Below are 72,089 nucleotides of genomic sequence, written 5' to 3'. Positions count from 1 at the left end.
CAACATCGTCTTCTTCACAACCTATTTTCGTCGGTCACAAAATCTTTGCGGTCATCGTTCGCACCTCTCTCACGGCCCGTCGTCCGCCGTCGTTCAAGATCCCCTGGTTTTAGAGGTGGGCATGGGTCGGGCCGACCCAGCATGATTTGGGCCCGGCACGGCACGACCCCGCTCGAGACCCGACCCGGCCCGTTGGCCGCTACGTGGGCCACGCGCCTGTCATGGTCAAGAAATTTTATTTCCGGCCCGCGGGCCGAACGCATCTTTGCTTTGTTTTTTTACCCTAAAACAGTAAAAATACAACATAAAACATGGGCCGGCACGCAGGAAGCACGAGCCCGGCCCGCGGGCCCGTGGAAAATTTTTTGAAATTTCAATCCCAGCCCGCCCCGCCATTTACTCAAGCCCGCGGGCCAAGCATGTGATCTGGCCCAGCCCGGCCCATGCCCACCTCTATCTGGTTTGAAGATATGTTTTGTTGATTTTACTTTTTTCTTTTTTATTAGTTTTATACTTCTGTTTTATTTTTAAATCTGTGTATATCTCCTAATAAAAAAACCTATTTTTACTCGATCTACTGTCTGCTCACCGGCATCAAATCTCGAGGAGCGAACATGCTTACTATTTTCACTATCTGAAATTATTTTCACTGTGTATCTCATTGGCATCAAATCTACTACCTTAAATTTTCACTCGAATGACAAAATGCACAAAAAAAAAGAAGACCTATTTTTGTACCTGTTGCTGCGGTTTCTGGTAAAAATCGCAGTAATATGCTTATTAATTATTATAAAATAGAGTATGTTGTTGCAGTTTTCCCTATGAACCGCAATAATATACTGAATTTTTCTAATATAAAATTAATATATTGCTGCGATTTTCGCTATAAACCACAGTGATATGTTAAAATCTAGCGGTTAAAAACCGCAGCAATATATTAATTACCTATTGTTGCACCCTTAATTGATGCGCGGCCAAAACCGCCGCAATAGACCACTTAATGACCGCAACAATAAGCATTTATTTTACTAGTGTGCTCCTTACATGAGAAATGAGAATGAATCTCAACCACACGATTGGATTAGAGTTACAACACTTGTTCATTAGAGTTATATCCCCCTCAAAATTTTGAGCCCAAAATCTTTTAATTTTTTTTTTTCTTCTAATACTCATTTTTTAGAGTTACATCACTTTTTCATTAGAGTTACATCACTTATTCATAAGATTTATATTGCGTAAAATTCATTCTTATTTCTCATATAAGTATACATTTTTCTTATATGAAATCACTTCTCTCTCTCTCTCTCTCTCTATATATATATATATATATATATATATATATATATATATATATATATATATATTAAAGGATTTTTAGAAAACTCGTATTTTTTACCATGAGAGAAGATTCGAGGTTTATTTAGGTTAAGAGGTTGTGAACGTTTGGAATTCATCTCCTCTTCCGTTCTAAAGAACAAGATCTTACTAATGCATTATTTTCCATTTTAAGTAATCATGGCTATTTATAGAGATAGGTTTTAGCATTGAAGTTGCACTACGTACCAATCATTGTGAGATTGAAATTCACTCAGCATGGAGCAAAAACTTTATAGTTTGGTCTATGTTTTATCCTAAAAGGTCAATTCTACTGGGGATGAGGAAAAAAGAAAGGCAATATGGTTTTGAAATAGACTACGGATAACTCTTCTATAAAGTTAGACAAATCCATTTGGATTGAGGTAATTACTCCAGTTAGTGATACTAAATAGGTTTGAGGTAATCACACCAATTAGTGATATCGATTAAGGTTGTGGTTTTCTCTCCAATTAGTGATACCAACTTGCCTTTTAAATAAAGGCTTGAATAAGAAATTTGCCTCCTAGTTATGGAATTTTAGATTGACACAATTATTAATAAGTATTCTTAATGGAAATCTTAATAATCCTATTTCAAGATTATTAATTCATATTGAGCCGAATGGTCAATCTGAAATAGAGCTTAGAGATTACTTCAAAAGAAAAAAATGCTAAAAACGGCCTAGAGAGAGAAACTCTACCTTCTCTCTAGGATCCAATGGAACAGTAACTTGTTTGTTTCTGCAAAACTTTCCTCAATACAGTGTATTGGTGCCATGGCAAGGAAATCGAGTGGAAATAATCAAGGGAGTAAGAATGGAAGGGGTAAAGAGAAGACTAGAGGTCCTACTTCTGACTCTCAAGCTTTGAGAACTTGATCAATGGAGGACATCTTAGGCATTGAGGCGCTAGACTTTGGCTTGGGAATAGGTCAACCTATGACACCTCAATCATCTTTGAATGAGAGCAGAGTTCAGTTTGAAATCAAACACACCTTCAATGAATGGCTTCAGTCCATTCATAGGAGTTCAGATCAGGTGAGATCTCAATCTGCTCGAGGAAATGCTACTAAGAGAGGTATGGTTTCTGCTCATATTTTTCATCAAGTGGATGATGTTGCAAGTGTGGATAAGGAGAGGGATAATGATGATGTTGATTAGATAGGAAAAGAGGACATTAATCACATGGAACCTGTTACTATTGAACTTGAGGATATACAGGTTGAGATTGATTTCTGGAATTCATCTCTAATCTGATATGTCCTAGGAGCTAATCCTCCCAGTCATTTCATGGAAGGTTATGTGAGGAGAATATGGAGGAATTACAAGGTGGATAAGGTAGCATTGGTTAAGAGAGGGATGTTTTTGGTGAGATTTCAGACAATAAATGCTAGAGATCAAGTATCAGCAGGCCATTTCTTCTTTGACAAGAAACCTTTGATAATGAAACCATGGACCTCTGAAATTGATTTTGAGAAGGAAGATATCAAATCAGTTCCAGTATGGGTTCAATTGAAGTTGAGCTTGAAGTATTGGGGTGAGAAATCATTGCACAAGATTGCATCTCAGATTGGAGATCCAATTAAGAGGGATGATGCTACTAGAAATAGAGATAAACTGCAGTATGCACGAATTTTAATTGAGGTTAGGATGGATCAGTAGCTACCTGAATCTGTGCAATTCTGGAATGAAAAAGGGGAGCTAACAGAAGTTCATGTAGTATATGAGTGGAAGCATATACAATGTGCTCATTGTAAGGGTTTTGGACACTTATCTGAGGTGTGCCGATTGAAAAAACCTAAGCAGGTATGGAGGCCTAAAAACAAAGAGGCAGATCCAGTTGAGGCTAGGGTTGTAACAACAACAACTGGAGAAGAGAAGGAAGTGCAGAGGGATATAGACCCAGAAGGATTTCAAAGAGCATTAAGACCTATAAGAGTTAGGCAATCATTAGGTCCTCCCACTACAACACAGAACACATTTCAAGCACTACTAGCAGATGCTGGTGATAATGAAGCTCAGGTGACAGAAATACAAGAAGGTGGGGAGAGCCTCCTACTCTGAATGGATAGAGTCTTGTGCTGGAATGTAAGAGGTCTCAACAACACCAGGAAGCAGTTGGAAGTGAGAAATTATATCCACAAGAATGCAGCAGGTATTGTTGGCCTCTTAGAGACCAAGGTAAAAGCTCATAACCTTGGTAAACTGTATCAACAGGTGTGTTTAATGGTTGGTGTTTCACTTCTAATTCCAGCTAGAATGATAGAGGTAGAATTTTGATAGCATGGAAACCTAACAATTTTCATTTGACTATATGTAAATGCTCTGCATGCACAACTCATTCATTGTTATATTAAGCCTGTCAATGGAAGTATGGGTTTTTTTTTATTACATTCATATATGGATTTAATGAGAGAAATGGAAGAGTGGAGTTATGGGAAGAGTTGAAGCTTGTTAATACAATTGAACCATGGTTGCTATGTAGAAATTTCAATTGTATAATCAGCACTGAATTGAGGGTAGGAGCTCTTGTGAGGGAAGCTGAAATGGTTGATATGAGAAAATGCATGCTATTTTGTGGTATCCAAGATATCAAAAGCTTAGGTAACTCTTTCACATGGAACAATATACAGGAGGGTGCTAACAGGGTCTTTTCTAAGCTTGATAGAACGCTAGCAAATCAAGCTTGGATACATGGTTTTCCATCAGCTGAAGTCTCCTTCCAGAATGAAGGACAGTTTGATCACACACCAGCATTACTTGTTGTGTATCCAAGTGTACAACAGGTAAAATACCTTTTAAGTATTTCACCATGTGGAGAAATTCTCCTAAGTTCCTAGATATCATTAGGAGGGTTTGGAGTAGAGCAACTTAGGGTACAAAGATGTATCAAGTAATGAAGAAGCTAAGAAGCACTAAGGCAGAGCTGAAAATATTGAATAAAGAAGGTTTTTCTGATATTCAAGCAGCTGACATCCTAGCTTACAACAATATGATGAGTGCTCAGCAGCAGTTACACATGAATCCAAGAAATCTATAAAGGGCTGAGGAGGAGCTGAGAGCTACAAACAAATATAAAGTGACTCATCAGGCTTATCTGGAATTCTTGTCCCATAAAGCCAAAGCAAATTGGATCAAGGATGGTGATGAGAACACCTCCTTGTTTCATCAGAGTATAAGAGCAAGAAGATTGCAGAATCAGATTCATAGTATATATGATGCTGAAGGAACATGGTGTGATGAACCAAATGCAGTCTCTCAAGCTTTCATAAAATATTATTAGGATCTTCTTGGTGGTAATATTACAGGAAGGAAGCAAGTTCTACAGGAAATTGTTCAAGAAGGGCCTCTTATCACAGATGAACATAGGGTTATTTTAACTGCTCCATACACTATGGAAGAGATTAAAAAAGCACTATTCTCTATTCCAGGTTGTAAAGCACCAGGAACAGTTGGTTTTGGATCCTACTTTTACAGGGATGCATGGCCAGTTATAGGAGAAAAAGTGGTGGCTGCAGTGATAGATGTGCTCAAGAGTGGGAGAATTCTGAAAGAGGTAAATACTACTGTTATAACATTAATCCCCAAGACTAAGTGCCATAAATATGTTACAGAATTTAGACCTATCTCCTGTTGTAATACATTGATACCACTAGGCTTCAGGATTGGCTAGTTAAACCGTTCATTGTAGGAAAAACATATAGACCGATAAAAATGAGGTCATAATATAAAACAACCGATGACTTACCATTAACATGACTCAATCTAAAACCCTGGCTTGCTCGGTATTTCAAGTAAGAGGAATACTTCACATCAGACATTCTACAAACACTCACACTAGCTAATTCAAAAAGGTGCAATCCCATGTTGCCTAATAGAAGATCCTGCTCATAAGTGCTTATGACATGATAAAAATCACGTAACTTAATCCAAGACTCATTACACATGAATCTTTCTCAAATTCTTTTTTATAGCACAATTTTTAAAATTAGGCAAAATTGGCCTCAACATCCTGAACTAAAGCTCAAGTGCACCCAACACCACCAAATATGATAATAGCCTAAACACCACCAACTATGGGGTGGGTGCAGTATGTACCACAAACTACTGGGTAGCGTACATTTTGTACCATCGCATAGTTGGTGGTGTTTGGGCTACTAGTCGTAGTTGGTGTTGTTGGATGCACCCGAGTTATAATTTAGAGTGTTGAGGCCAATTTTACCTTAAATAAGCAAAAAGCTAAGTGTCGTGAAAAAAGCGATTGAAATAATGTAAATACTCAAACGGAATAACGCGAAAGTGTTAATAGAAACTTTTGGACGAATTAATATGAGAAAAAGAATTGGTCCTTAAAAGGTTTCTCCAATTATATCTAATCTTATTGTTTTATCCAATGAATAATAAATCTTGTATATACACCCAAATAATGGTATAGACACCCAAGCTATTCCATCTTAATTTTTCTACTGATCTAATGCAATACTATTTGATGATCTAATTAAAATGAACCAAAGACATGAGTAGGAGCACAAGGAGAGTTCCTCCAAGCCCTAGCATGCATCTTCAAAATCTCTCTAGCCCTTTCCTTAGTCTTAGCCTCACAATCCACTTGCAAAACCAAGCACAACTTAATCACCACCCCAAGCTGTAGCATCTCCTGTATCACACTAGCGTTTGCAGAAAACCTTGAAATCGCGTACAAGATCCTTACTCCCCTCTCTGTAGCAAAATGAGACACTCTTAGGATCTTCTTCGACACTACAGCCAAGCCCGCAGCATGGTCTAGTAGTTCCGCCCTCCCCTCAGCACAACCGCTAAGTTGGTCCAACACTGCAAGCACCATCTCACTAGTCCTCTTATCGTTACACTCAAGGAGGAGGTCAACCATCACTCGCACCGCCCCAGCCTCAGCAATCCTAACCTTGTTCCTCCCCCAAGGGCACGCTAGAGCCAGCACTTTAAGCGCGGCCCTAGTAGCCTTAGGGGAGACATCATCCTTAATCAACTGGACCACCTCCACAAAATGCTCGCGCTTAAGAGCAACAGCTTGTGTTGGCTCGGCTACTTGTACCAATTTTTTCATCAACTCTATAGCATACGCCCGTGACTCATAATTGCTCTTTTGCATGATCCTTACCAAGGAACCCACCAAGGCTCCTTCATTGTCCTTCAGCAGCTTCTTCAATACCATCTCATCGGATATTTGAAGATGAGTGAGGATGCTCAATGCTTGATCGCTAACCGTACTTACCATCAAGCTCATGCTACATCTTTCTTCTTCATTTTCACCTAAGATTACGAGACGAGCCAAGAACTCGGCAACTCCGGGGGTAGTCTCTAAGCAACGCTTGTTAGCGCTGCTTTCTACGGCCATAGACTTAATCTTGTTAAGGTTCTTGACAAGACCAAGAGGGGACGTGTTTGAGGCTTCATCAATGAGCTTTAAAATCTGTGCTTTCGTCGCAGGCGGTTTCGGTGTAGGGAAGCGTTCAATGCCGTAGGAAGCGTTGAGAGTGCACCATGATTGAATTAGTCGTCTAAGCGTGTGGTTAGGTGTGAGAAAACTGTCGACGGTGTCAACATTGAGGGCTTGTTTGGTTGTTGGACAAGTAGTGTTGTTGTTGATAAACACCCATTTTTCTATGTTTTCACGATCATAAGTTATTCCAGTAGAAATTGTTACTGGATCCTTCATGATCTCCAAGGAGATTGGGCACAAGAAAAATGGTGGCACATCGATTTCTTCTTGATGATCCATTGTTTGACTTTTTGGTTGACTTTTTATTGAACTTTTGATTAAAACTGGTTTATATGAGAGTGAATGTAAAAGGGTTGGAAGCTATAAAATTGAAGAGTTAATGTGTGTTGCTGGTTTGAGAATAGGAAAAGAAGACGCCCCTTATATATGTATGAGAGGAGAGAGAAACTAATTCAAAGATAGGATGAAGTCAAACACGGAAAAAACAAACAAATTTGGAAAAAAGGACTTTTCAAACTTATTGGAGAAGACTAAATAGTTGTAATGAGAGGGATATGCATGCACAATCAGCTGTGTAGTTTTTTTTTTTTTTTGACTTTCTCTCTCTTACTAGGAAAGAAAGGGAACCTCGTGGTTTTATTGATTAAAGTCCATGCATGATGCATGATAATTACTCCATAATATAAAAGAAGTGGTGCGTAGTTGCCGACATGATGATTGAATCTTCCAGGCGGCTACGTTCATGTGTTACTACTAGTTAAGCTACTAAGGCCAAGTTGGTGTGCGTTTCAGCTAACCTTTGACCAACCACTTTCATTTTGTCAATTTGTGGTAAATGCGAGATTTTCTTTGTATTTCTTTCCATTAAATATAAGGAATATATATATATATATATATACATATATATATATATATATATACATATATATATATATATAACATATATATATATATATACATATATATATATATATACATATATATATACATATATACATATATATACATATATACATATATATACATATATATACATATATATACATATATACATATATATACATATATACATATATATACATATATACATGTATATACATATATGTATATATATACATATATGTATATATATACATATATGTATATATATACATATATGTATATATATACATATATGTATATATATACATATATGTATATATATACATATATGTATATATATACATATATGTATATATATACATATATATATATATAACATATATATATATATATATATATATATATATATATAATGTTGGTTTCTATTCTTACGATAAGAAGAAAGAAGCGTGTGAAAATCAGTAGACATGGGTAAAAACTTCATAAAATGAGCCTAAAAATAGCAAAAAAATAATATAGGTACTAAATATTAAATGAGCAAAAATGTAAAATATGCAAAAATGTAAAATAAGCAAAAATGTAAAATGAGAAAAAATGTAAAACAAGAAATACTTAGAATAAGCATAAATAACTTAAATGAGCAAAAGCATAAAACAAGCAAAACATGAAATGAACAAAAACGCCGTGACATGAGCATAAAAAATTTTAATGAGCAAAATCATCATAAATGAGAAAGAATGAGTGGTTCTCACGGTTCTCACCATAAGGGTGATTCTCATATGAACTTAAACCCTTATGGTGAGAACTGTGAGAACCACTCATTTTTCCTCACTTTACGAACATTTTGATTATTTCACAATATTTTTTGCTTGCTTTATGTTTTGTTTATATATAAAAGTCTGTCTTACCAAACATACTTGGTGTAGTTAGTTGGGAATTCATATAATCACTTCAAGGTCAGAAGGTCGAATTTTCCTAACTACGTTACATGGAGATAGGAATTCCCCTTATCTTTCTCCTATATTCTCAAGTGTATGGTCCACCCATGCTAGACCAAATAAACACACAATGCGGGTTGAGATTAACCAGATTGTCTTTGTATATATTTCTCAAATAATTCTCATGTTTTGTGTGGCGCACTTTTTGCTGATCATTTTACAATATTTTTGCTTACTTTATGTTTTGTTTATATATATAAGTCTGTCTTACCAAACTTGCTTGGTGTAGTTAGTTGGGGATTCATCTAATAATTTCAGGGTTAGAAGATTGAATTTTCCTAACTGCACTACTTGTAGATAGGAATTCCCCTTATCTTTCTCCTCTATTCTCAAGTGTATGGTCCACACATACTAGACCATACATACAGTGCGGGTTGAGATTAATCAGATTGTCTTTGTATATATTTATCAAATAATTCTCATGTTTTGCGTTGAGCACTTTTTAAAGTTATCCTACTTAACTTGAACAGTTTCATGAAAATTTCGTAATGATGATATTATTAAGGTTAAGATGTTTAATTACCTAATTAAAAAGTATTTCGGGGTTTGAAAGATGTTTGGTAACAACTATGAGCTAAACTAAGATTATATCAAAAAAAAAGTTCAAATTAATAAAGGATATAAAATCAGTATGGAAAAACACACTAGGGTCAAAGCTACCGGCACGAATCAAGCACCCGGGAAGAATGATTATTGATGCAAAGTGGATTAAAATAAAAAAAATCATGCAAGGTTTAGTTGTCTTAAAAAAGAAAAAAACTAATATGAACCCGGTGCACACTAATTAGTGTGCACCCGATCCATATCACGTGAGTTTATGATAGTGTATATTGATATGATATAGTGTATGTTAAAATGATATAGTGTATGTTAAAATGATATAGTGTATATTAAAATGATATAGTGTATATGTTAAAATGATATAGTGTATGTTAAAATGATATAGTGTATATTAAAATGATATAGTGTATGTTATAGTGTATGTTAAAGTGATATAGTGTATGTTAAAGTGATATAGTGTATGTTATAATGATATAGTGTATGTTAAAATGATATAGTGTATGTTAAAGTGATATAGTTTATGTTAAAGTGATATAGTGTGTGTTAAAATAATATAGTGTATGTTACAATAATATAGTGTATGTTAAAGTGATATAGTGTATGTTAAAGTGATTTAGTGTGTGTTAAAATGATATAATGTATGTTACAATGATATAGTGTATGTTAAAGTGATATAGTGTATGTTAAAGTGATATAGTGTGTGCTAAAATGATATAGTGTATGTTACAATGATATAGTATATGTTAAAGTGATATAGTGTATGTTAAAGTGATATAGGGTGTGTTATGGTCACGTGCCTGGGCCTGGTCCACACTATTTTTAGTGTGAACCGGGTCCACGCAAGTCGGATTGCTTAAAAAATACTCAAGTCATCTCTCGAATGATCCTCAAGATTTAACGTTTAATTAATCAAATAAATGTTATGTCGATTCGTCTTTAGTTAATTGATTAAAGATCAAATAATAAGCACAAAAAACCCCTAAAAAGGGATCTCCTTAATTTCTATCCTATAATATCTTGGCCTAGAAATTAAGTTGATTCTAGAAATGATATTTTGTTTTTTGATTAGAAAAGAGTATTTATAACCAAAAAACCAAAGCATAAACGTGATCAATATCTATTCTAAGGCCTCAAAACACCAAGATCAATACATAATCATCATTAATTAACCACAATTGTATTGACGACCAAATAAAAACCCTAATTCATACTTTCACCCAAACCTAGATAGTTAACTACTTTTTGCACTTCTCTTTTCCCCTCAAAAAAAATAGATAGTTAACTACTCACTGATCATGGATTTATTTTAAGAATAAAAAACTAAAATTATAAACTAATCTAGGACTAAACATGATTAATAAAGAATTAAGGGAATAAAAATAAATAATTATGAAACTATGATCTATAAGATCTACCTATGAATCTAGATAAAAGAGCAATATATGATAATAAGGAATAAAAACTAAAAATTGGAAATTTAATTTATCAAAAGTACCTTAAAGCTGTATAAATCAACAATCTTAGCTTGAATCTAGAAAAAACAAGATCTCAAAGGATTATGTTTATCTCTCTAAAAATAAACTTTAATACTCTATGTCTCCAGAATAAAAGTATCATAGAAGTCAAAAGTATTGCTTTCAAAATTGCTCGAAGCCTTACAGAAGTTACAGGAAAACAACAAGTGCGAGTACACCTATTTTATTGCCTTCATGGATGTTCACCTCAACATAAAACGTCCATATATTCATAGTTTTATATCCAAATTAAACTTATAACCAGTTATTTGAAAGCTATTGCAATATTTTTTCACCTCCAACTTGAATAATTTTCATCCTATTAGTGGTTTGGGAAATATGTCTATTTGAAGTTGTCCTTATGAGTTGTTATGTGCTATTTGCTCCTTTGTGCGAGAGGACATGAGGCATGGTGCAGGAACACCATTGTTCAACTTAGGATCTATTTTCATTGCTTTATTTGTTGACTCTTGAACTTGTAATTGTCTTAAGTGGTCCATATACATTAATTAACATGGTAATACATGATGAATGCAATTGTTCTATAAAATCATTAAAAAATGACTACAAGCAAGCAAACTATCACTATGATGAAAGATGATCAAGTGAATGAAACAAAAGGGAGAAGAGAGAATAAATAAGGAATAAAAGAGAAGAAAAGGGAAGAAAGAGGGAATAAAAGGGAAGAAAAGGGAAGAAAGAGGATAAAAGGGAGCCATAAAGGGACCAATAAGTACGTTATAAAGCACTTGTCCAGGATCAATAAGACATAAACCATGAACAACATGCATGCAATGTGTATCTTAATTGTATCTCATAGAGAACTACCTCTTACCTAACAATGGAGCACTTAGGTGTATCTTGATTGTATCTCATGGAGACACTTTGCAAAGTTGTCAATTTAGTTGTTATTTGTCATTTGCATTTGTAATTATATTTGTAGTTGTAGTTGTATCTGTAATTGTAGTTGTAGTTGTAGTTGTAATTATATTTGTACTTGTAGTTGTATTTATCATCCACACCTTGACTAGATGTGTAGTTGGTCAGGTCGTACATCTCCAAAATGTTTGAACGTCTAATCGTTTGCGATTAGTCTCGCCTTGCCCAATTAATTATCCAATGTAATTGATGCGGAGTGTTCGGCCTGTTCCAAGGCAATTGATGCAGAGTGTTCAGCCATTTCCAAGGTAATTGTTGTAGAGTGTTTGCCTGTTCCAAGGCAATTGATGCGAAGTGTTCGGCCTATTCCAAGGAAATTGATGCGGAGAGTTCGACCTGTTCCAAGGTAATTGTTGTAGAGTGTTTGGCCTATTCCAAGGCAATTGTTGTAGAGTGTTTGGTTTGTTCCAAGGTAGCTGATGTGGAGTCTTCCGCCTGTTCCAAGGCAATTGATGCAGAGTGTTTGGCCTGCTCCAAGGCAATTAATGCGGAGTGTTTGACCTGTTCCAAGGCAATTGTTGTAGAGTGTTTAGCTTGTTCCAAGGCAATTGATGTGGATTGTTTGGCACGTTAATTCCACGGCAATGGGTGCAGAATGTTTGGCCAGTTCTAAGGCAACTGGTGAGTTGATTTGAAGTGGTCCGTAGACCTAACGGTTCGTGTTCCTTCATTTTCTGAGTATAGGTTGTCTCCCAAGCAATATATGCTAAAAATTTGTAGAGTGGCAAGATTGTATTTTTGTAAGCTTTTGAAAGTTCGTTGAATTATCCCGCGTAATGTCGTAACAAACATTTGAAATCATTTGAAATCAAGTGTGTGGGTTTCACTTGGCTAACAAGCCCCCAAGCATGGTGTACAAGACTGTACGCCAGGCGCACTGGCATGCGCTTGACATGGATTCTGCGCTAGATGCAGGTTATTGCGTGCGATGTCGTTTTTGGTGTGCTGGATGCACCATGTATATAACACTTGTCTTCTGTTGTTAACTGTTATGGTTCACAGACCTTGGCAGAGTATAACTCGTATAGAGCTGTTTAATGTTGGTTACCTGTATATACAAATAACACACAGATATACAGACAAACAACTAGGGGACATGCATGTGTCTTGTGATGTGGATGTCAGTGTATGAATAGGAAAAGACTTGACCGATAAAAAGTCGCCTCTAATACTCTAGACTTAAAGGTGTTATCATGTGTGCATACATGTGTTTATGGGTGTGCGACTTGATGATTGACACTAGAATCCTATGGCTAAGGACGAATGATGCAATGCTTGACACAATGTTTGGACGATGCAGATATGTAACGCAAATGCAGAGATATGACACTAATGCGGATGATATGATTTAATGATTTGATTGTTCCATTAGAAGCTCAAATTTTTTTTTAGAAAATTGTTTTTGTAAGAGGAGAAATGGGAAGCCTCCAAGGATGATCCACGCAGGTTATGTTTTATTCAAAATGTGTTGTAGTTGTCACGGGACTAAGTGATCCCGTAAAACAGCTAGGATCTCGTATGGGTCTAGATCCCACAATCTTTTGTATGGACTTGTAATGAAACTTGATCAGGGTACACAAGGAGCCTAGTTATCTCCTATGCAGTCAATGGATTATAGGTTCGATTTGGAATACGTTATAGAACTAGATTTTGTGGCGATTGAGTTGTATATGCTTCGAGGTTTGTATGTCAAGGGTCTAAGTGAGCTCGTGAATAAGTGCAATTTGCATTTTTACGGGTTTAAAACCCAAGATATCATATATGGACTTGAAATGAAGTCCTTATATCAATAGGCTTGGACTTGGAGCCTATGATTTTCTGGAGTGATGAAAGCCTCTGTAAGATGGAGTTTATGAAGTACTCAACTTGATTGCTTGATTTTAAAGATATCTCGTCGCGCTTAGTGGAAGTTTCGATCAAAGATTCCATATAGCTTTCCTAAGGTGAAAAAGACAAGAAAGGCCAAAGAAAGGAACACTCAAAAGATGAGGTGCGGTCATAGCGCTGGGTGTTGGTAGGTTATGCTAAGGTTGGCTTAGAAGCGATAATGTAGTTAACAAAAAGGAAGTAATTAGAATAATAAAAGGTAGAGTCGTAATGAATCAACTCACGAAATGTGGAAGGCTAATGATGCAAGTTTGTATTCCAGACTATGTTCTCAGGGTAGGGATGAGCATTTAATAATCATGATTTTTTGGGTGGTCGTGCTTTTCTCATGGGTCCAGGCCAGCCTTAAAAAAATATGTTTTGAATGAAAATGGTCGGTCCTTAAAAAAGGTTGCCTGCGTATACATGATGGAATCAGGCCAATCGTAACTCTTAAAATTTTAATTGGTGGCCTAGCATTTTGCTTTGGAGCCATTTGCAATGAATTTGGCATTGATTTGCAAGAGGACTTTGGCAAGGGTGGATAGTGATATTAGTTTGGCTTGGTTTAAAATGGCCGAACCTCAAGGTGAGGTTTCCTACGTATCTTTAGCAGAATCAAACCAGTCGTAGTTAAGGTTGATGAATGAGAAGATGCCCTGACTTTTGCCTAAATCACCCTTAAGGATTTTCGACCTAGATTTGGTTTGTCTTTTCTGGCTTACTGGGATATGATATGCATGGTTTCTTGAGGAAAGGTTTATTATAGAGGTATGATTTGACTTATAATGATTTTTGGTTGTGGAGGTCAAGGCCAATTGGTTAAAGTTTTGGGTTGAAGGTTAAAAGTTTTGAAAGAAATCCCTTTGACAAAGCTATTGATGGGCTTATTTGCAACACTTCTTTTATTATTTATTTTTCAATTTTTGAATCATTTTTTTTCTTGTGCTTTTTATTTTGCTTTGATTTTTCTTGTTGCTCTTTTTCTAGCCTTTATATTTAACTGATGTCAAATATACCTTCCACGAGGTAGGTTAAAGGGAAAGGGGTTTTATGTATGAATGAATGGTTGTAGTGAAGGGAGGAATGCCTCTTTTACATTAGCCAGTTGTTCATTGTCTTTATTAGAATAGTCATGAGAATAAAAAAATCATTTCTTTTAAAGTGACAATCGTGATTTCCATTGATGCTCCTTAGTGCAGGGTTAGAAAAGAAATACTCATTTATTAATTGAAAATTATGAGTACATGAAATAAGAGGGGAAATCCTATATTGAACGGGAAACATAAGAGAGATGAAATAGAAAATGAAATCCTAAGTCTAGACTTCTACGTCACGTGATGAGACAACTTCTTTGCTTCGATCTTCATGAGTTCTCATTTTTAAATGAAACGAGAAGAAGTGTATTTTTTTGTGCTTATTGGACCTAAGCAAGTCCAAAATGTCTAAGTGAGTGATTGAGCTCGGAGATATGTCTACTTCTATGACATTGAGGTCATTATCTTCGGTTTTTTTCAGCAAATCATTCTCAATCTGGATACCCACATCATATACTCTTGCGAAGCTATCAAGACCCAAGTATTTAAGGTGGTTTTCTTATTTAGGGAGGAGGTTAGAAACGAATATTCATAACAAGTCTTTTATGCAGGCCTTGATACCATATGGGTCGATTTCTATCTCCACCTATTCATATAAGTGGTAAAACCTTCATTTTCACGTTGATTAAGAACCTCGAGTTCTCTAAGGGAGGTTTGCAGTTGTGCATTCGACCATATTGTTTCATGAAAGCAATAGTGATGCCTTCCGAAGTTTTAGTTTGCTTAGGGTCTAGGGAATATAACCAATTCTGAAAGATTCTGTCCAACGACATTAAGAATACCATTTGGTAAAGTTTAGGGTCAACTGATTTGATGATCGATCATGGTTGCATAGAAGTTCCTTAAATGTTACTTTAGATTATCACTTGGTTTAAATTTAGGGATGTCGGTTGTAGAGAACTCTTCAGGATGTTTTCCTTTCAATTTGGTGTTATCAATGGGCTCAAAATAGGAATTTGTATTGGTGACCCTATGAACAACATTTTCCATCTTCTTGTTGAATCCAGGAGATTCACCAGACTCGACCCTCTCAAGGCTTATAGCTATTTCTTCGATCATGTTGGACAACTTTCTCTAGCCATTTCAGCAAGTTGTTGTTCGTTATTCGATTGACCAACCACATTTCAATATCTCTTGATCTATGGATAGATTATCAAAGGAGATTTAGAGATAGAATGATGATGGAGAGAGATAAATGGAATGAAAGAATGTATGTTTGTTTAAAAGTTGAGCTTCTAGGAACAAATCTTAATACCCTAAATGAATGTATGTATGATTTTTTTTGGATGCACCTAAACCTAAAGCATGTATGCATGATTTAATCTATGCGTTCGAACCTGTAAAGGCTGCCTACATATCCCGATAGAGGGAATCGGATCGCTTGTCAGGACCATTAAATGTGGAATGCATGAAATGAAATGGAGAGTACGTATTGATGCAATGAGACTCCTAAATGCCTATGAACTCTAATTATGCATTAGTGTGAATGATGGAATATGTAAATTCTAGATTTGACGGACTTTCAAGGATTCTAGACTCCTAATATGCCTGAAACTCTAGTGGACCTAGCTAGACTCCTAATGTGAGTGAAGCTCTAGTGGATCTAGACTCCTAAAATCGATGGAATTCTAATGGATTTAGACTCCTAAGATGAATGAAACTCTAATGGGTTTCAACTCCTCATGATGGACAAAATTCTAACGGATTTAAAATCCTAATGATGGACGAAATTCTAATAATTTTAGACTCATATTATGCATGGACTTTCTATGGATTATATACTTCTAAGATGGATGGAACACAAGTGAATTAAGACTCCTAACATGGATAGAGGTAGACGGGGTTGAGGACTCTAAATGGAGTGAAACTGGATGAACCTAGACATATGAGCTAGATAAACTTCTAATGGAGTTAGGATTCCTAAATGGATGAGAGTTTTACAACAAGATGAACACTAAAAAGGAATCCTAGATGATGTACACATGTGATGGATAATATACATATAAAGATATGATAGAGAAAAAAAAAGGATGAATTTTCGAAAAAATATATGTGATAGGCAATAGATGGAGACTTTTTTTTTAAAAAAAAGGTAGAGATAGAATTTTTGAAATAAATAGGAGATTAAAGATGTGATGAAATTTCGAAAAAGACAAGAGAATTTTTTTTTTTCTTTTAAAAAAGATGGGGATGAATTTTCAAAAAAAGATGGGAGATCATTTTTTTTCTTAAAACAAAGACGGAGATATAGTTTGGCAAAAGATGGGGATAGAATTTTCGAAATAGATGGGAGATCAGAGATTGAGATTATTTTTTTAAGATGTTTTTTTAATAAAAAAATTAAAAAGGATAGAAGAATATAGTAGTAAACGCTACAAGAAGGGCGAGATGCCGAGAAAGCACCAGATAACAAGCCCGACACGCAGTATCACTGCGTCAGACGTAGTAAGCGTTCGCGGAGCACAGATGGCATGGCGACGATTTTTTACTTTTTCTGTTGTGCATAGGGGTGAAAGTAAGACGGTTTAAAACCGAAAACCGAACCGCACCGCACAAGAAATATGGTTCGGTTTTTTTAAAAATTCGATGCGGTTTGGACCTATTTTTTAAAAAAATTCGATTTTCGGTTTGGAGTTGGTGTGGAGGTCAAAAAACCGAACTCCAAACCGTACACCGAACCGATCTAACCGAGTATAGTCTAACTATATGACCTGGCCCAATTTATGGCCCAAAACCAAAAAGACCTTAAAAAGTTAAAAGTTAAAACCTAAAAAATAAAAACCCTAGAGTCCTTCGCCACTCGCCCACTCCCTCTCAGCACTTCGCCACTCCCTCTCTAACTCTCTCTCAGTCTCTCAAAGTTCTTCGCACTTCCTCGATCTTTCATAGTTTAATTCTTTCGTCTGTTAAAGGTACACGTCACTAAATGCTCGATCTTGTTTTTTTTGTTAATTTTTTGTTATTTTTGCTTATTTTCGCACTTCATTTGTTCTTCACAATAAAATTTTTGTTGTTCTTGTTGAGTTGTTGTTCTTCACAATCCATTTGTTGTTGTTCTTGTTGAGTTGTTGTTCTAATTTCTAAATTTATGCATTTATTTTGTTTTTTTTTTGACCTGATTATTTTGATTTTTGTATGAATTTTTATGCGGATTGTTTTTATTGTTGTTTTTAGACTTTTATTTTGTGAATTATATTTTCCATTTGAGGATTTTCTTTTATTTGAACGAATTTTCTTTTATGCGAATTGTTTTTACTTTTTTGACCGAATTGTTGTTATGTATTCTGTTATTTTTGTTGTTGTTGTGTTGTTCTGTATTCTGTGTTCTATATTTCTATATTATGTTATTTTTGTTAATATAGTGCATTTTGTTTTGTGAAATAGATGTCATCCAACATTGGTAATCCTGGAAAAAGTGTTCAAGAAGTTGAACAAGAGGATGATGATGTGCAAGAAGTACTCGTTTCTCCATCCGAAAATAACGGTGATGGCAAGACAAAAAGGAAGAGATCGAATGAAAGATCGTTCAGAAGTATGGGAGCATTTTCTGAAAAAGGAAACACCCCTTGTATTGCGAGCTATTTGCAAGTATTGTCGTATGGAGTACAAGTACAATCCGAAGAAGAATGGCACTAGTGTTCTGTGGGGTCACATTAATAGATGTCGTAAGTATCCCTATAACACTCCTAAAGATTCAAAGCAAAGTATTCTTTCTTTTAGGGGTGCTAAAATAGGTGATGGTACTAGTAATTTAACTTATCAAAAGTATGATCCTGCTAGTATTAGAAAAGCATTATCTTTCATGGTAATTGTTGATGAACTTCCTTTTAAGTTTGTTGAGGGAGTCGGGTTTAGACAAATCTGTAATGTTATGGAGCCTAGATTTCATGTTCCTTCCAGAATCACAGTAGCCAAAGACTGTTATCAAACTTATTTGATTGAGAAAAGAAAGCTTAAAAATGTGTTAAAGCATTGTAATTCAAGGGTTTCATTAACTACTGATTCATGGACCTCGATTCAGCAAATTAATTACATGTGTCTCACTGTTCACTTTATTGATAACAATTGGAAGTTGCAAAAACGAATTCTAAATTTCTGTCTTATTTCAAGTCATAAGGGTGAGGAAATAGGGAAAGAAGTGGAGAAATGTTTGCTTGATTGGGAGCTTGAAAAGGTGTTTTGCATAACTGTAGACAATGCTAGTTCCAATGACACTGCCATAGGATACTTGAGAAGGAAAAATAATCACTGGAAATCTAGGTTTCTTAAGGGGAGGTATCTTCACATGCGTTGTGTTGCACATATAATCAATTTGGTTGTTTCTGATGGTTTAAAAACAATGAATGAGTCTGTTAATCGTGTTAGGCATGCTGTGAGATTCATCAAACAATCTCCTGCCAGGTTGCTAAGGTTTAAAAAATGTGTTTCGGAGGAAAAGATAAACACAAAAAGGTTGTTATGTCTTGATGTGCCTACTAGGTGGAACTCCACCTATTTAATGTTGAGTGCTGTCATTGATCTTAAAGGTGCTTTTGAGAGGTATGGTGAGGAAGACCTTCACTATGTGATTGAGTTAAATGAAAGGGAGGGTAAGGGTACACCTAGCTACTTATGATGATTGGAGTAATGTGAAAAGATTTTCTGAATTTTTACAAGCCTTCTATGATCTTACCTTGCGTGTATCGGGCTCTCTATGTGTCACTTCCAATTTATTCTTTGATGAGTTGGTGAATGTTGCTTTATTGTTGAAAGAGTTAGAATCAAGTGAGGATTTTGAAATGTGTGTTATTGCTTCTAAAATGAAGGAGAAGTATGATAAATATTGGGGTGATGTGGAGAAAATGAACATGCTGATTTTTATTGCTGTTGTCCTTGATCCACGTTATAAACTTGATTATGTTGAGTGGATGATAACCCAAATTTATCGTGTTGATGTGGCAAGTACCTTGATAACTAATTTGAGGGAGGCTTTGAATGCCATGTATGAGGAGTATCGTGGTTTTTCATCAAGTGATGTGTTGAAAGAGGAGGCCGGTATCATCAAGTAAGGATCAAATACCATTTTCTCCTAAACATAAAAAAATTGAGACTTTGAAGAGCAAGTATAAGAAACACAAGTTTGAGAAAGAGGGAGATGCTAAAATTGAGTTGGACAAATATTTAGATGAGGACACGGAGGATGAGGATGATGAGTTTGATATTTTGGGGTGGTGGAAGTTTAATAGTGCAAGATTTCCTACAATGGGGAGTATGGCTGGAGATGTACTTGTTGTCCCTATTTCAACGGTAGCCTCTGAGAGTGGATTCAGCACTAGTGGCAGATTTCTTGATTCATTTTGGAGCTCCTTAACTCCGTGGGTTGTAGAAGGACTTGTTTGTGCTCAAAATTGGTTGCGTGCTTCTCCTTTTCCGAGTATTGAAGAATGTTTAGAGGAAGTCGAGCAACTTGAAGAAGGTAATATTACTAATACAGGAACAATGAGTATTTGTTTTTCATTTTCATACTTGATTAATATAAAAGCAATAATATTCATTTAACTTTTTTTATAATTCAACCTTTGTTTGCTAGACTTGGAAAATATGACTCTTGGTGATGATATCGATGAAGTGTTTGGACGTGCTGATCTCGGATGACGAGATGGACTTGCTGTTCTTTGCTGCTGCTGTTTAGTACTTTGGTTAATGTTGTAATGAACAATTATTTAAGTATTTAAGTTGTTATTTTGAACAATGAATTAATGATGTAATGAACTTAGACAACTTACTAAGTTACTAGACCTAGTTGTAAGTTGGATGTTTGTTGGATTGTTGTAATGTTGTTGGTTTGTTAGTTTTTATCTGGATTAGTAGTATTAATTATGATATTATGAGGCAAATCTCAGGCAAATAGGCAGTAATAACTTATAACAGCAGGTTAGCAGACTTTGTTAGCAAAAAAAAGCATACTTAAAAATTTCGGTTTGGTTTGGTCCCAAAGCCTAGAAATCGAATTTTTTCGGTTTCATTCGGTTTGGACCGAACTACAATTTGGTTTGGATTTGGACTTAAAATTTACAAACCGAAATAATATGGTTTGGATTTGGAGTTGGTTATAAACCAAACCGTACACCGAACTTTCACCCCTAGTTGTGCAATTTCATTCAATAGTTTTGACTTGAAAACCAATAACACAAGACAAGTAAATCACGTTCTCAACCTAAAGTCCAGTTCTACATTCAACTATGGTCAGGTTGAGGTTAAGGCTGAAAGAGTAAATGATTAAGAGATTGATCTCACGCTCCGTACCCTTGTTTAAAGAGGTGGCCACTTGTAAGATGCGCTCCAGTCTCAAGTCATGAACAAGAGAGCAATGGCATGGTTGAGTAGATTTGCTTAGAACTAAGATCCAACACTATCGCTCAGGAAACTTTTTGTAAGGACAAGGCGCAAACCCCCCAGAGGTGACCTCACACATAGAACATGTGCTAATGAGGCAAGGTAGATCCTTATGGTGGCTGAACAATAGTCGTGCAGTGGCTGAACAATAGTCGTGCATACGCAAAACAATATATTTTGCAAAGGCATAAAAGGAGAATACATCGTATTTTTCAAGTTTCACCCACTCATTAAAAATAATTATTTTTAAAAAATCCTCCCTAGTGAAGTCGCCAAATTGTAGGCGTGAATTTTTCGGTTCGTTTAATGCCTACAAGCTGTGTGAGTGCGTTTATTTGACCACCCCGTCATTAAGGTTTATTAAAAGTATATTTTTGAAGTCAACCATTCTTTAAAGGAAGAATCATAAACCTAATTGGATATTTAAACGATAGGCATATCTTAGATACTTACACAATGTAGATTTTTCGTCATAACTCCATAGTTGGTCATAAACCATAAAATTGAGTTCGGGGGGGTGAGGGTACAATATAGCTAGGAACTATATTGCCCATTGTTGGCATCAACTAAATACCGATTCATTACAAATTTTATGCAGAAGAATAATCAAATACCGTTTTAAGCAACCTACAAATAATTAATCTAAGTTGGTTCATGAAACACATAAAAAGACTAATTATTTAGTGGCAAGTTATTATGAAAACTTATTATAGGGTTCCTAACAAGTTGTCCAATTTATCAGAATTAATTAGAACAATTCTTTAGGTCTTGTTGTAGCAATAAATAACAAGTGGGTGATAAAAGCAACGAATATGCATAGAACAATCATATAATAACATGAATATTATATACATAAATAAGATAAAAAGAGGTTAGAATTTACAAAGAGAAGCGATTATTACTTAAAAATCTACGAAATTACAGGAATTAGCTTATTTTAAAATACTTAGTTTTATACTTAACACAATATTAGTCAAAACTACCCAAACTAAATGGTTTAATTATAATAGATTAATCGGTCTACTGAAGCCCAACAAAGCAAAGCATCAATTGAACCAAAATAGCTTAGCTTAAGCAAATCAGATTTTTATGCCCAACAATTAATTAAGTAGCTTGCTAAATAAATCAGATTTTAAAGCCCAAATCATGTTTAAACTTACATGGTTTAAGGTAGCATTAAATCAGTTTAGTTAGCCTCCATTAGCCCAACAATTAATTAAATGACTTTATCTAAGCAAACCTGATTCAAGCCCATCAACTAATTAACAGATTTTCTATAATGTCTTAGTGGAGAACTTAAATCAGTTCTAGGCCCAAGTTCAATCTAACTAATAATGTTTTAACTTTTGGACTTAAATCACATAATAGAACTTGGCCTAAGAAAAAGAGGTAGCGTTATAACTCTGCTCACTTGGAGCAGGGAGGAAAGCTCGACAAGGGAGCTCGGAGCTCCGGCAGCGAAACTGGGCAGCAGGTCCCGGTGGTGCGGCGCGCGTATGGCATCGCGGGCAGCGTTCGTCGGAGCAGCGAACAAGGCCGGGCTACAACAGCAACGAAGCAAAGCAGCAAAACAGAGGAGAGTGTGAAAGAGAGGGAAGTTGGTGGCTCTGCGGTGCGGCGCACCTGCGAGGTTGTTGTCTTGTTGACATGGTGTTCGACGGTCAGTGGGAGGCGATGCATCACAGTGGCGCACACATTGGTGGTGGAGTGGTGGCGCCGAAAGAAGAGTGAGAAAAGATTTTGTGATTTTCGTGGTTTTTGTGTTGTGACTTCAAAGCTTAGTTCCTCTGTACATTTATAGATAAATTTTGGTGACAAAAATGGAGGTGGATGGATGGTTAGTGGTTGCCGTAAACTTAGGGAGGCTAGTGTAGGGGACAAAGAGGATAGAGGGAGAAATCGGGGCGATGGGTGGTCGGGTGTTGCCGTTGGCCGTGGGGTTTCTTTGGAGGAGTCGTGATAAATCACTAATAGCTAGAGGGCATTTGTCCTCTAACAAGGACCAATGCCTAAATACAAAAAGCTTGGGAGGGTTAATTTTTTTTTTAAAAAAAAGTAGTTACTTGCAAAAAACAAAGCAACAAGTCAGTAGTCACCAGTCACCTCTGTCCTCTTCCTTGTTCAGTTAAAGCAAAAAGCAAAGGAAAAGTCCAACGTTAATATAGTACAATGTGTACGGAAGAAATTTTTTTGGAGTTTTAGAAACACAACTTCACAATGAAACCATCATTTTCCATGGAAAATACAGAACTTTGAAGAAGAACTTCGTAATTGTTACAGGTTTGTTCGAAAAATAGAAATACTTGTGAAGAATCTCGTTATTGTTAGAGGTTTGTTCGAAAAATAGAAATACTTGTGAGAATCAAGAGTAGTCCTCTTTTAGAGAAATGGAGTTTATTGCTGATGAACAGGTATTTTTAGCATTAAATTGTTCGCCAGTTAAAAAAAATTCTGTATTAAATAGTTAATATTGTTTACAATAAATGAGTTTGTTTTATATGTTTAAATTGTCAATAAATGATATGTAGAAGTAAATGAGATGTAAAAGGAAATGATTCTGAATAAATGATATATAGAAGGAAATCACCAGAAATACCTGAATTAAATGGTCATAAATTGGTCTACAATATTTTTTTAAAAATCGTATTTGCCCTAATAGGAGGAAGGATATGTTAAGGTGAAATTACAGTTAAGTTAAGATTAGATTTTTATAGTTTTGTTTAGATGAATTAATACCTGAAATTATATGTTTGTAAATTGCAGATTAGTGGGAGAATAACCATTGATTTGAATGAGGATGTACATTTTGAAGTGAACCCCATTATTGACTTGAATCAAGTTGATGATGAAAATGAGTTAAATTTGAATGAAAGTTGGGTCAATATGACTGTAGTTGACAATGAAAGTGAGATGAATTTGACTTTACTTGAAAATGGAAATGAAATTAATGAAATTGAGTGTGCAACATCAGTAGGAGTTGGGTCAAATAACTATGTTGATGCACCATCTGCAGGAATGGTTTTTGAATCATGGGAAGACTTAGATGAATGATTTTTTAAGTATGGGAAACAAGAGTGATTTGGAGTTGTTAGGGCTGCTGGTGTGAAAAGAAATAGTAAGGCGAACGACGGGAAGGTTTGGCGTAATTATACTTGGAAGTGTAAATGTGAAGGTGAGGTAGATAAAAGGCGAAGGGTTGATGGTACTAGGATAGCTGTTGGTAAAAAAGGAGTAGAAATATCAACTAGGAAGACGAAGAAGTGTAAGTGTCCTGTAATGTTGTATGCTAGTGTTAATGAGGAAGGATCATGGGATATTAGGAAAGTGATTCTTGAACATCAAAATCATAACCCGGCGCCAAGGAAGACAAGGCACATAAGCAATTTTCGTCGAGAGGAGGTAATGTCAACTGTCCGTCGGAAGTTGTTTAATGACCATGCCGCAGGGGTGAAGATTTCACAGATACACAAGTCCATAGCTACGGATAGGAATGGGTTGGAGAACTTGTCGATTACGGAGAGGGATTTGCGATAACGTAGTTGAGAAGGAGAGGAGATTGAAATTCAAGGATGGTGATGCACAAGCTATGTTAGTTTACTTTGATAGAATGACGGACGATAATCAACAATTCTTCCATAGGCATCGGTTAGACGAGGAGGGTAGAATCAAGGATGTTTTGTGGGTAGATGCTAGAATTCCGGCAGCATATGATTATTTTGGTGATGTTGTGTGCTTTGATGCTACTTATTTGACAAATGATTATGAACTTCCATTTGCAAACTTTGTAGGAGTGAACCATCATGGTCAAAGCATATTATTAGGTTGTGCATTAGTATCACATGAGGATGCGGAAACCCATAGTTGGGTATTTAGCACGTGGGTGAAGTGTATGGGAGGCAAAGCGCCACAATGTTTTCTCACCGACCAAGATGTGGCGATGCATCAGGCGTTAGGCAACGTTATGCAAGGGACATGCCATTGGTGGTGCCTATGGCACATACTTACAAAGTTTAGTGAGAAGTTGGGTATGTATAAGAAGTATGAAGAATTCAAGGAAGAACGTCATCAAGCCATATACGATAGTGTGTCCGAAGAAGAATTTGATAAAACATGGTGTGATATTATTGACAAATATGGTATTGGAGAAGATACGTGGCTTGAAGGTAATATACATAATGAATATTATTGAGAGTAATGCATCATAGTTGTTTTCGTGTTTGTGGTACTGCATTAACCATTGCATTGTTTAGTGATGAAACTTTTTTATGTTATTAGTTGTTGTAGAGAAGTTGCATAGTAATAGCATATAGCAGAACATCATTTTTGCATAACATATACGTAAAATATAGTACTTAGTTAGTTAATGTGGGAGTGGAAGTTTAGCATAGTATTTGTAAGGTTTGTGGGAGTGTAATATTTATCACTTGTAGGTTTGTACAAGGAGAGATGTATGTGGGTGCCAGCATACTTGAACCATATGTTTTGGGCTGGGATGGAAACAATTCAGCGGTCGGAGAGTGTGAAAAGTTTTTTTGACGGGTATGTACACAAGAGTACAAAGTTGTGTGATTTTGCCGAGCAATATTGCAACGCAATGGAGAGTCGAGCTAGCTCGGAAAAGGCGGCCGATGCAAATACATGTCGATATGTACGAAAACGTGTAACAAAGTTTAAGGCGGAGTTGGTATATCAAAAATTGTATACGGATTCTAAGTTCAAAGAAGTCCAATCGGAGTGCATGAAAATGTTATATGTTCAATGGCAAGGTAGTAGAGAAGTAGGGGAAAATATTCAGGAGCACACACTTCGGGACATAATTTGGGTGATATGCAAGAAGTCAAGGAAGGAAGTCCCTACAGAGAGGCGAAGGATGTACCGTGTGAGAATTGACATGGGTAATACTGAAGCATGTTGTGAGTGCAAGTTATTCGAGTCTCATGGTATTCTTTGTAGACATGTGATAAATGTTTATGATATTCTTATCATGGTTATTCCGGAAAAGTACATTTTAATGCGGTGGCGAAAGGATGTTTTCGGAAGCATACTATGATCAAAGTTGCATACCATGATCCTTCGAAAACCGAAGAGGTTATATGTTATGATAAGATTATGGTGATGTTTGACCCAATATGTTCGAAGGCGGCAAATTATAGGGATGTTGACGAGGTAGTGGAAACCTTGGAATTGTTGGACATTCGATTAGACGAGAGGCATGCCATGAGAATGACGGAGAAGGTAACGAACAATGTCGGTGGTACCCCCTCCTCAGTTGGAGATATTAGTAGAAATTGTACACCACCTTCAATTAGTAAACTAGTGAATGTCATTCCAACCGAGAACGTGTCTTTGGTTGTGGAAGAAGGTCATGTAGTACTTGAATATGTTGAAGACCCTCGAAGAAAATGTCGAAAAGGTCGTGGTTCTGAACGCATCCCTTCTTGCATTTTCGAAAAGTAGAAATTGTTCTGAGCGCTTAAGCTGATGGTTGAGACCCCAGGAATAGATTCACGCCCCCTCACGCAAGAGCCCTTTGGGCTTGAAGTGTAGATGCAGCACAGGTCTTCCTCATACTTGGCGCTAAATATTCCACTGAGAAAGGAGGCGTGGATGAGATTCGAACCCGTGACCTTTTTGTCACGCTGGCTCTGATACCATATCAAAGGACCAACTTAACCGAAAGCTTAAGCTGATGGTTGAGGCCCCAAGGAATAGATTTATACTCTATTAATGTTATTGATTATTCTTGGTTAGAGTTGTAGAACTGGAACTTGGAGTTACTACAACATGTAATTTGAGTTATGCCAATATTTGGTTAGAGTTATAGGAACTAATAGTTAGAGATATAGAATTGATCAGAGTTATAGGATCTTGTAGAACAACAGTTAAATGCATGTTTTTTTGGGCCTTAACTCTTAAGTGCTTATATTTATGATATTATAATCGAGTATGAGGTTTTGACTAATATTTCAAATTGTATTTAGAGTCCTCTGATAGATGTTATTGATACACTTAACGAAAATAAAAGTTCCGCATTAAGTGAGCTATTTGTAAGATAATGTAATTGTCTGCCTTTCATTCATGAATAGGAAATAATATATACAACGTATTATTACCATAACCTTAGGCTATTATCTAGGAGCTAATAATACTATAGAAAACCAGAATATTACATAGATTACAGTAGTTGACTATTTCCTAATATACATAGTCTAACACACCCCCGCAGTCGAAGCGGCAGGTTGTCGTACGCTTAGACTGTCCCGAAAATCATCAAAAAGTAGGCGCGGAAGACCTTTAGTGAAGATATCTGCAATCTGGTAACGGGACGAAACGTGAAGTACTCGAACCTCTGCACGTGCAACCTTTTCACGTACGAAGTGGATGTCCAACTCAATATATTTAGTGCGCTGATGCTGAACAGGATTACCAGAGAGGTATATGGCACTAACATTATCACAATAAACCAATGTAGCTTTGTGGAGAGGACAACAAAGCTCAAGTAGAAGATTACGGAGTCAGCAAGACTCAGAGACAACATTAGGAACTCCACGATATTCGGCTTTAGCACTAGACTTAGATAAGGTGGGTTGACGTTTGGAGGACCAGGAGAGCAAGTTGTCACCAAGAAATATACAATACCCGGATGTGGAGCGGTGAGTGTTTGGAAATCAACCCCAATCAGCATCTGTATAAGATGTAAGAGATGCAAGAGAGGACGTGTAGAGCTGGAGAACATGATGAAGAGTGCCCTGAATGTAACTCATAATACGCTTAAGAGCATTCATATGTTCAATTTTTGGATCATGCATGTGTAAACATGCCTGTTGGACAGCATATGAGATATTTGGTCTCGTTAATGTAAGATACTGTAAGGCACCGACAAGCTGGCGATAGAGGGTAGGATCGGAAAAAGGAGTGCCAGCAGATGAACCAAGTTTCGCGTTTGTGTCAACTGGAGTATGGCTAGGTTTACAAGATGTCATACAGGCACGCTCTATAATGTCGGCTGCATAATTTTGCTGAGAAAGAAACATGCCTGCAGAGGTGCGAGTGACGGCCACGCCCAAAAAAATAGCTCAAATGACTGAGGTCCTGCATGGCAAATTATGCACTAAGAAGAGACATAATAGATGTGCGAAGAGCATCTGATGAGGCTGTGATAATGATGTCATCAACATATAGTAAAATATAAGCAATGTCAGAGCCACGACAATAAATAAATAGTGAGTGATCAGATCGGCTATGAGAAAATCCGATAGTAGAGACATAATCTGCAAACTATTGGTACCATGCACGAGGGGCCTGCTTGAGACCATATAAGGATTTCTTTAAGAGACAAACATAATCTGGATGAGTAGGATCGCGGAATCCCATAGGCTGATGCATATAAACTGTCTCATGAAGGTTACCATGGAGAAAAGCGTTCTTGATATCTAACTGATGAATGGGCCAAGAACGAGAGAGAGCAATGCTCAAGACAGTCCGAATAGTTGCTAGTTTGACAACGAGACTGAATGTTTTGTCACAATCAACTCCAACCTGTTGAGACATGCCATCACCTACAAGACGGTCTTTATATCGCTAAAAAGAACCATCAGAATTCTTTTTATGACGAAAAATCCACATAGAACGAATAAGATTCACATTGTTAGGACGAGAGACCAACTCCCACGTCTTATTTTTAATTAGAGCATCATATTCGTCAATCATGGCAGCTTTCCAATTCGGGTCATGTAAAGCACTTACGGGATTTTTGGGAAGGGGAGAAATAGAGGAGATGGTGGTGGTGTGCAAGTTAAAGAGCTTTTTGGGTTTAATTTAAAAATACCATGGTGACTTCTTGTGGTTATTCGGTTGGGCAAATGGGAAGAGGGAGCAGCATTGGAGTTTAGGCATGTGGTAGGTGGGCTGTGAGAGGGGGGGGGGGTTGTTGGGCTGGGTAGTTGGAGCCAGCGTAGTGGAGGAGGAGCTGGTATGGGGCCACAGGCTGGGGTGGGTAGCAATGACTAGGCCAATGGGGGAAGTGGGCGCGCTGGGCTTGGGCAGTGAACTGGGAGAAGAAGGAGGGGAAGATAGGGGAGGGGTGTGGGCCGCACATAAATAGACAGAGAGGGAGGACTGGGTAATGGGGCTTGAGTTTGTTTTGTTTCTGTGACGATTGTCACGATAAGAATTCCGGCCAAAGGGGGAATGAGAATGACCTCCATGAGAAGAATCAGTATCAACAAGAAGAGCGGTAGAGCCGGCATCACGAGCTCTTTCTTTAGTTGTGGTTTCTTTAAGTTTAATACGCGAGCAAGCATTGGAAAAGGATGGCAGCGAATCCTTTTCTTGAATGTTGGTGACAAATGTGGAATAGGTTGAAGGTAAACCGACAAGAAGATGCATAACCAACCTTTGATCAGAGACCGGTGACCCAACATTAGCAAGTTGAGTAGCAAGAGATTGTAAGCGAGCATAATAAGCCACGACGGAGGAAAAATCAGCAAGCTTGGTGGTCGTAAATTTTGTTTCAAGATATGCAGCTCTCGAGTGTTTATCATCATGAAACATTTTAGCAACGCGATTCCACGTGTTGACAGCAACATCATCCACAACAAGAATGGAAGTGAGGATGTTCGTAGATACCGTAGCGTAAATCCATTGGAGCACAACTGCGTCAAGTCGGGTCCATAATGTTAATTTTCAGATTATATGAAAATGGGCCAGGGTAACCCAATAAGGAGGAGGAGAGTTTAGCCCACTTACAAATTATGAGGTTCCATCCTAAAACAAATTGGTGATAGGAGGAGTAACTCCTAATCTTATAAGGTGGTTTATTCTCTCCTCTTTCTTCAATGTGGGACACTCACAAATGGGAATTTAATGGGTTTCAACACACCCCATCACTTGTGAGTGTCTTTAGAATTTAGAGCTAACTGGAAAGGTAATCAAAAATAATTCTCTTAGGGGCTGGACATCCTGTCGAGGTAAATCCTTACCCAGTTGCTTGATTAGAGGCCCAGTTTAGAAGAGACCCCCAATCCGGACTCTGATACCATGTTAAATTTTATATGAAAATGGGTCTGGATAACCCAATAAGGAGGAGGAGAGTTTAGCCCACTTACAAGCTAGGAGGTTCCAAAGCTTAAGCTGATGGTTGAGGTCCTAGGAATAGATTTATACTCTATCAAACGTCTATGCAGAATTTTATACAAGTTTCTATGACTAAAAATACATGAATAGAACCAATAAAATCATCTATCATAGAACCCTAAATAGCATTACGAAAACCCTTGAAGCTCGTGAAAAATATTGAAGACACTACCATATGGTTAAGGCCGAAAAACAGGCATCGATGTGAAGAGTCTTCAGTTGACTCCACATGATTCATCAACAAACTCCAACACTCTATAACAAGTTTGGTGATCTTTTCATTTGTGGTCAATGTTAGAAGATCCTTTTGTGTAACAAAGTGTTTATCTCCAAAAGAAGCAAGAATTTCACTACAGAAATAATGTAAAGAAAGATAAAAAGCCATTGATATAAAATAAGGCGAAAGATTGAAATATGATAAAAGTATTATAGATAATAATGTTTACCTCTCTACCAAAGTTTTTTAGTGATGTACCATAGAATAATGAACTACGAGCTTCTTGAAAGATAGCATGTAAAACAATAAAAGGTTGATTTTGACGCATAAAAATATATAATATGTCTAGCAAAAGGGTCTGATTCTGAATCTTTTAGACTTGTATTCATACCTGATTTTTAATACCCAAATTCGACCCAGGCCAATGGGTCTCCAAATTCTAGAGCTAGATCCTTAAAAATGGAGCAGGTTCAACCGAGTCATGGGTCAATGCCCATTCCTATCTCGATTCATCCACTTCCACATGTACTTTTCTCTTGTGCTCGACATTACTAGTGGCCTATTGGTGCTCGTGGTGAGTAATGTCATAGCTGCAAAATATTCAAATCCCTATAAGTGACACCTCAAGAGAGAATAAATGTGTTGTGCAAGTAGCGGTGAAACAATTTTTCTTCCCTAATTAACCACATGAACAAGCCAAAAATCAAATTAACCACCTATTTAGACGCCATTTACCACACACCTCCTCCATATATCGCCATCTACATATTAACACTGCTCGGGCTAGGAATAATCAAGATACAAAACACTTTTGTCAGTGGTGATTCACAAATCACAAAGGATCTATACTTCACATACAGTTAGATCTACATTTTCATATAATCCAAATGTATTAGTACATGAATGATGATTTCAGTTTATTGTTACATAGAAAATTCACTTATTAACTTCATTAATTAGATATAACCCAAATAGTGGGAATAAACACAATAACTTGGTACATGATAATTGAGACTTATTCATACACTTGATGAATATGCCGTATTTTGTATATTTTGCTGGTTCATAGAGTTGAATCCAAAAGGAGAGAAATCCTTCATAAATTATTCGAATACGCGGTTGTGACAAGTTTTGTTACAAGGGTAAGGGCAATCGATCTTCTGAAAGGGTTTTCGGTCATAGAACCAGTCACCCACAGCCTTGCAAATAGTCTGCGAGAACGCAATGCAACACAGATCATTGAGATCATTGAGCTAAGTTAATATACGAGATTACAGAAAGAAGGGGATGAGTTGGTGTAAGAAGCCTCATACCGTGTTGTCTAGCAAAGGCGAGTCATCCCTTAGCCATGTCTCTTGAGTTCCTGATTGGCAATGGCTGTAGCAAGAGTTGATGTAAAACCCTCTAGAGTTTGAGTTGCCAAGGGATGATAATGCGGCCAAGAAGTCTTGCCTAAAGCCTGAAACATCGTACGAAGTTAAGCTAATCATATGTGCCATCTTATGTATCCTAGATTCCTAATCATGCATGGTAAGATTATGCCGTATTTCTTCTTGTTTGGCTTTTACATGTTCAATTCTACTGATTGGATTTACCATGCATTATTTGGATCTGACTGTTGGAACACTTGATTATGTCAGACTTGCAATCGTGCCATGTCCCATGACGATCTGCAACACCTGGTGCCAAAGTATTCTTTATCTGCACCAGAAAGAATCATCAAGAGAGTTTAGGCTTCATTTTTTTTTCAATTGAAAAACACTTGCCTGCTGATCTCATTTTTCCTATTCCTAACTTTTTGACCCTAAGAGAACAAAACTCAAGCTAAAATTATCATCAATGTTATTCTTCTTTAAGATAGTTGCCACTTCAATTTTCCTACTAAATAAGGAAACCTTGTACACATGGTTAAGAGAACATACATAATAGATAATATTATACATATTTCGCGATATCATAATTATGACAATTGAGCCTTTTTCTTGATATAAGAAAGTGTATGAAATGCCTTCTATTACTAGCCTATGTCTTTGTTGAATTAGCTCAGCATGAAAATTTACAATTTTAGTACCATAACAGGACGACTTTCAGAGATGGATCAAACAGATTCGGCAAGCTACCTTCTTCACCCCAATGATTGAATTTCACGCGATCAATTCAGACAAGTCACAAGAGTACTAAAAGAATAGATGTACAAACCTGCCATGCGTCATAGGCTGCATTCAATAGAAACAACGGTGTTTGGATTCCCCTTGCAGCATATTCAGGGAAGAAGCACTGCAAATGGTTGATAGTCGAGACCTTTTTTAGTAATATTGAAGCATATGGCTTGCAGGGATATACATAATTAAAAAAATAAACTTATACAGAGAGCCGAGAGGAGAAATATTAGACCCCTTCATAACCAAAAATATGAAACTTTCCCCCTCTCTTTGTTGTATAAAGAACAGTTCTGTAAATAGCTCATAGCTGAACCTAATTAAATGAAAATCCACTATTTTCAGTATACTTACGAGTTTAGGATCGAACTTTGAGGTACAGGATGGGGGCAAGTTTTTTGCAGATCCCTAATATAAGTAGAAACATTAAACTTAGTCAAAAACCAGAAACACTGACAAAAACTCAAATTGATAACAAAAGCATGGAGAACATACATGTGTAGTCACAACATCAGCAAAAACTTCTTGGATGTGTGATACTCCAGAGATATCCTTACTGTCACAAATGATATATCATAGTTAAATTTCAATATAAATTTTGCTCTTAACATAGCAATTAACATTTAACAGATTAGAGGATTTTAAGAGTCTTGATTCTTACGCATTAATGAAGAAACCGGCATCAGATAGACATTTTACTTTGGCACCAGAAGGTAGTAAAGCCCGAAAGTTATCACATTGTAGTATAGCACCAAGTCCACCAGCTGAACATCCAGCCAATATTGCCTGCAAATAGGAATGTTCTAGTTCAAGTTGTTAAGTATAATTAACATTAGCTAAATTTAAAAGCAAAGTCTTAATTAAATCATAGGAAAAATCATACATTCTCAGCATTCTTCATTCCTTTCGCTAATAAATCATCCATAATTGCTCTCCAAAGTCGAGCTCCTCTGTAGTATACTTTAGCCTTCTGCACATTTCATTACGAAAAAATTACACAAGTCTTATAAGAAAATTTATAAGAAAGATATTGTATCTGAACATTTAGAATTACATACTGGATCAACAGCTTCAACATCTCCAGTGAAAGATGATCCATCACAGTATCGAACTTTAATTCGATTCCAATTATAGAAGTCTACCAAAAACGTAAACGTATCTCAGAACTATTATTAATCACATAATGGAAATGATTTTAGAAAGTTATACAATTAATTCAAATATTAACAGAATGTGAATAGTACCAGGACTGTACTTTGCCTGGTTGCTTAGTATCCCTGAGAAAGTATATTGTTTTGTCATTAGCTTTGATGAGCCTAATCGAGTTTTCGTACGCTCTAGGCAAGTCGTTGCATTATTGCACCATGCTCCTCCCTAGCCAAACCAAAAATTAAAAGTCTTAACAAAAATCATGATTTCTCATAATTATTAAAATCCAATGCTTTTAAGTTATTATGATTTTTCACAATCATTCAAATTAAATGCTGAATCAAATAATTGTGTTATTATGATTTTTCACAATCATTGTGTTACATACGAATCAAATAAGTCTGCATAAATCTGACCCACGCTTACAATATGCAGTGAAAAAACCGAGTTCCATGCTACTTTCTGGAGTACTAGCCATATAAACCAAGTGGTCTTGGAAGTGGTTGCTCACTTTGTCCCTTAACCAATTGGTCTGAGGTTCGATCCTCAAGCTTTGGGAATGGAAAGAGATTTTTGGCCAGCCTTTTACCCTTAAGTGGAGCACCCGGGGTGAGGGAATTAGTCACTGCTATCGGTGGTGGATACCAAGAAAGGGACATACGTACCTCCATATGAATCAACCAGTTATGAATACCAGCACCGAAGCCCTTGTCAAAATGGTAAGCTGGTGGACTTCCATCCAAGCAGACTGTAAAAATCACGTCATATCCTTAATTATAAGAGGTCGGAATGATGTAAAACTTAATTCACGATGAGGGAGTAAATACTAAATACCACTTCAGTAACAACATATGTAACTGCATCAGTTAAAATTAGCTAGTTTAACAGAAGAGAGTTAAATACACACTTACCACCTCCTTTTGCAACTGCATCTTGAACATATGTTATTGGAACTTGAAAACCATTTACTATCAACAACATAAGCACACTAACTAGAAACTGCAACCATTGTGAACAATGCATCCTGTTTTTCACAAAACAGAAACAAAGCAGAGTTTTATACATAAATATATTATTCTGAATATATGCAAAATCTAAACAAAGATTGGTTTGTTAAATTTGAGAACTGAAATCGTTTAAAGCAGAAAGTTTGGTTAAAGAAAGGACAATTACCTGAAACTAGAACTTATTGCTTAAAGGAGCTAAAAAGAAGAAATGAGTGAAGATTAATATTTTTTCTACTTCTGAATTTTAATGAAGATTGAAATCAGAGCATATGCTGAATTTGTAGTGATGCTCACTATATATGGAAGCTGCCTAGAATATAAGGAATAAAGATTGGTAGAGAGAGAGAGAAACATAAGGAATTCATTTCCATTGCATAAAGTTAAAGCAGCTATTGGTTTTTAGCTAAGAAGACAGGAATCAAAGCTGTTGTAAAAATAGTATTTATTATAATGTTTTATGAGAAAAAAAGAGTCATAAATGTACTATGTAATTTTCTGTCCTAGGAGTATGTTACACAATCTTAAATATTTTTTCATATTGATTTTAGTCTAAACTGATTGACATTTTGTTTGTATATGCTTCTTTATAGGTGAAACTTGAAAGTGGCCAAATCTATTTGAAAAGTTGACAATTATTTTAAACTAAGAATATCAGTGAATAGTAATCATGAATATACAAGTTTAGAGTTTTTTCTCACTATTTTTTTCACTCTCGGATGGTCTTTATTTTGCAGGATTTGGGACGGATTTCTTTGGACATGAAACAATTGGACATGCACAACTTAGAGATCCTGATATATTCTTGTATGATTTTTTCATTAATTTCTTAGTTTGATAAAAAAAAAAAAAAAAGCTCTTGTATAGAGTTGTCCAAGTTCCATACCGATTTGATTAGATCGCCAAGATCGTCATGGTCAAACCGTCGAAGTATCTTGACTTAGACCTAGGAAGAAAATCTTCATGATACCAGTATTAGGCATATCGGTTTGTATCGAGCACCTTGTCGGTGTCTTACGCCTGTGTCATCAGCAACGAGCCTTGGCCTGGTCCGTTTATATCTTATAAGGTCTACAGGCCTAAAGATAAGTACAAAAAGATGAAAGATTTTTATCTAGCCAAGGACACTCTCGTCACTATAAGTACACCATAATCTAAGTCATTAGGGTACATTCACAATCTTTAGCATATAATATTTGAGAGCTAACGGCTTTTACCTTACTGACTTAGGCTTTGTAGTGGAGTTCCTTGGATCAACCCCCAAGGTCATTAGTTTACATGTTTAGTGTTGCAAGTTTTCGACCGGCTTACTAAAGTGAAGATGTCGGTTCACCCCCAGCGCAATTATCTCATACCAGAACAATTCGCGCTAGGAGGGGTGAACTATACCTTACTAAAAAGTGTAAGCCACTTAGTTGCTCACTATCTTTATCCCATGAATCTTAAGCACTACACAGCAGCGGGCAAGCAACCTCTATGTATGCCGCCAATTGATGTGAACAACAACATTATTACGGATCACCCACCTGCCTTTATCACCTCCAAATCGGTTATTGGCTCCTCTTAGCTGGCTGTGAATAAGCCAAGGAAACTGCTAAGGCCTCCAAGCCCAACATATTTGAGTCCATTTAGCACATGTTCACACTTGAGCAGCTGTAGAGCACGACTGAAGTACGTACTACAAGCGACAGCAGGTCAGTCGCCTCAAGACCGCAATACTTGGTAAGATCCCTTGACTAGCCACACAGCCCTATAAAAAAAATACGATCTTTTGCGGGTGGCCGGAAGTGGAGCACAACTAGTATGATGATCCAGATCATGAGGAAAGCACATTTAGAATGACCGCTACTGAGCCGATGAACGATAGAACTTTATTCAAGCCAACAGTAAGACCTAGGAGTCATTCCAGTCTAAAAGGATTGATTAGGCATGTGCACGAAATCAGGTGAATCCCAGCCGACATCGCGCCATAATGGCGCCTCGATTGTCTCATTTTATCACTTCTATTCTCTAAGAGACGATAATCAAGATTCCGAAATGCAAATATGATGTCAATAGTGAACCTGAAGGCCACATCTTTGTTTATGATGGACACATGTTGTTGTACACCAACACCGACTCAATCTAGTGTAAAGTGTTCCCTTCAACCCTATCTGGCGTGGTACAAACTTGGTTCAAGAGGATAACGTGACCAATAACAATCTATGACTTCCGGCAGAACTCTGCTATGTTCATTAATTTCTTATTTGATAAAAAAAAAAAAAAAAAAAAAGAAAAAAAAGATATTGTATAGAGTTGTCCAAGTTCCAAACCGATTTGATTAGATCGCCAAGATCATCATGGTCAAACCGTCGAAGTATCTTGACTTAGACCTAGGAAGAAAATCTTCATGATACTAGTATTAGGCATATCGGTTTGTATCGAGCACCTTGTCGGTGTCTTACGTATGTGCCATCAACAACGAGCCTTGGCCTGGTCCGTTTGTATCTTATAAGGTCTATAGGCCTAAAGATAAGTACAAAAGATTAAAGATTTTAATCTAGCCAATAGGAGACGTGTCCTATCTTGCTAAGAACACTCTCACCACTATAAGTACACCATAATCTGAGTCATTAAAGGTACATTCACAATCTTTAGCATATAATATTTGAGAGCTAACGGCTTTTACCTTACTGACTTAGGCTTTATAGTGGAGTTCCTTGGATCAACCCCCGGGGTCATTAGTTTATATGTTTAGTGTTGCAAGCCAACACTAAGACCCATGAGTCATTCCAGTCTAAAAGGATTGATTAGGCATGTGCACGAAATCAGGTGAATCCCAGCCGACATCGCGCCATAATGGCGCCTCAATTGTCTCATTTTATCACTTCTATTCTCTAAGAAACGATGAAGAAAATCAAAATGGCGAAATGCAAATATAATGTCAAGAGTGAACCTAAAGACCACATCTTTGTTTATGACGGACACATGTTGTTGTACACCAACACCGACTCAATCTAGTGTAAAGTGTTCCCTTCAACCCTATCTGGCGTGGCACAAACTTGGTTCAAGAGGATAATGTGACCGGTAACAATCTATGCCTTCCGGCAGAACTCTGCTATGTTCATTACCCACTTTGTGAGCAATAAGAGGAGGGGAAAGGAAGACATGCATGAGAGCTTATATCAATCAAGAAAGGGGAGAAGGAGATTTTGAGGAATTATATTGGTTGTTTCAATGTTGAGGTTGTTACCATCTCCAATCTACAGCAGGAAGCGGTTGTCATCTTAATACTAATGATGGGACTGAAAGAAGGAACCTTTTTCATAAGCTAATTTGGCCAGAAGAAGTTGACTAGCTTGTCAAATGTACTCGGGAAAGCTAATGATTTCATTGGAGGTGAGGAATTCGACAAGCCGACATCTTCTAAACGGTCTGAGGGAGATAACAAGGAAAAGGAGAAGGAGAAAGAAAAGAGCAACAAGGATAAGCGACATGATGGCTCTCACAGAAGAGAAGAGAGCAACATTGTGAACAAAGGTTGGGAGAACATATCAAATGGTACCACTCATACGCTCCACTTTCCACCATAAGTACTACAATCCCTACGGGATATAGTCCTACGCTCTTTGGCTATGTCTACCCCCGACAAAGTTTACTCTAATGCAGGAATGAACGACCTATCATAATTAAAGTCACTAGCGGTTATAGGAGGTGGGTCTCAAAATTATTTTGGGAGTATGACGCTGAAGACATGTCTAAGATACCAAAATTAAACCTACTCAAGGTTGAAGAAGTGGGTGTCACCTAAAAAAATGGAAGGAGAGAGAAAGGTTGCATAGCTCAAGCAGTCGAAATTTCCACTGAGATTCTCGGAGCTTGAAAATCGGCCGGAAAGCTAGTAAAACTGCACAATTATGAAACGGAAACCGCCGATTGAGAAATGCAAGTGTTTTGAACAAATTTGAGCATGAATTAGAGGAGAAATCAATGAAATAAGTTTCGTGAAACTAGAGGAGATTGTCGAAGAAAACTTACTTGGGGTTTTGAAGTTGAGTGAAATGGGAAATGGGGGAAAATCCCTATATAATGGCATTCTAATTACTGAGAGTATAAGACACTTCAACTGCCCTCCTCAGATGTCACCCCCACAAACGTCCATCAATCAAACAGTTACCTATGAGTTAACAACATGTGGTACGAGTATCGAGGTGACGCTTCGTCTTCAGCAAGCCTAAGTTATGTTTCACCCACCACACCGGATCTTAAAAATCCAAGAGTTGACTGACTGTTACAACACTCATGACAGCTTCATTCTTGGCAAAGCAAGATATGGATGTACCAGTCATACCGGCTTGGGGGCTAGTTGTATGGGGGTTGTCCAAGTTCTATATTGGTCCGATTAGACCGGGCAAGACCGTCATGGTCAAACCACCAAGGTGTCTTGACTTAGACCTAGGAAGAGAATGTTCATGATGCCGGTATTATAGGCACACGTTCTATACCGAGCACCTTGTTGGTGTCTTACACCTGGGCAATTAGCAATGAACATAGGCATATTCCGATTTTATCTTATAAGGCATATGGACCTAAAAATAAGTACAAATGGAGGATATATTTTAAATTTTTTATCTAACCAATAGGAGAAGTGTCATATCTTGTCAACGACACTCCTGGCCACTATAGATACTCCATGATCTGAATCATCAAGGTACGCTCATAATCATCAGCATACAATATTTGAGAGCTACCGACTTTTACTTTACTAACTTAGACATCGACTGGGCGTTCCTCGAATCAGTCCTAAATGTTATTTTATGTGTTCTGTGTTGAAGGTTTCCACCAGCTTACTAGAATGAAGATACCGGTTTACCCCATAGCAGTTTTTCCATCCAGAATGCTCTACCCGAAACTTAGATACGCAATATAAGGATATCAAAACAATTGGGTGAATCACATAAAACCATTAAGTTCATCTATATTCTTTCCATATAAAGTAAATCAAATTTGATCTTACACTTGTTAGTTATTGTTTTTTCAAAATTGACTTTGTTTTTCATGAACGTGGTCTAGATTGTTTATTATCGTTTGAGTTATATATAGGACTTCCTTAAAGTTGGTTGGAATAAGTCCAACTGTTTCCATGCAAGATAGTTGTATTTAATGTAATACTTCATACTACCTACTTTTACTTTTATATACTTGTAGTATTTTGACTTTTGCACTATTGTAAATTTTGATTGAAATATATTGTAATACTCTTTATGATTGTTTTGAAAGGGGTCTAGCAAATTACTTATACTAATAAGATGCCTCTTTTTTTTAGGAATCCCTTTCCTAAATTACTCGAAAGTTAAATGTACTTGACTGGGAGTAGTCTTGAAATAGGTTATCTGCTGGGAAGTTTCTCAGAGTGTACATGAGTGTGGACCAAATTTACAAAAGAACTTTTGTTGGTTCGTGAGGAGAGTTGTTAGCCTTAGATGCACATTGGTGACGATTGACTCGACTTCATAGAGGGTCGGGGTGCTACATATATTGATTAATAGTATATAAAATGAATTTTAAGTATGCAAAATAGTGTTATATTTATTAGAATAAAAAATTTACGAATATCAACTTCTATAGTATTCACTAATTAATAGACAATTCAAAAGATAGTATTGTGTGTTAACAAGCCTGGATAATAAAGCATTATTACAAAAATAAACAACCGAGGAACATAATAAAACGAAAAACCTTAGAGATGGCAATGTTGTTGCTCATTATTTAGCTAAATTAATTCCTTTTGGTACGTAACAAGTGTAAATTAATTCCTTTTGGTACACAACAAGTATGGGAAAATCATTATCCACAGAATTCCTCCTTATTTGGATACTTAGTCCTTGAATTATTAATCTAGCTTCCTTTACCTCTCAAAAAAAAAAAATTAACGAACAACCTATTATGTCCACTGGCGGATCTATGAAGTGACAAGTGGTAGCAATAATATACTATAGAATTTTGTTTGAGCTTCACCACTATTAAGAGCAGTGCACGTTTTTAATGATCTAGTAATACTCAACTAAGGACCCATTTGGTTGAATCTTTTGGTACTGGATACAAAATTTGCTCTTTAATTAATAATTGTAGCATATTACTAGATACACCTAGGTGTGCTTAGGTGCACCGAAGCCAATTTTCACTCATTTTCAAAGTATTTGCTCATTTGATAGTTGTTTTAAATCACTTTAAAATCAATTTTATGCATTTGAAAATTATTCTACTTATTATTTCGAACATTTCAAATTTGAATTTGCGTATTTTCAATTTTTTTCGCTCATTTGACCAGGTATACCGAGAGTTACATACACTCAAGTGTATGATACTACAGGAGTTGTAATAAGATGTCTTGCTTAGAGGTGATTATGAGCCGGGTCGGGTTTTGGCCAAAAAAAATAGCCCGTTTCGGGTCAAAGTCGCGGGCTGGGCCAAGGTTCGGGCCAAAAAATCTGCACCAAAGCCCGTTATTTTGGGTCAAGCCTAGCGGACTTTTCGGGCCATTTTCAAGTTGGATCAAAATTTAGCCTGTTTTTCCAAATCTAGGTTGTTCGTAGTCCGAAATTTTTGCCCAAAAAATCGTGACCAAAACCCGCCTATTTTCTAGGCGGGCTCACCTTGATCACCTCTAGTCTTGTTTGATTTGTTCTAATGAGCATATTAAGAATATCAAACTTATGTGCTTTAACTAATATACAATTAATGATATTGATGATATATATTGTGCATTGGCAAATGTGTGAAATCAAATAGAAAAAAGATTTTGATTCAGAGGGGGTATTTATTTTTTGTTAAAATAGATGGGCCCGTCAAACTTCGAAATCCTAGCCTAGCCTTAATAATACTAGTTTTTTCTGCACGCTATGCGTGCGGTGACATTTTAGGCATAACTATTGCTCAATATTAAAAGAAATGAAAAATAAAATTATGAAAATACATATCTACGCTCACTTTCATTTGGTGAGTGAGTAAGAAGTATTTAGATACTTACAAATAGTATCTAAAAATATTTTAAAGTAACTATCAGTGATGAAATTGCATATCCAAGTAATTAATGAAGAAACTACATTTTTTTTAAGTTTGTATTTGTGATTAATATTGTATATGAGTTGTCTTTGTAATGAGAATATTATATTTTTTTATTGTCCGTGGTATTAAATTTTGGTATGTTCTTGATTACGAATTTTTTTAGTTGATTGGATCTAAATTTAATTTGATTGAATCTTTTTTGTTGGCAAGTTTATGTGATTGACAATTATATGAGTTAATTGGATTCAGTAGAGATTTGGTTGAATTATTTTGGTAAGTTTTAGTGTGTTGGTTTTATGTTGTGAAGGGGTAAATATGTAAATTCAAAGGGGGGCGCTATTGCTCCCCCCCTTGACTTATATAATAGAGATAGGAACTTTTGGAAGGTTATGGATGCTACTTAAGGTAAGTCATATGGCAGTATTCTTAATTCTTGTATACTTATATTGTTTGTCGTTTGATGTCACCTCTAATTGAAAATCCTGGATTTATCAGTGGTATTTAGATGTTTAGGTGTTTTAGTTTTGAAAAAATTGCCAAAAAAATCTTTTCAAAAGTTTATTTTTATGAAAAAAACTTTTTAAAGCATTATTTGTAAAAAAAACCACACGTAATTTTCTTTGTAAGATGAAATCTATTTCCATTTTCGGCGTGGTTTCTGGGATGCATAGGGTTGGTGTTGCAGTTAATAGAAATAGGAGGTTAAAGGAAGATAGAAAGATCACCTCTATGAATCTTAAAAACCACACTGAAAAAAAGAAAAAAGGTTTTAAATTGCAAAGAAAATTATGTTTGTGGTTTTCTTTTTTTTCAAAAATTGATCTTTTAAAAATCTTTTTTCACAAAATTGATCTTCTAAAAATCTTTTTGACTAATTTCTCTTTAGTTTTACCATGAGAATTGGCTCTTAATGTGTATGATAATTCATAAGGTACTACAAGTTAAAAAGTATACACTTAAAAAGTATACACTTACTACTGCAAATAAGAAATCTGATCATTAGCATAGAACGATAATTAATTATTATGCATAAAGTTTGAATGTGATTTTCAGGATAGTGATACGTGTAACTTCTAGCACACATTTTATTTGAAGAGTCTATCACTAGTAACGCAAAAAGTAAGTTGCGGGACATTTTTTTTTTTTTGGGAAGAAGCAAGTTGCGGGACATCCTCACGAGTAAAAGTCTATCACTATTAGTTTTCTGTTTTTGGTTTTATAAATGTAAAAGTCATATGATATGTTAAATTTTGTGGTTGAACTCCATTAATGGAGTTTAGACAAAGAAATGGAAGAAACAGTAGAGAGAGGAGGAGAGGTGAGAGAAGGATAATAGGAGAGAAAAACTAAAGACTACATTGTATTATCTTGATAAAAGTGAGTAAGTATTACAAGTATCTCCTATTTATACTAATTATCATATTAGTATAATCTAACAAACTAAACCAAACTAATAACAACTAACAATCTCTAACAACTTAATACCTATACTTCAACATTCCCCGAAAAACATGTTCAGTTTGAACTGATGGAGGGAAGATGACATAGTTGCACCCTTTTCAAATGATCGGAGCAGTCTGTAAGTGTCTTCTACTTCTTCTAAGAATCCACCTCTTGCGTATAGTTTGATCAAGGAGTTGCAAATCACATCATTCAACAAGAGACCTGCCTTTTAAGAGCGCCAATATAGTCGATGGCATCTGTAACATTTCCACTTTCTGCAAAAGCATTAATCAGCATACCATAAAGAACAACATCATCCTGCACCTCATAACCAATCATCTCCTGGTACAAGCCTTGTGCCAATTCCAACTGACCAAGCTTTGCAAGGCTTGAGATTAGGCACAGTGTGGAACACAATCATATGAAAAGCACCAATACACCATATCACTAACAATACACCAATTATCAATACACCAACGCAGCAACAGAATCACTAACAAGCAACTGCCTATCCTCCAACCATATGAACCAATCACCAAGCTACATCACAACATCACTGAACCCAACCACCACTCACAACACACCAAGTTTTAACAAAAATGATCACAGAACATAAAAGGAGAAAATAATGTGAAAGTGTGAAACATAAAGTGACGAAGTAGAATGATGAAGTAACAATGAAGGTTTATGAAAGTATGGAAAGAAATTACACAAATGACCATCTAATAGGTCATGAAATTGTCCGCTTATAGATCATGGAAAATAGCCTCAATGGGCACAATAAGATGACCATCTATGGGTCACAATAAAATTTTGAGAATTTTGGAGGTTAAAGTCATAAGACTATAGAGAATTTTGGAGGTTAAAGTCATAAGACTATCAAATTTTGGAGGTTAAAGTCATAAGACTATCAAATTTTGGAGGTTAAAGTCATAAGACTATCAAATTTTGGAGGTTAAAGTCATAAGACTAACAAAGGCCACTATGGGCACAAAATAAGCCACTATGGGCATACAAGGCCACTATGGGCATAAGAAAGGCCACTATGGGTCCAAAAATGACCTCTATGGGTCCAAGAAAAGCCTCTAATGGGCACAAAAACAGACCACTATGGGTCACAACAAGCCACTATGGGCAAAATCAAGAAGAGGGAATATGGAAAGAATAAAAGAGAAAATGAATGTGTTTAGAAGAAGGAAAGAAAATGTTGAAAGAATCAAGAGTGTGAGAATTTATCTCACAAATCAGAATTGAAGAATCAGAAAGAAAATTTCAGAAAGCATACAAATTCACCTCCATCATCCAACAAATTCACCAACTCATCATGTACTCAACCATTACATACAATAACAAATTCAACACTACAACTTCAATCTAAGAACACCTAATACCAACTTCAATCATCAATCTCAATCTCAATCTCAATCAAACACCAATAAAACCAGAACATCAATACAACAATAATAAACCCAGAAAACATTGTCAGTTGAATTATTACCGGAGTAACTGTGCATATAACTTGGCGAAATCAACAAGTTACCGATGAAAACTTGCAGTTGAAAGCTTGAGCCGAAAAACAAGAATCAAATCTTGAATGCTTCGAATAAGATTTCATAATTCGTAGAGGAGATAATAGTGAAAATCGCGAGCAAAAACAGCAAGCAAACATCAAAACGACGATTCCCCAATACCACCAAAATAAAATTCCCCAATATTAGTGGAAATTCGAAACCATCGATCTATACTAGAGAAAAAAAAAACAACCGGAATCTTGAGTGCAAAAGATCAAGAAGGATGAAGTTGATGAATCAGCAAATGAGTCTTACGTTGATTTGATGAAAGCAATTCGCGAAGCAACAATTTGTGGCTAATAGTTTAAATTCAAACAATTAAGAGGAAAATGGAAGAACCCTAGAAATTGGGAAAACCAAGAATCGAAAAATTATTTGATTTCTGGTTCGAAAATTTAATGGTGAGTGAAAAAAAACAGAAGACAATTGAGCAAATTCGAGCCTACTTTTGGACGAAATTTCGAGCAGAAAAAATTAGGAAAAGATGAATTAAGGATTTACAATTGAACGAAATTGTGCGAAATATTGACTAGAATCCAGAAATTTTCATTGTGAAATTCGAATTAATTTCGTCCGAAAAATGAAGAAAGAAGAAGAAATTGGTTCGAATTTGAGAAGAGTCCGACCAATTTGTGAGAAATGCAAGAAAATGAAAAATTTGAGGAAATTTTGATGAAAGGAGAAATAAGCTGATGTTTATGAAATTTAGAACGGAAAGTTACAGAATTATTGAGCAAGGATCGATATCATGCTCTGATACCATGTTAACTTTTGTGGTTGAACTCCATTAATGGAGTTTAGACAAAGAAATGGAAGAAACAGTAGAGAGAGGAGGAGAGGTGAGAGAAGGATAATAGAGAGAAAAAAAACTAAAGACTACATTGTATTATCTTGATAAAAGTGAGTAAGTATTACAAGTATCTCCTATTTATACTAATTATCATATTAGTATAATCTAACAAACTAAACCAAACTAATAACAACTAACAATCTCTAACAACCTAATACCTATACTTCAACATGATATTAAGGTATGATAAATTTAAAATTAGTTATACTTATGGTCTGTTTTTTTGGATTGAATTGAACTGAATTGAACTAAAATAAATGAAAACTTTAATAGGTAATTAACTGAACTGAACTGAACAAAATTGAAATTAACTGATTTAATTGAACTGAATTAAAAATAAATCCAAATAACATGAACTTATACTAAACATATCAATTTAAAATACTGATAACAAAATACTCATAAGTACTTCTTTTATTTACATATTTTTATTTTTGCTGTGCGAAAACTAAAAATGAAAAGGATAACAAAGGAGTCTTTTTAGATAAAGCACCCGGCAAATCAAGGTTGTAATACTATTTCTAGAAAGAAATCACATCCAGTTTATATTTAGCAAATCTCGTGATTCATAAATCTTCCTCTACGTACACGGCAATTTGACAAGTTAGCAATACTAGCAAACATATAGGTGATCAACACTAGTTTGAACACTTTTTGGAGTCTTTATGATTCTTTTATTTTGTCAACTTTAATTTAGGGGATTTGTTATTGTATCACCTTTGTATTTTCCACACTCTATGGGTCTTTTTAAATAATATAATTACGATGCAACTTTTGAATAATGATATACTTTTTTATGGCTATTTTTTTTTTAAACGAAAAATCGCACATTAATAATTAAAAGCGAAAGTACAACCTAATGTTAATACAACCAAATTTAAACCAAACAAACAAACCTAAATGAGCTCGTATATTCCAGTTAAAACCAAAATAAGTAAAACTGATACAACAACATTTAGGAAGGGGGGAATCGTTGGTCAGTGCATGTGATGGTGGATTTGAACCTCAGAATGTTGATGGAAGTGGTAGAAGAAACGGATGGCGGTGACGATCCGGACACTGATGAACAACTAACGGTGAGCGTCGCTTCTCGCGGCATGAGCAATACCAGCAATCTGCTTTATTGCTTGGGATTCTGGGCTCATGATCTTTTGAAGAGTCATGCTCCGTTGTGATTCTTTACTCTCGCTCGAGACTATTTCAGGTTTCTCCATGAGGTAGGAGAAACATATATGAGTGGAAGTGCTGAAAACCCCCAGGTGCAAATGGGGTGCCGCCTTCAGATTTGAAGTTGTCAAGGCAATGATCATGAAGATCAATGCCAAGCTAAAAACAGAGCCAAATAAGTGGAGCTCTCGAACACACCTTCGGTTTGCAAAATCGGAAAACATACGTCCCATCCATGAAAACCTAGCATCGTCTCGTCCATACTCGCGAACTTCTTGAGTCCCCTTGTCCTTCAACACAAATTCTCAAAAAACGACATATACTACTGTAACAAGTTGGAACCACCAAAGCTGGCCCAATTGATAAACACTTGTCGATGGCCACAACCAACTACATACAACATCTTTATCAACCCAAAAACAACCCACTCTTATTATTCGGAGATTTAACGTGCCTTTTAAGAAAGAAAAAACTGATATAACTAATTGAAAACTCCAACAGCCAGGGGGGAGGAAAAGGGAAAGCCCGACACTAACAGGGGAAAAGCGAAAGGGGGAGCCAACACTAACTGGGGGTAGAGGATAGGGGTGCCGAAGACAAAAACAGGGGAGAGAGAGGGGAAGCCCAAAACAACCACAAGACTAAATATGGGATTGTGCTTACTAGACACGAGGGCGGTGACAGGGACCATGGACACAAACAAATCGACAACAATGGAGAGGGGGCAAGACTAACCAACGCAAAACTACCCAGAAGACACCGACGGAATGGGGGACCGGAAAGGGAAAAGGAACCGGCGAAGAGGATGTAAATACCAAATTAAAGGACTGCAGGAGAGGGGTTGGGGTGAGGCAACGGCGGAGGAGGAGAGAGGAGGAGAGACGAAATTAAAGAAAGGGGAAGGGGAAGGACTGACTGGGGCAAGCAAGAACAGAGGAGTAAGAGGGGGAGGGGGAAAGCGGCAATCAGACATGGAGGCAAGGACACAAATTCGATGGAAAACACCGATGGAGACCCTTACTCCATTGCACTGAAGCGACGTACAAAAACCAATGCAAAACAACAAAAATAGGACACTTTACCTACGCTATAGCACGGAAGACAAGCTCGCTGGTGACCGGTAGAGTGGCAGGCCACCAGCGTGCCAAGGGTGGCAGCTGTTAGGGTTTGTGTTTGGCTGCTAGGGTTTATGTGGGGCGAGAGAGTAGAAGTTTTTGGGCTGAGTTCTTTTTGAAAGTTGTGTAAGTTTTTTTTTATGGCTAAAACACTGATATATGATCGCAATAGAGATTTCATAGATAAAATCGGCACAATTGAATGACATTGTAAACTTTACAGTTCTATTAGAAAGTAACCATAATAATTGATATATGTCATTTTATAATTCGTCGAAATCTTAAATAACTAATATTAAGATACCATTATAGATATATGTCATTTTATAATTCTTGAAATCTTGAAATACGTAATATGCCGAATCATCTTATGAACAATGCATTGAAAGGATATGACTACGATATTGTAAAGACAAAGGCAATTCCCAAAAACCAATGCAAAACAACAAAAATAGGACACTTTACCTACGCTATAGCACGGAAGACAAGCTCGCTGGTGACCGGTAGAGTGGCAGGCCACCAGCGTGCCTGCAAGGGTGGCAGCTGTTAGGGTTTGTGTTTGGCTGCTAGGGTTTATGTGGGGCGAGAGAGTAGAAGTTTTTGGGCTGAGTTCTTTTTGAAAGTTGTGTAAGTTTTTTTTTATGGCTAAAACACTGATATATGATCGCAATAGAGATTTCATAGATAAAATCGGCACAATTGAATGACATTGTAAACTTTACAGTTCTATTAGAAAGTAACCATAATAATTGATATATGTCATTTTATAATTCGTCGAAATCTTAAATAACTAATATTAAGATACCATTATAGATATATGTCATTTTATAATTCTTGAAATCTTGAAATACGTAATATGCCGAATCATCTTATGAACAATGCATTGAAAGGATATGACTACGATATTGTAAAGACAAAGGCAATTCCCTTCTTTTTCTATCACGAAATTGTCGAATCTCCATATGAGTTACTTTCAGAGAGTTATACATACAAATGGTTGGTAGACTTCTTGATTATTAATTCTACCTCTCATTAAGATTGATAAATCCATAAATTAAACGAAACAAACATATTTCATTTTTCCATTCAACATTGCCTAAACTTAGAAAAAGTACCCTCTTTTCCACCAAAAAAAAAAGAACATATATAGGATAATGTTGTTTTGTAGTTATAGGTATGGGTAGGAAGAGAAAATCAGGCGCAGCAGCTGGGTGGTTTGGGCACATTAGCACATGAGACGCAGGTGATAACGAAAGTGTTAGATCTTGTTGCACCGCACCACAATCACTATATAATGTCACCTACGCGCTTTGGACCGACACTCCTCACTATCACTATCAAGAAAATGCAAAATCTACTCAGTCATCTAAGACCACTGTTTACTCCACTTCCTACCTAGTTAATATTTTATTCTTGTTGCATTTAAGTAGTCAACCACTTAACGCCATTTCTTTTCTTTTTCCCTCTTCATTTTATAAATGATTTGGGGAACTATTACATCAACATTCTTATAATGATACTGTTGTTTTAATGGTAAAGGTATGAAGCTACCCTCCTTGTTAGGGGAATATCTAACGAATTTAACCAAGTTATGATACGTTACAAGTGTTACCAAAATTACGGTTTTCACTCATTAATAATAGTTATGTTGTGAAAACAGTGGAATGACCAATTCTACCGTTGAACACAGTGAAGTCCACTGTCATGCATTCAATGCATGGTAAGTTTTTCTTGCCGTTATTGTTGATTTATGCAAATACACAGTAAGATTTGTGCCTATAAATACTACCATTTGTGAATACACCGAACATCAATGCAATACAATACTCTCTGATATATTTGCATAACTTCTCTCTCTATTTCTCACAACACGTTATCAGCACCAGTGTTCTACCGAAATTTTTTTTTTAAGGTATCTTTAAAATTTTTACATCCATTTTGTTTTTAAGTTTAAATTTTTTTTCTCCAAGCCCAACCCTTTTACTACCCGAACATGGACCAACAAAGTAACGGGATTAACATTGTTTTACACAATGTCTCTGTCTCGGGTATTTATTTTTGGATAGAGCGAAACAATGTGCCATTCACTACCAACCCAGCGAGGGGAACTGTAATACAGCCCCGACCCAGTAACCGTAACAACGGTACAAATACTCATACCAGAGAAAACCCACAAACCCCTGTTCCCAACACCAATAATAATCCTCCTATACAACCAGCTGAAAATCAACCTCCACCCAGTAATAAAAGATAGAGATGAACAGGAAGAAACTAGTAGTAAACGTCACCATACTACTAACGCAGAAAACAAATAATTTTAACGCCACCTTCATGGAGGGCAAGGACATTTTATTTACGTTATTTTATTTTATCTGCTCTTAAACCGCCTATATGGACAGGTTAATTTTTTTTATTGCCACCTATATGGACGGCCTAGTGAAGTGATAGCATTATTATGTCTTATATGTGCAATAATGTCGTATGTATGCAGGGAACAAGCATTCAGAACATTATTATATATTATTGTCTCTAATCTTCTACTTTTTTTGCATTTATAGTTACATATATTATATTACCAATTTACTAGCATGCTCTAATATATATTTGTCAATATTAGAATTTTATTGCGTTGTATATTTTTTAACTGTATATGAACTGCACAGTTAGGGATAACCCTCTATAAAAGCGGATTACCATCCCCATTTTCACCACATATCCCTTATCTTCTTCCGATTTTTTTTCTCTAAACCCACAAATTTTTTTCCTTCTTCCTCAACCTTCCGGCCACCATGTTTAACGCCGACGACAACCGTCCTCCACCCTCATCTTCCTCTTTTGAAGAGGATTTTAGGAAAATAAAACTCTACTTATTTCTTATAGCCGGTTTCTTTTTCCTCCTCATGGCATTAATGATATATCTCCTAATACATAAATAGGAGACAAAAAAAAAATATTCCCCCCGGAAGAATGGCGAAAAATGCACATGAATATCAATTTTTTTTGTCTTTAAGTGCATTTTAGGAAGTTTTTTTTTTCTTCACTTGTTGTATTTTGTTTCTATTTTTGGTATTTTTTTTCTTTTTTTTTGCTTAGCTTCATTATTGTTGTACGCTATTTTTAGTTTTTTTGTTTGTTTATTATTTATCTATAATAATAATGATATAAATCAGGGGGAGATAATATATATATGTGATTTATCATCATTACTAATTTCAAATATTTACCTATTTGTAGTCAAAAGAATGGGAGATCTAGTGAAAAGACAATTTAACATACTAGATCTATCTGGGCAAAAGTTTTTAGAATGGACGGTGGACGCCCAAATGAATTTAAAGGCCCAAGGACTGGAACATACAATTAAAGATGTGACAACCCAACAAGGGGATGCAACTACAACAGCCGCATCAGTTAAAATTGCGACTGTACAAGAAAAGGCAAAAGCCTTAGTCCTCCTAAGACATCATTTACATGAAAGTTTAAAAAGTGAATATCTACTTGTGGATGATCCAAAAGAACTATGGGATAGCCTAAATGAAAGATATGGGCATCACAAAAATGTGCTTCTCCCAAAGGCACATTATGACTGGACCAATCTGAGGTTCCAGGATTTTAAAACGGTCAGTGATTACAATTCAACATTGTTTAGAATTGTATCATTGTTAAGATATTGTGATCATCCCATCACAGAAGAGCAAATGATAAACAAAACGCTCTCCACTTTCCACGCCTCTAATATCATATTGGCAGAACAATACAGGTTCAGAGCTTTCAAAAAGTACTCTGAGCTAATCTCAGTACTACTTGTGGCTGAACAAAATAATGATCTTTTGCTGAAAAATCATAATCTTAGACCTACGGGGTCTTCAGCCACTCATGAGATAAATGCAATAGAAAGCTCTAATCCACCAGAAGCAAATGCTATACATAGTGGTGGACGCGGTAATTACAACGGTCGTGGGAGAGGACGTGGTAATTACCGTGGCCGAGGGCGTGGACGTGGAAGAGGCCGATTTTCCCCAAGAAATAATAATTTTAAACATTCTGATAAAAATTGGGGACAATCATCTGGAAATCAGAGGCAGACGTCCTATAAAGGAAATGATACTTGCCATAGATGTGGCATGACCGGGGCACTGGGGCCGCACATGTCGTACTGCCAAACATTTGGTAGATCTATATCAAGCTTCAATAAAAAACAAAGGAAAAAATGCTGAAGCAAACTTTGTTAATGAAGCCACTACATCCATGCCCAGCCTTGATGTTTCAGATTTTTTTATGGATGATGCTGAAGTTGAAAATAAGTTTGTTTAGATCACAATCGATTAATGTGCTTAGTTTATTTCAACTGCTTCAATATCCACTTTCATGTATTTGTTCCTTGATTATTAATAAAAATACGTATTTTTCTTATACTAATCATCGTATTTATTATTTATGAAGATATGAATTCATCAGAAGTTGGAACTAAAGAACAATGTCTCCTGGACAGTGGGACAACACACACCATATTGAAAAATAAAGAGTATTTTTCAAAACTTACAATATTCCAAGCAAATGTTAGTACAATTTCTGGGACAGCCAAGCTAATTGAAGGCTCTGGAAAAGCTTGCATTATATTTCCAAATGGGACAAAATTGATAATTAATGACGCATTATATTCGAGTAAATCTCGAAGGAACCTCATAAGTTTCAAAGATGTACGTCAGAATGGTTACCATTTGGAAACAATGACGGTGAACAAAGAGGAATTCATATGCCTAACGGAGAGAAAAACGGCAAGAAATACATCTATGAAAAATTGCCAGCAATTTCCTCGGGACTATATCGCATAGATATACGTCCGATTGAAATTAATATGATATCTAACCAGAAGTTAGATAATAGAAAATCATTTACTCTATGGCATGACCGATTAGGCCATCCTGGCACAGGAATGATGCATAGAATCATTGAAAACTCAAATGGACACTCTATAAAGAATGTCAAAATTCCTCGGTCAAATGAATTAACATGCTCTGCATGCTCACTTGGCAAATTGATAATCAGACCATCTATAAATAAGATTGCCACTGAATCTCCAATGTTTTTAGAAAGAATTCAAGGAGATATTTGTGGGCCTATTCATCCTGCATGTGGACCATTTCGTTATTTCATGGTATTAATTGATGCCTCTACTCGATGGTCACATGTGAGCCTTCTGTCAAGCAGAAATGTTGCATTTGCAAAACTTTTGGCTCAAATAATTCGATTAAGAACTCAATTCCCAGATCATACAATAAAGAAAATAAGATTAGACAATGCTGGGGAATTTACATCCCAAACATTTAATGACTATTGCATGTCTATTGGGATTATTGTTGAGCACCCTGTACCTCATGTACATACACAAAATGGTCTTGCTGAATCATTAATCAAAAGACTACAATTAATTGCAAGACCATTAATAATGAGGTCAAAATTGCCATCTACTACTTGGGGTCATGCTATATTACATGCGGCAACATTGATAAGATTAAGGCCGACAGCCTATCACAAATTCTCACCATTACAATTAGTATCTGGTCGAGAACCGAATATCTCACATTTGAGAATTTTTGGGTGCGCTGTACATGTACCTATTGCTCCGCCCCAACGTACTAAAATGGGTCCACAAAGAAGGATGGGAATATATGTTGGATTTGAATCTCCATCAATTATCAAATATTTAGAGCCAACAACTGGTGATCTATTTACGGCTCGATTTGCCGACTGTCATTTTAATGAGTCGGTATTCCCATCCTTAGGGGGAGAGAAAGTGGACCCACAAAATATAAAATCGGAAATTACATGGAACGCATCGCAAATGTCGTTTCTGGACCCGAGAACAAATTCATGTGAACAAGAAGTCAAGAAAATTGTTCATCTGCAAAGTATTGCAAACCAATTGCCAGATGCATTCACAGATTCTAAGAAAGTGACAAAGTCACATGTACCTGCTGCGAATGCTCCGGAACGGATTGAAATTCCTAATGACAATAAGGCAATTGAAAATGAGTCAATAGCACGTCGAAAACGTGGCAGACCACCCGGTTCTAAAGATTTAAAACCGAGAAAAATGAAAAGGCAAGGGGAGACAACGAACGAAATTAATATAAATCTCCCAACAGAGCATGATGAAAACAAAAATGAAGAGAAACGTGTTCCAGAAGAAAAGGAACATGAAAGCGTAGACAACAATGAAACTTCAATTAATTATGTTTCTACAAAGAGACAATGGAATCGAAAAGATGTTGTCTTGAATGAAATTTTTGCTTACTCGATAGCGGTTGAAATGACATACGATGAAAATGATGTAGAGCCAAATACAGTTGATGAATGTCGCCGTAGAAAAGATTGGCCAAAATGGAAAGAGGCAATTCAAGCAGAATTGAGATCACTTGAAAAACGTGAAGTATTCGGTCAAATAACCCAAATACCAAAAGGTGTAAAACCAGTTGGGTACAAATGGGTATTCGTGAGAAAACGAAATGAGAAAAATGAGGTTACTAGATATAAGGCAAGATTAGTAGCCCAAGGCTTTCGCAAATGCCAGGGATTGATTATGATGAGACATATTCTCCAGTAGTCGATGCAACTACACTAAGATTTCTGGTAAGTTTATCAGTTTCGAAAGGATTGCAAATGAGATTGATGGATGTAGTGACCGCATATTTGTATGGCTCACTTGACACAGATATTTATATGAAAGTTCCTGAAGGACTAAAACTACCAGAAAATTGCATGCCCAAAGAGATGTTCTCAATAAAATTGAGAAAATCACTCTATGGGTTAAAACAATCTGGAAGAATGTGGTATAATCGTCTTAGTGAATACCTATTGAAAGAAGGATTCAAAAATAATCAAATCAGTCCCTGTGTTTTCATTAAGCGATCTAAATCAGGATTCGCGATCATTGCTGTATATGTCGATGATTTGAACATTATCGGAACTCCTAGAGAACTTGAAGCGACTGCAAAATACTTGATGAAAGAATTTGAGATGAAAGATCTCGGGAAGACAAAATTTTGCCTTGGCCTGCAAATGGAACATCTAAGAAATGGGATTTTTGTCCATCAATCAAACTATACAGAAAAAATCCTGAAACGTTTCTTTATGGACAAAGCCCACCCAATAAGTTCTCCAATGGTAGTGCGTTCCCTGAATGAGAAAGATGATCCATTCAGACCACGAGAAGAAAACGAGGAGATTCTTGGTCCTGAAGTACCATATCTAAGTGCAATTGGTGCTTTAATGTACTTGGCTAACAATACTCGACCTGACATAGCTTTTTCAGTAAACTTGTTAGCTAGATACAGCAATGCACCAACCAAGAGACATTGGAATGGAGTCAGACACTTATTACGTTATCTTCGAGGAACACAAGATCTCGGATTATTCTATCAGTCAAGACCAATGCGTCACTCATTGGATATGCAGATGCTGGCTACCTTCAGACCCAAAAGGCTAAGTCTCAATCCGGATATGATTCACTTATGGAGGTACTGCAATATCTTGGAAATCACAAGCAGACTTTGACGGCCACATCATCAAATCATGCGAATTAATTGCTCTTTATGAAGCTGGAAGGGAATGTGTATGGCTAAGGTCAATGATCAAGAATATCCAAGAAGAATGCGGGATGGAAACAATAACAACAAATCCAACTATCATCTACGAAGACAATACTGCATGCATCACCCAAGTAAGCGAAGGGTACATCAAAGGAGACAGAACTAAACATTTATCACCAAAGCTCTTCTTCACTCATGACCTCCAAAAGGAAGGGACGATCAACATTCGACAAATCCAATCATGTGAGAATCTTGCAGATTTATTCACCAAATCCCTTCCGGCGAAGAAATTTGAAGAATTAGTCCGAAAAATTGGAATGCGTCATCTTCATGATATATGCTAGATTCAGGGGGAGTATTATATGCCTGCACTCTTTTTCCTTCGATCAGGTTTTTATCCCACTGGGTTTTTCCTGACAAGGTTTTTAATGAGGCAGTTAATTTTAAGCATATAAGGATATATTATACTCCTTTCCCTAGTTATGGATTTTTCCCACAGGATTTTCCTAACAGCATTCTAAATAGGACAACATCTGTATGAGTTATCAGTGGACATTCAAGGGGGAGTGTTGTGAAAACAGTGGAATGACCAATTCCACTGTTGAACACAGTGAAGTCCACTGCCATGCATTCAATGCATGGTAAGTTTTTCTTGCCGTTATTGTTGATTTATGCAAATACACAGTAAGATTTGTGCCTATAAATACTACCATTTGTGAATACACCGAACATCAATGCAATACAATACTCTCTGATATATTTGCATAACTTCTCTCTCTATTTCTCACAACAAGTTAATAGTTTTGAAGTCATCAGTGGTGGATTATTACAAGGGCGGGCTTGGGTCTGGCCCTGTCGTTACTAAATAAAAATAATCCAGCTACAATCAACTGTGCGATGTTTAGTTTGGTGTAGTGGTAGGTATTTATTTATTTTTTTGGTGCGAATGAGCCATAAGGATGGAGATAAGAATCGACCTCAAGATCACCTGAAATGGGAAGGGAAGCTCTAACCATCCGAGCTATCCCTCACTCTCTAAGGGCAGGTATTGTTGATGCAGAGCAAAACGGATGAGGTTTGAACCCCACTGAATTTGATGTTTTCTACTTAGTACTTTTCGAATTCTCTTAAAAAAATGCTTTTTTCCCTTAATCATTCCTATCTTCTTCTTTTTTTCCCAGCGGTGATATTGTTTTCTACTTCTTTTGTGATATTGTTATGTACTTTTTTTCTTCAAATTTTTTCCAACAATCAAAAAAGTCAAGTGTACATCTTTTTTTCTTTTTGTTGTGATTTAAGAAAGCAACTAGTATTTAGGCCCAGGCAACGCCTCGGGGTTTTTCTGTGCTACAATTTAGTAGTAGTTAAATAAGTCATCTCATGCTCATTTGAAAAGTTATGTCATTCATTATATGAATTTCGAAAGTTCTCTTTTCATACATCATCATTAATTTTGATTAAATAAGCAACAATAGTATAATGGAGTGATGGTTGCATCTAATTCTTTCATACTTGAGGTTGTGGGTTCGAATGTTCACGTATTTTATTTTTTTTACTATATGAGAAAGACGTGGATAGAATGTTACTCAATAAGGGATGGTGACACATGGCACATATACGCTTTAAGGAACGCTTCTCAATATTAGACATGGATGCGGCCTAGGCCCATATTTAATACAGACTTACGATCAAATTTTGTTTATAGTATCACCCTAGATATAACGGTAGTACTGTAGTGGTCAACACTACTCTTCAAATGGTATCATGCATACATAATTAATTTTAATGAACATGCAAATTTATTTATTTTCAAGGATGCAAGGGATATGTTTAATAACATTAACTAATTACAACACATATTTATAGCTTTGTGGAAACATGCTACACTAAGAGATGTTAGATCAGATGGTGATTCTTTGAAAACCCTTACATAAGGTTAGGGGTTCGAGTCCAAGTTTCAGCATTTACTTTTTAAATAGTGATCACTTGACTTTGTTGGTTAACACCACATGGCAAAATTCTGGTGGCAGGAGGAGGGTGCCACGTGACGCATCGACGCTGTTACACACGCCTTTTAATATATTTGTATAGATAGATTGGTAATTGACTTAGTTACTACTACCTTCACTTTTTTTTACTTGCTATATTTTTCTAAATGGTTTTTCTTTTACTTGTTACATTGTTTCAACTTTCCTTATTAGAAGACTTGGTCCAACAAAAAGCAATACTATAATACTATTATATTTGTTTTTTTTCTTTTTCCACTAAAAAGTACTATTACTTTTCACCTTTTTCCCACCTCATTTAATGCTAAAGGGATCAAAAAAGTACACCAAAAAACGATTAAAAGGGACATCTCTTAAAAATTAGTGAAAACAACAATGTAGCAAATAATAAAAAAAAAACAATGGGAGTAATAAACTATTTCAATTTCTTAAAATTTACTTGTAAGCTATTCTTTCAATTTCATGAAGATTCGACAACGGTCAAACAAATGGAGAAAACTCCTTCAATCCAGATTTATGGCAATTACTACATCCGTTTCCTAAAGATCTTCCTTGTTACTGTTACTACAGATACCAATGAAAATTAATTTGTGTGGGTGTGGGGTAGGTAAAGTATGAGAGAGAAAGGAGATAAGATAAATAAACAAATAAAAAAGAGGTTAAAGTAATAGAGAGAAAGGGGGTAAAATTGAATTAATAATGTAATGGTGGACCATATGATAGGGACATGAGAGGGTAAAAAGGGAAAATAAAATTCCAAATAAGGAATAAAGTAAAAGAGGGAAGATCTTTTGGAAACGCACTTAAACGGAAAGAGGGAAGATCTTTAGGAAACGGAGGGAGTACATTATTTATAGCCTCTTTATCGCTATTGATAATAGTATACTCATTCAAACTTGATATGCTTCTATTAGTTTTTTTCATTAATTTTTGAATTTATATTTAAACTTTTTTAATTTATCTATTCGGCCCTGTAGAATTTATCAAGATCCGCCACTGGCACGGATTGTCGTTTATTTAATTTCTTTGCAATTTTTTTGTTGACATGGTTGATTTTGTGTTGATATGAACCGATATTTTTCAACGCCATTATATTTACTTATTTTCTTCATTCTTTTTCCATTGCAATAATTGCCATTTTAGGTAATTTTATCTATTGGAATCACTCCACTTTTGGTAAAAAATCAACTACATTTGACAATATTATCTTTACTTTATATTAAGAAAATAATCATTAATTATTCAAATAACCTCATAATGTTGCATTTACTTTATTAGCGATTTATTTATTCCCTTCTCTAGTTAATTAAAGAGATACCTTCATGCTAAACTACCCAATTTTTTCATCTACTTAAAAACAATGCCCAAACCCATTGTTGCAGTAGAAAAAGAACGAAGTAAGTATTTTTCATTATACTCTAATTTCTAAGGTTATTAGTTGTTACTGCGATATATAAATTTTATATTTTTTAATATTCAATTGGATATTGTAGCTAAGTCTATTATTAAATGGTATCTCAATAATTGGTATGACTAACAATAGCTAACACAATTTTAACATAAAGAATACCCGAATGATACATAAAAGAATAGATTATAATAAATTAATAGATGTGGGACAAAAAGAATAAAGAAAAATATGAGTGTCAGCCAGGGGCTTCTAATATAGTATAATAATTTACTTTCAATTTGCATTGTATAATAACTTAGGTATGTATTTAAAATTAGATTACAATATTCACCTAACCCAAAACACCTTATATGTATTTATAACTATATATGTTAAATGTTATTTTAAAAAATAAAATAAAAAGAATCACATGGCATGCTTAGACTGATTTATCTATAACATTCAAGGTTATTTTTCTTCAAATCAAATTTAAAAAATTTCATCATCCAAAACTCTAATATATATATGTAATTTTATTGCTATAGATTTTAGTTTTTGTTAGTTGTAAGTACAAAGTTCCCTTAATAAATTTTGTTGCAATACTTAATTGCTTAGTTGAGTAAGGTCGGGTTTTTGAAAGATAATATATTTAATACGTTTTGTTGTTATTCATCTCTTTTTTTTTTTTACATATTTTTTGTAAAATTGTTGATTTTGTGTTGCTTTAAAATTAGATTTAGCAAAACATTGTATTTAGGCAAAAGTAAAATTGTTGCAAGAGATGTGAACTACCCAAAGTTGTAATTATTGCAATAAAAAAAGAATGGATGAAATACGTTTAGTGAAAACTATAGAATTGGTAATTGTTGCAATAGAAAAAGAATGGAGGAAGTACATTCAATAGAAACTATAGACTTTGTAATAGTTGCAATAGAAAAAGAATGCAAACGTATAATTGATGGAAACTATAGATTTTTGTTTGTGTGTAGACCTGTTAGGCTGTTATTAGACAAGGTAGGCCAACAATTATAGATTCCTTTTTAAAAAATGAAAAACTTTAAAAAATAACATGGCATGATGAGATGGAGCTCTCTCTATAATATGCTAAAGTTGTTTTTAAAATCAAACTTTAATTTTTTCATCATCCGAAATTCCAATATATATGTAACTTTATCGCAATAGATTTTTAGTTTTTGTTGTAAAAATAAAATTTTCTTAATAAATTTTGTTGTAATATTAAATTATTTTGGTTCAGTTGAGTAAGACTGAGTTTTTGAAAGATATATGCTTAATCCTATAAATAGACTTATGATAAAATGCTATAATCCCATATAGTCAATTATACTCATAGCTGTTAATATATTTATTTAAAAGAAAGACTAATTAAATAATGTCTTACCATTCATATCATTTATCTAATTAAATATATTTTCATGAGTTGTAAAACTCTATCGTAAATTGATCTTATTTTAAAGTATATTTCAAGCACTCTTCAATGGTAAAAAAAAAATAATGTTTTGAATTAGGTAGCAAAAGTTATATACAGTTTACGTAATATAACAATTTAAGTTGCTTATTCAAAACGAAACTATAATTTCACCCTATCCAAAACTCATTTTATGTAAATATATGTAGAACTCTATTTTTAAAAATATTTATAATAAAAATTAATGACATGACAATCCTACATGGCCCTCTCTATTTCATAAGTTGTGGAACTATATTGTAAATGAATGTTATTTCGGAGCATATTTCGAGCATTATCCAATGGTGCAAAAATTATAATATTTCAAATTATGTAGCAAAAGTTTTACACAATTTACATAATATAATTATTTGGGTTGTTCATTCAAATGCAAACTCTAATTTCTGCTTATCTAAAACTCCTTATTTATATTTAAAATGGTAGTATATTGAAAGAAATTTGTTATATAAGGTAGTTTTTGAAAGAAAATTTTTAAAAGCTAGTTTTTTTGAAAAAAGTTTATTATATAAGTTAGTTTTTTGAAAAATTTTCCAATATTAAATTTTGACACCATCGAATTCATTTCTATTCACATAGTTCATTCTTTTTAAGGTAACTAACATGAAGGACCCTATCGGATCGAAACCACTCAATCATCAACACGATTCGGGTTAGCAAGCTAGACAGTTTAGGATGGAAGGAAAAGGGTAAGGGAATTCCTTCTTCTAAAGTGCCCCTATTGAACCCCCAAAGTCCCAAACCCTGAAGTTGGAAGGTGCAGTACTGCGATTCATTCCACCATGTCAAGATTAGCTTTATATTCACATAGTTCATAATTTAGTCTAATTTACGTATATTATCAAACTTCAAAGTAATTCTATGTGTTAGTCCATAACCATAACTCATTCAGTTTTTTGTCAATTTTTCCTAGATATAATGCCGACTCATACCAAATAGCAATAATAGCATAAATTTCTAGGTGAGGTCATAGTGGCCAGGGGGTGCAATACTGTGATTCATTCCACCGGGTTAAGCTTAGCTTGATATTCATATCGTTTATAATTTAGGGCATGTTCTCTTTACCATAAAACAGGGGAACTGAACTGAACTGAGCTGAACTGAAAACTGAACTTAATTGAATTAAATTGAATGTAATAAATAATATTTAAACAATAATAACATGAATATTAAATAATAATTATAATGATAAGTAATAATAATGAATATTAATAGTATTTTGGATATTTTTAAATGATAGTTATGAATAAATAATATTAATAATCATAAATTATTAATAATATTAATTAATGATAATAATGATAATTAATAATTATTATTTTATATTATTTGTATTAATATATTAATACTTGATGATGATTATATAATAACAATAATATATAAGAAGTAAATTAATATTACTATTTTAATAATTAGATTTAATAATATAATAATATATTTAGTAATTAAATTAATGATTGGGTCGGACAGCGCAAAATTGCATCATAAACTATTATGACGCAATTTGATTGATTTATGGGCTAAAAAACATGGGTTTATTTGTGCTTTTGACCTAAATCATGTTCCTTCTAATAATAATAGTAATGATAATGAATAAAGCTATAATAAATAAAATAATATATAAATAAGGAGTTTTAGATAATAATAATAATAATAATAATAATAATAATAATAATAATAATAATAATAATAATAATAATAATAATAATAATAATAATAATAATAATAATAATAATAATAATAATAATGAAAATAATAATGAAAATAATAATGATACTTAATAATAATGATATAAAATAAATAATAATAATAAGAGTAATTAGTAAAATAAATTAGACCAACATAATAATAATATTTAACAAAATGATTATAAAAAAATGAAGTTGAACTAAACTGAGCTGAGCTGAAAATAAGTTGGGAAAAACGGGCCCTTAGTCTAATTTACGTATATTAACAAACTTCAGCGTCATTTTATTTGTTAGTCCATAACTCATTCAGTTTTTGTATCCTAAATATAATGCGGACTCATACTAAATAGCAATAATAACATAATTTCCAGGTGAGGTCTTAGTGGCCTGGAGGTTTTAATGGGATTCATTGCGACTATTACAGCATTTGAGGTTTCTGTATTAACCAATAAGGGGGAATACACTATTTGGGCAAATTGGAATTGAAAATGGGGTCAAGGAAATCTTATAGACCATTTTGTCAAAACATAAATCATAATACAGAAATTCTGGCACGGCTTTGGGAAAAAGAGAGCATATAAAATAAGAAAGTAAAAATCTAGAAGCCAAAAAACAGGTAATGCTATTCAATAAGGACTTGAAATTCGGCACCAATGGGCAGATGGTCACTGGGATGTTGATAGTTTGGCAGCCCGCCAACCACAGAGGGAGAATCTGCATCAGGAAGTTGAAGGAAACTCACAGGTTTTATGCAGTTGGAGGGCGAAAAGAATATGTAATCCAATGTACCAGTAAAACCAGGGGTGCAGTTGGTGAACGCCGGTTCTCCTCTTGTACAGGCGTGGACACTGCACAGAGGCATGGGTAACTCATCTGGACATTCAACGGTAGGCTCCGAGAAAGAGCTGCCTGAGATTAGGTAATTGTACACCTGAAAGACACAAAGAGGAGAAAACTTTCACGTCTTTACTAAACTAATAGACAGTGGCCAAACTTCTACGCCTGGCCTCTTAAATTATAACTACACTCCAAGATAGCTTGAAATATATGAGTACTCTCCGTTCCAGTTCAACCTATAATTCACCACAAAAAAGAATGTTCCAGCTCAAAGTGAACATTTTACTTTGGACCATTTTTGTTTATCTCTACATTTTTCTCACAAGTTGGGACCGCGAACCCGCCCACCTACATTTTTCAGTTCCCCTCACCAATGTTAACCTTGATGGGGGACAGAGAGAGTATTAGTTAGCATGGTATTCTAGAAATTTCTTCTCAAATATTGTAATGTTACAGAAAGAAGTTTCCTGTCTGACTCCAATTGAAAATAGCATCTTTCATACTGCAACAAATTAAAAATGACATCTCCCTTGAGAAAAGGATGCCCTAACTTAACTCTTGTACCAAAAAAAAAAAAATTAAAAATGACATGAAAAGAAATTTATGTAACATAGTATGAAAGGTAAGCAAAGTGCGTGTTCGCCAAAGTTTGCTTATTATACTGAGTGAGTGATTCAGAGATTATATTCCAAGGCAATTATAGAAAAATCATAGCACAAAAACTGAAACTGATAAATTATTATATTTATATATGCAAATACAGAAAAGCCTATAAATTCTACCTGGTCTCCAGGTGTAGAGTTGAAGTCTCCAGTCACAATAACAGAAGGTATACAATCATATCTTTCGGCAACCTGAGTTTTGAATTGATTTAGGCGTGACAGGAGATATTTAGCTTGAGCCAACTTAACATCAGCCCATTCTGGGTCCCTGGAATAGAGGGTAGCCATTCAATAGAAATAAGCATGCTAATCAAATTTACGATTTTAAGAGGTAAAGAAAGCAAAATAACAAACAATTTGTTTCAAGAAAAAGGCTTTTTTATGAAAATTAGAGAGGGGAAAGTTGACCAGATATACCAATAAATATGTGTATTTGCAATAATGATAAGATGTCGAGAAATATCCTTTAGTCTAAATGCAGCCATAATTCCAACACAATCACGCTTTAATCTGACACGAGGATCATTAGGATCTCCACGTTCCTCTTTAGCATCTTTCACTGTCGAACCTGAAAATCGATTACGCAACAAAACAAACATACAAATGAAAGTAAATAAACCATTATTGTCACTATTTCCTTTTTTTGGTAGTTTTTTTCTAATTGTTATTTTTTTTTTATATAGTAACCTATCACATTAACTTTTTACACTTTTCTACCTCATATATTCTACCACCCATTTTATTAATCCACCTAAAACCTTCCCACCTACCCTACTTTTCTCTCTCCTACAATATTTTAATGGTTCTTTTACCCTTCCCAAAAGCCAATTATTCTTTGCTTGTACTTCTTTGATGCTTTTTGTAGAATTTCTCTTCCAAAGTGAAGTGTAACAATTAAAAAAAAAAAGGAGTATTACTCACTAATTTGGGTTCATGTCTGATAAGTGGACTTTAGGTTCACTTATTTGCATTTAGTTTATGTCATTTAGGTTCATTTTAGGCCATATAGTTTCATTTTCTTCCCATTTTTCATCATTTCTCATATTCTCATGCTTAACATTCAGCTTTAGTTCGTTTGCATATTGTTAAGTTGCATATAGGTCATTTCATTTGCATGTGCATCCCCCCCTCCCCCATCTAATATTTTCTTGGAGTGTTTTGAAGCTAAGATAAGCAAGGAAGAGGTTCCAAAAAGGGAGCGGGCGCATATTGTTAGGTTGCATGAGTGTCCACTTGACCATTTGGCGAACTTTCTTGAGCTTTGTGCCACGGTCAAGCAAAATAATGTTACTCAAGAGTTTGTGAAGCTTAATCTTTTTCACTTCTCTCTCACGGGGAAGGCCAAGAAATGGTTACAGTCTATACCCCCGATTCCTTGACTACTTGGTCACAAGTAACGACGGCTTTTGTTGATGAGTTCTACTCCCAAGAGAAGACTTCCGAGGCTAGGAGGAAGATCTCTAATTTCATACAAGATGAGGATGAGAGTTTGAATGAGGCATGGGATAGGTTCAAAGAACTCCGAAGGTCGTGTCTGCACCATGAGTATAGTCAATGGATGTTGATGCAAAGCTTCTATGATGGGTTGCTTCCCATGACTAGAGCTAGTCTTGACTCCGGAGCAGGGGGGTCAACTCACCAAACTACCGGTTGATAACATTGAGCCCACCATAGAGGAGGTTGTGCGGCATTACTCTTGGGGGAACACAAGGTCTACAAGCAAGAAAGTTAGTGGCAAAGGGAAGTATGATGTGGATGCTATGGATCATATCCATGCCAAGCTAGACACTCTAGCTAAGAAACTTGAGAAGGTGAACTTGGCATCCCCAAGCCAACCACCTTCCGAAGCTTTCTATTGTGAAATTTGTGGGGGTACCGATCATGCAAGCTCTTATTGTGGAGGATCTACGGAACATGTAGCATGGGTTGGTGCAAGGCAAGAGGGGCCTTCAAATTTCAACAACCAAGGGAGGTAGAACAACCCCTCTCAAGGATCATGGAAACACCCTCCACCACAAAATCACAACTACACCTCCAACTTTCGACCACCCCGTTTCAACCAACCACAACAAAGACCACCCTTTGAGCCTAACCCACCAAAGCCTTCATCACTTGAGTCTACACTTCAACTTTTCCTTGCCAAACAAACCAAGACCAATGCCGATAATGATAAGAAGTTTGGAGAAATTCACTCTTCCTTGCAACAAATGCAAGCTCACAACAAAATGATTGAGACCCAAGTTACTCAAATTACCCAACTAAGTAAGCAACTCCACTTCTTCTTCTACTCAATTCCCAAGCCAACCCGTGATTCACGAGCATGCCAAGGCCATTACTTTGAGATCCGGAGCAAATTATGAGGGGCCCAAGATGCCTACGGAGGTGAATAAAAGCTCGGAAGTTGAGAAAAGGGGAGTTAAGGGGCGGTTGAGAAGCTTCTTGAAGAGGTAATAGTGGAGGATGAAAGTGACGTTGTACCGAGCCAAGAGAAAGAAGTTCATGAGCAAAGCAACGAGGCTAGTCAAGTGGCACCCAAGGCTTATGTGACTCCGGTTCCTTTTTCTCAAAGGCTAGCTAAGAAACAACTCAATGATAAATTCATGAAGTTCTTGGAAATCATGAAAAGAGTTCAAGTGCATATCCCTTTCCTCCAAGTCATGTCTCAAATGCCCACTTATGCCAAGTTTCTTAAGGAGCTCCTCTCCAACAAGACCAAGCTCGAGGAAAGTGCTACTATTGCTTTGACCACCGAAGTTAGTGTCGTACTTCAAAACAAGCTCCCCAAGAAGCTTGAAGATCCGGGGTCATTTCTATTCCTTTGAAGATCGGGGACTTGGAGCCCAAGAGGGCCTTGGCGGATTTAGGGGCGAGTGTGAGTTTGATGCCCTTGTCCATAGCTAAGCAACTTAATTTTGAACTCAAGCCTACAAGGAGGGTCATTCAACTCGCCGATAGATCGGTGAAGGTCCCGGTTGAAGAGTTGGAGGATGTGCTGGTCCAAGTTGGAAGGGTCTTCATCCCTTATGACTTTGTGGTTATGGAGATGGAGGAAGACTCCCAAGTTCCTCTTATACTTCGGAGGCCTTTCCTTAAAACGGTCGGGGTTCTTGTTGATATAAAGTGTGATTTGCTTACATTAAGCGTAGGAGATGAGAGCATGGAGTTTGCTTTCAAGCAATCAATGAAGTCTCCAATCATGGAAGAGGTGAAGAGGATAGATAGTTTTAATGAGGAGGTCTTGAGTTTGAAGGGTATGAGGGATAAGAAGGACCCCTTGGAAGATATACTTTTGGGAAAGGATTTGGAGGATAATGAGGAAGGAAAAAACTTCAAGCTTGCCATGGATGCATCTCCAACCTATTGTGAGGATGAGACTTACCCGGTGATAGTCAATGCTATGCTTGAAGGCACTCAACTTCTTGATGTCCTTCGCGAACATATAAGTGTCATTCACTAGGGGAAAAAACATAAAGGGCTGCGCAGGAAGGGCTGCGCTTTTCGTAAAAGCGCAGCCCTACTAGTGAAGGGTTGCGCTTTTTTAAAATGCGCAGCCCTTCTGCTTAGTAGGGCTGCGCTTTTTTAAAAAAGCGCAGCCCTTCCTGAAAAAATTTGAAATTTCGGAATCGCGGGCTTTGAAATATTAAGCGGGGATTCGTCAAATATATTATCCCTCATTCTCTCTCCTCTCTCACGTCCCTCATTATTCCTTTCCTCCTTCTCTCTCATCCTCTCTTCTCTCTCATCCTCTCTTCTCTCAAAAACTCCCATAAACATTTGCGACAAAAACCTTGAAATGATTTGCACTAAACATGGCGACGGAGTCCGATTGCCTATTGTGATACCTTTTCGGAAGTGGAACGAGCCAACGAGTCAAACTCACAGCTTGTGACGTTTAGGCTTTTTAAGCCATCCGAGTTCGTTTAAGCCTCCAAATACCCATTTTAAGTTTTCCCGAAATTTTTTTTTTCCCTTAAATTATGTATTTGGGTTTTGTTTTATATATTTAAACATTATTAGGTTGTAGTTCTTGTATTTTCAGATCTATAATGTTCTTGTATACTTCTCTTTGTTTATATATTTTGATTAATGTTCTTGCATACTTCTCTTTGTTTTGATTAATGTTATGTTCTTGTATACTTCTCTTTGTTTTGATTAATGTTCTTGTATACTTCTCTTTGTTTATTTTGATTAATGTTATTTTTGTATACTTCTCTTTGTTTATTTTGATTAATGTTATTCTTGTATACTTCTCTTTGTTTATTTTGATTAATGTTCTTGTATACTTCTCTTTGTATATAATTTCTTGTATTTTCATCTTTGTTTTGATTAATGTTCTTGTATACTTCTTGTATACTTTTCTTTGTATATTAGTTTTTGTTCCTTTTTTTCATTTTCGTTTCATTCTTTTTTTTGTTTTGGGTTTAGTATTTTCGTTTCGTTTCTCTTCTTTTCTGTTTAATTTCAGAAAATGTGAGATTATGAGTAAAAAAATGACAAAAAAATTTTTTTTTTTTTTTTTTGGTACGAAGGGCTGCGCTTTTTCCTAACTAGCGCAGCCCTTCTAGCGCAACCCTACTTAAAAAGTGAAGGGCTGCTACTGAAAGGGCTGCTGTCAAAAAGCGCAGCCCTACATGCCTTTTTTAGCGCAGCCCTTCTTCATTTTTCCACTAGTGATTGGGTATAGCATTCAAGGGGCTAAATCCTACCCTATGAAAGCATCTATTCATCTTGATGACGATCATGCTTCTTCTATTGAGCCTCAAAGGAGGTTAAATCCCAATATGAAGGAAGTGGTAAAAAAGGAGGTCTTGAAACTCCTTGAGGCGGAGATAATCTACCCTCTCTCCGATAGTCGGTGGGTTAGTCCCGTCCATGTGGTCCCTAAAAAGGGAGGCATGACCGTCATCACCAATGAAAAGGGAGAGTTCATCTCTACTAGATCGGTGACCAGGTGGCATATGTGTATAGATTACCGGAGATTGAATAAAGCCACCCGGAAAGATCATTTCCCCATCCCTTTTATAGATCAAATGTTAGAAAGGTTGGCGGGTCATTCCCATTTTTGTTTCCTTGATGGTTATTCGGGGTTCTTTCACATTCCCATCCACCCCGATGACCAAGAAAGAACTACATTCACTTGTCCATTTGGTACTTTTGCTTATCAAAGGATGTCATTTGGCTTGTGCGATGCACCCTCTACATTCCAACAAGGTAGGACCGGCATCTTTTCGGACATGTCGGAAGATACCATTGAGATATTCATGGATGACTTCTCCGTGGTAGGTTCATCTTTTGACGATTGTCTCAAGAACTTGAAAAATGTGCTTCAAAGATGTCAAAAGATGAATCTAGTGCTTAATTGGGAGAAGTGTCACTTCATGGTTGAGGATGGCATTGTGTTGGGACACAAGATTTCCCAAAAGGGAATTGAGGTAGATAGGGTCAAGATTGAGGTCATAGAGAAGTTGCCCCCACCTACTACGGTGAAGGGAGTGCGTTGGGTCATGTCGGTTTCTATTGCCAGTTCATAAAAGACTTCTCTAAGATTGATAGGCCCTATCTAGCCTCTTGCAAAAAGATAATGAGTTTGTTTTTTATGATGATTGCATGAACGCTTTTGAGACTTTAAAGCGCGCCCTTATTTCTGCCCCCATTGTGCAAGCTCCGAATTGGGGCTTGTCTTTTAAACTAATGTGTGATGCTAGTGATTATGCAGTGGGAGCCGTTTTAGGGCAAAGAAAAGAGGGAAAACTTCATGTTGTTCACTATGCGAGCAAGACACTTGATTCGGCTCAAAAGAACTACACCACAACGGAGAAAGAGTTGTTGGCGGTTGTATTTGCCTTAGATAAGTTCCGGCCTTATCTTATGTGCTCCAGTGGTAGTGTACACGAATCACTCGACAATCAAGTATCTTATGTCCAAGAAGGAAACATTCTCTTGCGTGTGAATTCTCTATTCTAAGAAGAAAAAAAAAGAGAATTCAATTTGGAATTTTTTTTATTTTTTTAGTTCGAAAAATCGACGTGAAAGTGAGAGTTTTCTTTGTATATGTATAAGATAAGAACAATATAGTCGCGAAGCCGCGGTTGATTCGACGAATCTTGCTCCTTCAAGAATTTGATATTGAGATTAGAGACAAGAAGGGAACGGAAAACTTGGTGGTCGACCAACTTTCACGGTTACCTTTGATTGAAGACTCCCCCTTTCATGAGCTTCTCATTGATGATAGCTTAAAGGATGATCTCCTATACTCCATCAATGCCCTTGATACCCCATGGTTTGCCGACATGGCGAATTACTTGGCTTGTGGGACTATTCCTTTTGAGTTTACATATCAACAACGAAGGCGGTTCCTCCATGATTCTAAGTTTTATGCGTGGGAGGACCCACTTTTTCAAGCGGGGGGAGGATGGTTTATACGGAGATGCTTCCGATGATGAGATAGCAAGTGTGATAGAGAAATGTCATTCATCCCTTTTGGAGGACATATGGGCCCGACAAGACCGTTGCCAAGATCTTATCATGTGGATTGTGGTGGCCCACAATGTTCAAAAATGTTTGGAGCTTTGTTAAAGCTTGCGATCGGTGTCAAAGGGTTGGCAACATCTCAAAAAGGCATGAATTGCCCTTCACCAACATTCTAGAGTTGGAGATCTTTGATGTTTGGGGGGTGGATTTCATGGGACCTTTCCCTTCTTCACTTACATTTTAGTGGCGGTTGATTATGTCTCCAAATGGGTGGAAGCAATCGCCTCTCCTACAAACGATGCTAAGGTAGTTACCAAGCTCTTCAAGTCCGTGATATTTCCGAGGTTTGGGGTTCCGAGGGCCGTGATTAGTGATAGGGGATCCCATTTCGTCAAAACAAGCACTCCTCTCCAAATATGGGGTGCATCATAAAATGGGGCTCTCCTATTATCCACAATGTAGCGGCCAAACGGAAGTGTCAAATAGGGAGGTGAAGCTCATCTTGAAGAAAATCGTGAACCGATCTCGCAATGATTGATCATTAAAGCTCGATGATGATTTATGGGCTTATAGGACAGCTTTTAAGGTACCAATTTGGCACAACCCCCTACAAGCTTGTGTATGGCAAATCATGCCACTTGCTGTTGAGTTAGAGCACAAGGCATATTGGGCCATCAAGCTTTTGAATTTTGATCTCAAGTCATCCCGGAAAAGAAGACTTTTGGATGTACCGAAGAGCTTAGGCGGGATTCCTATGAAAATGCTAGGATCTACAAGGAGAGAGAACTAAGGCATGGCATGATCGAAGGATAATGAAGAGATAGTTCAAGGTAGGGGACAAGGTCATTCTCTTCAACTCTAGGCTAAGACTCTTTCCGGGCAAACTTAAATCTGGGTGGAGTGGACCGTTTGAAATAAAAACAGTGTTCCCGCATAGAGCGGTGGAAGTGTGGAGCGAAAAAAAAGGGACGTTCAAAGTAAATGCGCAAAGACTCAAGGTATACCACAATGGAACCCAAATTGCGCACATTTGTCACATTGCTTTGGATGACTACCCCCTTCCCCTATGAGAATTTTAATCGTATGGAGGTAAAGCTAATGACTTTAAAGAAGCGCTTACGGGAGGCAACCCGGGTTCTTAGCTTTTAGAAAAAGAAACTATAAAAAAAATTGAGAAAAAGAAAAAAAAATGAGAAGATGAAAAAAAATGGCTAAGTGTTGAAGAAGAGAGGGAGGAGCGAGCCAAAAGAGCTCAAAGAGGGGCGCTCCAAGAGAGGAGCGGGCGCTCCTCTAAAACTGGAGCGGGCGCTCCATCCCCCGCAAAAAGAAGGAAGGGAAGGAGAATGTTGGAGCGTTCAAGGAGCGCCCCGCTCCAGGCTTGGAGTCGGCGCTCCCTTCCCGCTCCAGCTCGTTGACACGCCCCTTCGTTGTCTTTTGTGTTTAAGAGGGGTGAAAAAATTCCACAATTGCGAACAATGTAGGTTATTTCAAGCTTCAACTGTGTTCGTTAACCTTTTTCTTCAAGAAATCTCCCCAAACTTCAACTTTTAAGTGATGACGAATTTTTGAATTTGGAGCTTTTTGACGAAAGTAGGTTCTTTGTGTAGATGAGGAGAAAAGATGAAGGTTTTGTGAAGGAAGTGAGTGAAAATGTTGAGAAATGAAGGAGAAATGGAGGTTCGAAGGTTGAGTTTTAATGGAGTTTAGAGAGAGAAAAGGGGGTTTGAATGTGAATGAATGAGTGAAAGGTTGGGGAAAGTGAGTGAGTGAGAAGGGGGTGAATGAAGATGTAAGGGAGAGTGGACGGATGGGAAGAGGGGGTTAATTAAAAAACAAATACGTGCCAAACACAAAAGACAACGAAGGGGCGTGTCAACGAGCTGGAGCGCCCGCTCCAGCTAAAAGGGAGCACCGGCTCCAAGCCTGGAGCGGGACGCTCCTTGAACACTCCCCAAACACTCCAACATTTGCATTCCTTCCTTCTTTTTGCGGGGGATGGAGCGCCCGCTACAGTTTTAGAGAAGCGCCCGCTCCTCTTGTG

The 72,089-nt window shown here is 36.2% G+C and overlaps 5 protein-coding genes, 1 long non-coding RNA gene and 1 other non-coding gene across 9 annotated transcripts in view; 3 read left to right on the top strand and 4 right to left on the bottom strand.

Annotated features, from left to right (window-relative positions):
* Positions 1 to 5,684: 5,684 nt before the first annotated feature.
* Positions 5,685 to 7,291, bottom strand: LOC104893154 (E3 ubiquitin-protein ligase PUB22). The gene has a single exon (XM_010679238.4). It carries the CDS (start codon positions 7,110 to 7,112, stop codon positions 5,853 to 5,855), a length of 1,260 nt encoding a protein of 419 aa, XP_010677540.1. The 5' UTR covers positions 7,113 to 7,291; the 3' UTR covers positions 5,685 to 5,852.
* A 10,886-nt stretch (positions 7,292 to 18,177) lies between these two features.
* LOC104893329 (zinc finger BED domain-containing protein RICESLEEPER 2-like) lies at positions 18,178 to 19,738 on the top strand. The gene is made up of 2 exons (XM_010679425.1): positions 18,178 to 19,229; positions 19,327 to 19,738. The coding sequence occupies exons 1-2, from the start codon at positions 18,178 to 18,180 to the stop codon at positions 19,736 to 19,738; spliced, it is 1,464 nt and encodes a 487-aa protein (XP_010677727.1).
* Positions 19,739 to 24,555: 4,817 nt separating this feature from the next.
* LOC104893328 (protein FAR-RED IMPAIRED RESPONSE 1-like) lies at positions 24,556 to 26,115 on the top strand. The gene is made up of 2 exons (XM_010679424.1): positions 24,556 to 25,228; positions 25,496 to 26,115. Exons 1-2 carry the CDS (start codon positions 24,556 to 24,558, stop codon positions 26,113 to 26,115), a joined length of 1,293 nt encoding a protein of 430 aa, XP_010677726.1.
* A 5,111-nt stretch (positions 26,116 to 31,226) lies between these two features.
* On the bottom strand, positions 31,227 to 35,140 carry LOC104893152 (pectin acetylesterase 8). 3 transcript variants are annotated; one of them, XM_010679237.4, is made up of 13 exons: positions 34,899 to 35,140; positions 34,637 to 34,749; positions 34,391 to 34,473; positions 33,821 to 33,950; positions 33,635 to 33,714; positions 33,460 to 33,543; positions 33,238 to 33,362; positions 33,072 to 33,132; positions 32,931 to 32,984; positions 32,617 to 32,694; positions 32,013 to 32,118; positions 31,731 to 31,876; positions 31,227 to 31,628 (listed from the first exon to the last, which is right to left on the bottom strand). In XM_010679237.4, exons 2-13 carry the CDS (start codon positions 34,746 to 34,748, stop codon positions 31,521 to 31,523), a joined length of 1,167 nt encoding a protein of 388 aa, XP_010677539.1. In that variant the 5' UTR covers position 34,749; positions 34,899 to 35,140; the 3' UTR covers positions 31,227 to 31,520. The 3 variants fall into 3 exon arrangements, with proteins under 3 accessions (XP_010677539.1, XP_010677538.1, XP_048500653.1); XM_010679236.4 differs by having other exon boundaries at positions 33,460 to 33,546; positions 34,899 to 35,139; XM_048644696.2 differs by lacking the exons at positions 33,635 to 33,714; positions 33,821 to 33,950 and having other exon boundaries at positions 33,460 to 33,546; positions 34,899 to 35,139.
* Positions 35,141 to 43,986: 8,846 nt separating this feature from the next.
* On the top strand, positions 43,987 to 44,861 carry LOC130591584 (uncharacterized). The gene is made up of 2 exons (XR_008969408.1): positions 43,987 to 44,111; positions 44,174 to 44,861. It is a non-coding gene; the product is annotated as an uncharacterized LOC130591584 (long non-coding RNA).
* Positions 44,862 to 62,434: 17,573 nt separating this feature from the next.
* LOC104893151 (carbon catabolite repressor protein 4 homolog 4) overlaps positions 62,435 to 72,089 on the bottom strand; it is a 21,072-nt gene continuing 11,417 nt past the window's right edge. Inside the window, exons 8-10 of the mRNA XM_010679235.4 lie at positions 63,995 to 64,145; positions 63,698 to 63,845; positions 62,435 to 63,009 (exon numbers count right to left, since the gene is read on the bottom strand). Of these exons, the coding sequence (XP_010677537.1) occupies positions 62,701 to 63,009; positions 63,698 to 63,845; positions 63,995 to 64,145 (608 nt within the window). The 3' untranslated portion in view covers positions 62,435 to 62,700. The remainder of the gene's footprint in view (positions 63,010 to 63,697; positions 63,846 to 63,994; positions 64,146 to 72,089) is intronic.
* On the bottom strand, positions 65,020 to 65,126 carry LOC125498026 (small nucleolar RNA R71). Its single transcript, XR_007274797.1, has one exon. It is a non-coding gene; the product is annotated as a small nucleolar RNA R71 (small nucleolar RNA).

Source organism: Beta vulgaris, chromosome 5 (assembly GCF_026745355.1).
Source record: "Beta vulgaris subsp. vulgaris cultivar EL10 chromosome 5, EL10.2, whole genome shotgun sequence".
In the NCBI taxonomy this organism is placed as follows: domain Eukaryota; kingdom Viridiplantae; phylum Streptophyta; class Magnoliopsida; order Caryophyllales; family Amaranthaceae; genus Beta; species Beta vulgaris.
This window is presented reverse-complemented; position numbering and strand designations above follow the sequence as displayed.

Bases quoted from the DNA above. Each gene is read 5' to 3' on its own strand.
- LOC104893152 (XM_010679236.4), bottom strand. From the start codon at position 34,748: ATGCATTGTTCACAATGGTTGCAGTTTCTAGTTAGTGTGCTTATGTTG. The intron at 34,474-34,636 runs GTAAGTGTGTAT...TGATTTTTACAG, and splicing joins TGCAGTTGCAAAAGGAGGTG to TCTGCTTGGATGGAAGTCCA. The intron at 33,363-33,459 runs GTATGATTTTTC...TCCTATTTGCAG, and splicing joins GAATGAAGAATGCTGAGAAT to GCAATATTGGCTGGATGTTC.
- LOC104893329 (XM_010679425.1), top strand. From the start codon at position 18,178: ATGGCAAGACAAAAAGGAAGAGATCGAATGAAAGATCGTTCAGAAGTA. The intron at 19,230-19,326 runs GTATGGTGAGGA...TAATGTGAAAAG, and splicing joins CTTAAAGGTGCTTTTGAGAG to ATTTTCTGAATTTTTACAAG.
- LOC104893154 (XM_010679238.4), bottom strand. From the start codon at position 7,112: ATGGATCATCAAGAAGAAATCGATGTGCCACCATTTTTCTTGTGCCCA.
- LOC104893328 (XM_010679424.1), top strand. From the start codon at position 24,556: ATGGGTTGGAGAACTTGTCGATTACGGAGAGGGATTTGCGATAACGTA. The intron at 25,229-25,495 runs GTAATATACATA...TATCACTTGTAG, and splicing joins AGAAGATACGTGGCTTGAAG to GTTTGTACAAGGAGAGATGT.